This window comes from Ipomoea nil, unplaced genomic scaffold (genome assembly GCF_001879475.1).
Source record: "Ipomoea nil cultivar Tokyo-kokei standard unplaced genomic scaffold, Asagao_1.1 scaffold1770, whole genome shotgun sequence".
Taxonomy (NCBI): Eukaryota; Viridiplantae; Streptophyta; class Magnoliopsida; order Solanales; family Convolvulaceae; genus Ipomoea; species Ipomoea nil.
The window spans coordinates 3,192,021-3,264,109 of record NW_017618198.1 but is presented as its reverse complement, the minus strand read 5'-3'; the positions used below and the strand labels follow the sequence as shown (position 1 = coordinate 3,264,109).

The 72,089-nt window shown below is 34.8% G+C and overlaps 4 protein-coding genes and 1 non-coding gene across 10 annotated transcripts; 2 read left to right on the top strand and 3 right to left on the bottom strand.

Moving 5' to 3' along the window:
* Window positions 1-7,495: 7,495 nt before the first annotated feature.
* TRNAI-AAU lies at window positions 7,496-7,569 on the bottom strand. Its single transcript has one exon. It is a non-coding gene; the product is annotated as a tRNA-Ile (tRNA).
* Window positions 7,570-13,492: 5,923 nt separating this feature from the next.
* On the bottom strand, window positions 13,493-17,695 carry LOC109192377 (protein WHI4). Of its 5 annotated transcripts, none has more exons than XM_019342988.1 (10): window positions 17,320-17,695; window positions 16,268-16,330; window positions 15,352-15,433; window positions 15,172-15,246; window positions 14,788-14,869; window positions 14,589-14,652; window positions 14,367-14,485; window positions 14,129-14,198; window positions 13,950-14,032; window positions 13,493-13,850 (listed from the first exon to the last, which is right to left on the bottom strand). In XM_019342988.1, exons 1-10 carry the CDS (start codon window positions 17,539-17,541, stop codon window positions 13,820-13,822), a joined length of 891 nt encoding a protein of 296 aa, XP_019198533.1. In that variant the 5' UTR covers window positions 17,542-17,695; the 3' UTR covers window positions 13,493-13,819. The 5 variants fall into 5 exon arrangements, with proteins under 5 accessions (XP_019198533.1, XP_019198534.1, XP_019198535.1 ...); XM_019342989.1 differs by having other exon boundaries at window positions 14,367-14,473; XM_019342990.1 differs by having other exon boundaries at window positions 14,367-14,467.
* A 4,732-nt stretch (window positions 17,696-22,427) lies between these two features.
* On the top strand, window positions 22,428-23,621 carry LOC109192382. Its single transcript, XM_019342996.1, has 3 exons — window positions 22,428-22,892; window positions 23,030-23,161; window positions 23,244-23,621. The coding sequence occupies exons 1-2, from the start codon at window positions 22,456-22,458 to the stop codon at window positions 23,136-23,138; spliced, it is 546 nt and encodes a 181-aa protein (XP_019198541.1). The 5' UTR covers window positions 22,428-22,455; the 3' UTR covers window positions 23,139-23,161; window positions 23,244-23,621.
* Window positions 23,622-38,850: 15,229 nt separating this feature from the next.
* Window positions 38,851-43,701, top strand: LOC109192373 (beta-galactosidase-like). Of its 2 annotated transcripts, XM_019342984.1 has the most exons (19): window positions 38,851-39,090; window positions 39,122-39,345; window positions 39,495-39,590; window positions 39,695-39,807; window positions 39,909-39,975; window positions 40,114-40,206; window positions 40,356-40,499; window positions 40,615-40,703; window positions 40,789-40,894; window positions 40,972-41,059; window positions 41,294-41,580; window positions 41,671-41,843; window positions 41,948-42,057; window positions 42,168-42,277; window positions 42,423-42,533; window positions 42,624-42,734; window positions 42,848-43,053; window positions 43,141-43,477; window positions 43,565-43,701. In XM_019342984.1, the coding sequence occupies exons 2-19, from the start codon at window positions 39,184-39,186 to the stop codon at window positions 43,673-43,675; spliced, it is 2,514 nt and encodes an 837-aa protein (XP_019198529.1). In that variant the 5' UTR covers window positions 38,851-39,090; window positions 39,122-39,183; the 3' UTR covers window positions 43,676-43,701. The 2 variants fall into 2 exon arrangements, with proteins under 2 accessions (XP_019198529.1, XP_019198528.1); XM_019342983.1 differs by having other exon boundaries at window positions 38,851-39,345.
* Window positions 43,702-57,074: 13,373 nt separating this feature from the next.
* On the bottom strand, window positions 57,075-62,319 carry LOC109192308. Its single transcript, XM_019342881.1, has 4 exons — window positions 61,755-62,319; window positions 59,595-61,646; window positions 59,141-59,338; window positions 57,075-59,020 (listed from the first exon to the last, which is right to left on the bottom strand). Exons 1-4 carry the CDS (start codon window positions 62,317-62,319, stop codon window positions 57,075-57,077), a joined length of 4,761 nt encoding a protein of 1,586 aa, XP_019198426.1.
* Between the last annotated feature and the right edge of the window lie 9,770 nt (window positions 62,320-72,089).

Genomic DNA, 72,089 nt, shown 5'->3' with positions numbered 1-72,089 from the left:
ATATACAACATTTACATTGCATAAATTTAAAAAAATAATAACAAAATTAAATTTTAAAATGTTTTAACATTTTTTTAAAAAGTTTGTTATTGCTATGCAACGTAACGGCAAAAAAAAAAAATAAAAAATAAATAAAAATAAAATAAAAACAATATAGAGTGGTCAGAGCTGGTGTCCACTTTGAAGCTCCATAGTGGAGTGTCCACACATGCTTGTATTTAGGAATAAGGGTCAAATAGGTCATTGAACTACACACGAAAATGGGAGCGTTATGTCCTGGACCCGTGTTCACCGTATGCATGGCGGACACGCTATACATTCATAATTTCTATATTGTAGATTCATAATTTCTATACTGTAGATTCATAAAATTTATAATGTAGATTCATAATTTCTACACTGCACATTCATAATTTCTGTACTATAGATTCATAATTTCTATACTACACATTCATAATTTCTATATTGTAGATTCATAATTTATATACTGTAGATTCATAATTTTTATACTGTAGATTCATAAAATTTATAATGTAGATTCATAATTTATATACTGCACATTCATAATTTCTGTATTGTAGATGTTGGAAAAATAGCATTAAAATGGTATTTTAAGTGACTATTTTGTGGGTACAATTATCGGTGTGGTCCACTTCCGATTTGAATCGGGTCAAAGTGGATTCGGGTTTTTCGTACTGAGACGAAGAGATTGATATATTGTACGCTCAAAACGGATAATGGGTGAATGAGATATTGATCCTCAAAGTAGACCCATTGAGTTGGAAAAATAAAGGGAAAAAGTGAGATTTTGTCCCACATTGGTTTGGGAAGAGGATTTGTCCCATTATTTATACAAGAGTCTTTAAGAAGTTTATTAAATATATAGTATAGAGGCTCTTTCCCGCGCGTAGGGGAGAGGGGTGCAAATCAAATCTCAAAATGAGAGTGAAAAGGCTTGAAAAGGTTTGGTTCACATAAGCAAATTAACAAGTAAAACAGGTGTGTGCAGTTCATTGGCCTTATTCCTTGTATTTATATGCTAGTGTAATAATCTCATCCCATTTTTCAGGGTGCGACAAAAGCTAATTAAAAGTTTATTTTTTTTGAAAACTAAACACGAAACACTTTATAGATTACTTAAATCAGTACAAAGAGCATGAAAAATAAACGAAGGGTCGGTATCAAACCAAAACCAACTACTTTCCAAACGAGCCAATAAGTAAGCCACCGTATTAGCAGAACACTTAACAAAACGAAGTCTAACATTGGAAAAAGAAACTAACATAGCACTTATATCATTTAGTAATAAACCATGTGGAGAAGTATTATGCGTATGTAACTGAAAGATGAGTTGTTGAGCATCCGTTTCCACGAAAATATCGTCATGGCTCCGACTCTTCAACCAACTTAATGCCTCCCTGATAGCCAAAGCTTCAGCCTCCTTTTGTAGAACAACCCCCCTCTTGCCCACAGCCCCTGCCGCAACAATAATTCCCATGTGGTCTCGGAAGACCCACCCCATGCCAATCATAAACCGCTGCATCAACATTTAGTTTTAAAAGATCATAAGGTGGAGCCTCCCAAACACCTACCCCTCCCCCGAACCCCTATCCGAAACACCCACACACCCCCTCACCCTCTTCCATTCACTTAAGAAGCCCAGAAATAGCCGGTCAATCTCTCTTGGGTGAACAGGGGTATTGTGCCAAAGCTTTTTATTCCTAGCCTCCCAAATCCCCCAAAAAATCAGAATAAAGTGGGCTAACTCACTCCCATTTAGCGTCTGAAAACAGCCTTCCAACCAAACCCAAAACCCTCCTTCACCCCAACAACATCCCAATGCCACCCATATGCCCCCCAATCTGCACAGCAAAATCGCATATAACAAGAATACATGGGCAACAGACTCCATCTCATTTCCACAGAATACACACAAAGGATCACAATTTACTCTCTTTTGTTGCAAAGCTAATTTTGTAGGTAAAGAGTTGGAACAAAGACTCCAGAAAAAACACTTTTGGGGGCGTTTGGTTCACGGAATGTTAGATTACCTTAGTGAATGTTAGATTGCTGGGAATGTTAGATTGATAGGAATGTTAGATTATTGGGAATGTTAGATTATTGTGTTTGGTAAAAACTGAGTTATATAATATAAACTTGTTTGGTTAATGAATTGTTGGGAATGTTATAGTGGTTATTTTACCTTAATGCCCTCATATTACACATTATCTTGCAAAGTGAAGGGCAAATTTTGTAAAATAGCAAGGGAATCTTATATTACCTAAGGAGAGGAAGGTTATCACATTCCCTTAAAATTATGAAAAAAGCTTATGTGGAGGAAAAATAACATTCCATGGGAAAGTTGGATAACTTCAACCAAACAAAGGAATCTTGTATAACTAGCCAAATATAACCTTGGTTATCCTAGATAACCCGAACCAAACGCCCCCAACTTTTGGGGGTATACGCAAACCTCCACCCTTGTTTCCCTAGTAATGTCATGTACGTCTCACGCATCCTCCGAAAAAAAGTTTATTAAACACAAGTTTTTTCAACTCACACTTGGAGAGTTATTTTTTATTCACTCTTTATTCATTTTTAACTTATAATATATCAAATTAAACCTCTTATTTACAAAGACCCGGATTTTCTTTATCCCGACTCAAACTAGAAGTGAATCCCAGTCAAAATTATACCTCAAAATAATCAATTTAAATACCATTTTAAACTAATTTTTTCAATGAATTATATGTAATTATACTTTTATACATTCTAGAAGAAAAAAAAAAAAACTGACATAATTTGACCCAACTAAATATTTAGTTATGTAAAAAAGTACTCCGTACCTATGGTGTAGAAGAAAGCAAATTATACCATGGACATAATCTACCTTATATTATAGACTCTAGTTAAAAATTAGTTCTTTATTATTGTTTTGGTCCTACATTTTGTTTATAATATAATATAATTGAAACAAATCATGTGAAACCCATTACTTTTTGTGTGATTGTTGTGGTTATAAAATTGTGAAATTACTGTATTCTTTCATGATTTCAGAATCTATAGAGTTAATTATTCACCATTGTGGTAATTTTAAATAAAATCCTAGGTTTCAGGATATACGTAGGGAGCTTAAATCTGTGAAAGTTGACCCTAACCTAATAAGAAGTTATTCTCATCTTTTGAAGTACATAACAAGATATCTGGGAGGTTGAGTGACTTAATGACTTTGAAGTAGATAAAAAAAATTATGTAAATGAAGATTATGATGAGGGTGAAAATGTAGAGGAAATTAAAGCAGTATACAATGGAACAAAAACAGAACACTTCATTCTCTCTTCTTTCCCAACTGACTGAACTGAGTAGTGTACAATGGAAATTCTGGGATTGAGCCAAAATACATAACAGTTATGATGTAAATACAAAATGTCTTAAATGAAGAGGTGACTAACGTGATGAATTTTGGCACCTAAACAATAGTCGTGAATGAAAATTGGTATTAAAACAATATTCCTGGATGAAAATTGGTAGGAATTAAACATGTTGACCAAAACTGTCATTTACTAATACCCATGTGACCAAAATTGGTATTTGCTCATTTAAAATTCATGTTAGCATTGTGGGAGGGGGCAAATTATGTTGTGGACCCAGGTCCACCTTGCAAGGTGGACTCAAGTCCAAAATGCGCGCCTTCCAAAATTGTAAATATAGAGTTCAAAAATTGTGAATATAGATTCAAAAATTGTGTTCTACTATTGAATATAGAGTTCTGTAATTTTGTATATTGATATCTAAAATTGTGAATATAGAGTTCCAAAATGTGAATATAGAGTTAAAAAGTTATGAATATATAGGAACGAATTCTGAAGACAAATGGCAATGAAGGGAGGATTTTTTTTTTTTTTTTTTTTTAAATTCAGACAGCGCCGTTTTAAAGCAAAATGACGCCGTTTTGAACCTAAGTCAAAACGACGTCGTTTTGCACTAGGGCGCACAATGCAATCCGCGCCCTGGTGCACGATATAAATTGCCTTATTTAATGTTTCTCCAAAGTGTGCGTATACTTTATTTATAAAAAATACTATTCGAATTTTAAAAACTTACTCTCATTTATTTTTTTTTTTAGAATTACTTACTCTCAATTTTTATTCTTACAAAGTATTTAAATTTTATTGGAGAGAGAGAAAAAAAAAAAAAGAATAGGTCAGATTAAAAATCATTACGCCCCTTATATTAAGCAATCAAAACATGCCCTATAACTAGAAAATCTAATATATATATATATATATATATATATATATATATATATATATATATATATATATATATATATATATATGTATATGTATATATATAGGATCAGGTGCGGTAAAAGGGGTTGGTGAATAAAAGGGGGTAAAAGATGGGTTAGCTTGCCAATGTGGGACACTTGAATAAGGACAAAACTTACACTAGGCACCCATAAAGCCTTTGTCCTATTAAATGTTTCCCAACAATCCCCCACACATTTAAGGGATAAAGGCTATACCTAAGTTTACCTGAGCCAGTACAAGAGCTAACTTCCATGTCAGTGTACGGAACTTGAACTGTCATGAAGGTATCAAGTAACTTATTCCCCGAGAGTGAATTGAATCTTCCGCTCGGCTCGGTTCAGTTCGGTTCGCACGCGCGTTGCGGTGTGGTGGGGTTAACGTTTTGCACCCACTACATATTTTTACCCCTATTTTTGTGGGCACCTTGTCCGCACTTCATTAAGAACAAGGGAACGTGCGCGCACTTGGCGCTGGTCTTTCCCACTTCCCTTATTTCTCATTAGTTCTGCGTGGCTGAGAAAGGACGAGCGTCTCTACTCTCAGTATATAAACCGCTCGTCCTCAACTAGACAGAACACACTGAGAACACACAAGTGAATAGAGGGTTGCCTGCGTTATTTCTGTGCTTACCGGTCGAAAGCTAGCGATAGCCCTGTCGTTAATTGCTTTTAAGGTAGTGTTCAGGCACGCCATAGAAACATCTCTTCTGATACAATACACTCCCTAAACAGCCTACATCCCACTCGACATTGTTGTCTTTCGACGAATTACCCAACATCTCCCTCGTCTCTCACCGCCTCACGCCCTCCGCCCTCGATGACACTCTAGTCACTCCTCATGCCCTCTGCCCTTGATCCTCACATCCTCAGATACCAAACAGTCAGATCTCACTACTGCACTACCTAGTCAGCGACTGAGCGGCGACAGTAAGTTTTTACATATTTGGTTAGACTAATTATTTGTCTTTGAATGCAGATTCCCAATATGTTTATTTCTGTTGTGGGGGAGTACTCTGTTAAAAAGAATTTAAGATTTGAGCTTATATTCTCTAATCTTTCCATCTCTCTGGCACTCTTCAACCACTATTCGGTTGGGGGCTATACGTTTGATTGTAGCATGTATAATTTTTATATCAACAAATTCCACCAATTACCTAATCTTAATTGTCTCGATCAGAATTTTGAATCTATGTTGAAATCTCGTGTGATTCGAGCTGAGAATTGGATTTACTTACTCTAAATGAATCGTAAGATTTTTGAATCTATGATCGACAAGGATCATCTATTGTGTTTTCAATTTCTTGATTCCATCACAAACTGTTTTCAAACTCTTCCTCTCCTAACTAATCATGTCTTTATTCTTTTGATCACTTTTTTTCCTAGAGAATATATATATATGTTGATTATGGACCAAAGGAATGCCAAGTACCTTGTCCAAACCTTTACTTTCAACATTAGATCCTCAAAATAGAAAAAGATGATGTCTTTACTGGACCCATTTAAAAACAAACAAATTACCTCTCCCTTTGGTCACAATGGCGATATAGAGATTTCGAATGAATTTTCTAATAAAACTCGAATTCTAGTTGCCTTTCATGGTACTCAACCTAATGCATATCGTGTTATAATTCATGCCCTTTCACAGATTGCTTTCAAACCCTTCCATTTCCTCCTCTGCCAACTAATCATGTATTTATTCCTACTATCAAATTTGGTCACATTTTTCTTAGAGAATATATATATTTGTTTATGAGAGAAGATGATGTATTTGTTGGACCGATTTAAAAATAAACAAATTACACCTTCCTTTGATCACAATGGCGATATAGGGCTTTCGAATGAATTTTTTAATAAAACTCAAATTTTAGTTGGGTCATTGGAAGTTGGGGGAATACATGCTCAACAATTAACTCTTTTGCTTGCCACATCAGGGAGTACAAATGAGGAAGTAGAATTTGAGAGTTCATGTAGTATAACTCTTTTGCAAATTCAATCTTTATGCCCAATAAAGATGCCAAAATTTAATAAATTAAATAATCCACTGCACTGCCACCTAAGGGGATGTTTGGTTGGAGGTAGTTTAGGTGTAGTTGAATTGCAATTTCGTACATTTTTGTCCCTGAAGGCATTATTATTATTATTATCATCATCATCATCATCATCATTATCATCATCATCATCATCATTACATGAGGGCATTTCACTCATTGTATCACTTATTTCCTTTCAATTCCTTGTAATTATATTTTGCATACCGAACACTGTAATTTGAATTCCTATTTTATTCCTACATTATTCTTTTCTCACCGAATTACAATTCTTTTCCACCCTAATTCCTTCCTTCCAACTAAACGGCCGGTAAAGAATTTCATTACTTAAAAAAAAAAAAAAAAAAAGTACCCGTACAATGAATCATAATTTTTATTTTAGTAGCAAATATGACAAATCACTATATTGATACTATCAAAAAGTACATAGCTATTATTTTTCCTTTAAGAAATAGTGAAACTCATAAGTTTTTTGTCAGTTTGGTTGTGTAGTGTTTATTAACTGACTTGTAAATAGAAAATCAAAACTTATACTCGTAATTTGTCCAACACAACTTCACCACTAAACCACTTCATTATCCTTGTTGTTTTGAATCCATCATGAAAAAGTAGAAGAGAAAACATTGAATTTAAATTGGTTTTAAAAAAATAAATAAATAAAAACTTCAATGTTTGAGTCAATACTTATTTGTTATAATTGTTTAACATTTTTTTTTGTCTATACATTTATAAGTTATTACGAGAGACAGTCTAACATTGTTGTTAGTTAGTTTTAATAATTAATAGGAAAAATGACATATTCTCATTTATAATTGTATATATTTTTTACCTCTCAATTATCAGGAAAGTCCCGTGTTTGGTCCTTAACATTAGGTTTCTGTCTCAACTTAAATCTAAAAAAGCATCTATTATTAGAAGAGTAAAATATGAAATTAAAATCTTATTCTCCTTCTTATATATGTCACCGTAATTTCTAATTTTTAATAAATGTATTGTGTTGTTTTTGCTATTTACAATTTATAGTATTAAAAGTTGCACTATTCGTTGAATGTTTAACAAAACAAAAATTAACGATTTGAAAGCTTTTAGGTTCATAAAATGGCTATTACATGCAAAGGGTTGGGGATGAAAAATTTGGCCCATACAGGTCTCAAACCTGTGACCTTCGCGTTATTAGCACGACGTTCTAACCAACTGAGCTAATAGGCCTTTGATTTTTAACTTTCAGAATACTACTATATTTAGTCACTTTTTCAGCTAAAATTGGTAAAAATGATTATGAAATGCAAAGTGTTCATATGTAAAATGCTACCCAAAATTAAATGCCTTAACAAATATTCAGTGTCACTGTATTTTGTATTTATTAATTATGATCAATTTATCACCAATTAATTATATGAGAGACAAGGGTTACAAACCGAAGAGAAAATTTTAATGCTACCGGAAGAGTATCTAGAATGACTCGGACGAAAGGCGTAAGGGAATATTATTCAATATTACGAAAGACAATGGAATCTCCCGCAGATGGTATGACCACCGCTGAGTGCATTAGATGGTAGAGGTGGGGGTTAATCGAAGGAGAAAATACAACACTGGCTCAAGGATGTTGATGCAAACACAAAGTTCTATCACAGGTATGCCTCTCATCGAAAAAGTAAGAATACTTTAACTAGACTTATGAATAATTGTGGAGAATGGGTGGAAGGATATGATATGAAGAGTGTTGTCCTGGAATATTTTAAGGAAATCTTCTACTCTAGTAATCCTATGGATGGTGATCTTTTGTTTGATAATGTTGCCCCACGAGTCACTCAGGCACAAAATGATTCACTCTTACGGCCTTTTGAAATAGATGAAGTGAAAGATGCCCTCTTTGCAATGTTTCCTGATAAAGCACCTGGCCCAGATGGTATGAATCCGAGTTTTTACCAGAATTTTTGGGATATTGTGGGTTGGGGTGTCTCAAATTTTATTGTGAATTACCTAAATACATGTTCTTTCCCCCTAATCTAAATAATAGTGATGTGGTTTTGATCCCAAAGAAAGAAACCCCGGAATTGGTCTCTGATCTCTGATCGCAGAGTGCGTTTATACCCGGTAGACTAATTACTGATAATATCTTAGTAGCCTTGGAGGTAGGGCATTATTTGAATAGGAAACAGTGTGGGGTTGTAGGCTGGAGTGCTCTTAAATTGGATATGGCTAAGGCCTATGACCATATGGAGTGGTCTTTTCTGCGTGGTATGCTTGTGGCCCTGGATTTTAATGACAGATGGATTGAACTTATTATGATGTGTGTCACTACAGTATCATACAATTTTCTGGTAAATAGCTCCCGCAGTGACTTAATCACGCACACTCGTGGATTAAGGCAGGGAGCCCATTATCTCCCTATCTCTTTATTATTTGTGTTGAAGGTTTTCTCTGTTGTTGCAGCAAGCACAAAATAGGGGTTCAATACATGGATGCAGAGTTGCTAGGGGTGCTCCCCCTATTTCTCATTATTCTTTGTTGATGATAGTCTACTATTTTTTAGGGCTACTGTGAAGGAGGCCAATGAAATAAAGAATTGTTTATCACGGTATGAAAATTTGTATGGACAAGTGGCCAATTATAAGTCTAGTATATGCTACAGCAAAAATACAGCAGATGAAGAGAGAGCAAATGTGGCGCAAATTTTGGGGGTAACCCAAGCACCTAATTTTGAAAAATATCTTGGTTTGCCCTCTTTTATTTGGGAGAAATAAAAAAGCAGCTTTTGCCTATATTAAGGACAAAATCAGACAGAGAATTGGGTCTTGGAATAAAAAGTTATTATCGCAAGCAGGTAAAGAAATCTTGTGAAAAGTGTGGCTCAAGCTATGCCTACCTTCTCAATGATTGTATTTTTATTACCTATATCTGTGTGCACTGCCATTGAGCGACTCACGAATCGATATTGGTCGGGTTCGGGAACTGACCATAGAATTCACTGGAAAGCTTGGGATAAGTTATGCATCCATAAAAAATATGGTGGCTTGGGATTTAAGCATTTAATGTAGCACTATTGGGCAAGTAGGCATGGAGACTTCTTACTAATACTGACTCATTGGTGTCTCGGGTCTACAAAGCTAGGTACTACCCTAAAGACTCCTTTTCAAATGCAGGCCTAGGAAATAACCCTATCACTGTTAGCGGAGTATTATGGTAGCTAAAAGCTTAATTTGTAGTGGAGTGAGAAGGCGTATTGGGAACGAAAATTCTACCTTAGTATGGGGACATCCCTAGCTACAAGATGAAGATGACCCTATGATTCAAACAGAGATGCCACCTCAGTTGGCCAATACTAAAGTGATAAATTTAGTTGATCAAACAACGGGTACATGTGACCATCATTTGCTCACTGATATTTTCCAACCAAATGATGTGCCTAGGATCATGAAGATACCAATTTCCCCCAATTTCCCCCAATTTCCCCTGATGACATGTGGTACTGGCATGGGGACCCCAAAGGATGCTATTCTGTTAAGAATGGTTACAGACTCATTGTTAGGAATTATGAGAATAATGTGAATAATGGTTTCACAAAATGGCTCACTCTATGGAAATTTAAAATTCCACCCAAATGAAAAACCTTTCTATAGAAAGCTATAAGTGATATATATTTCCCACTACCAACAATCTGCTTATAAAGAGGGTAAAGGTTGATCCATTATGTGCCATGTGTGGGATCACCAATGATGACACTATGCATTCATTGGTATTGTGTGGATATGCCAATTCCATATGGACTCTATCCAACCTTCCACTCCCAAATATTGTGACAAATATTTTTCATGAATGGTTCAGTGCAATTTTAAATGTTCTAGACTCTGATGGGATTATCTACGCAGCTGCAATATTATATCATCTATGGAGAGCACGAAATGGAGCAGTATGGGATGCATGTCTACCACTCCCAAAGAAGGTGTTAGCTATGGCCGAAGCCACCATGCGAGCATGGCGGCAAATCCATGCCGATGCATTGAGCCGAACAGTAACCGATCGAACCATCGCAGATACTGCCCAGCAGCGGACGCCCGAGCCTCTTGCCACTGCCTGGAGCTGCCGTCGCTGTCCAGCCGATTCCGGCGTCAGCACCGCCTGGAGTGCCCCACGTCTCTACACCACGGCCAAGCAAATGCTATGTCGACGCAGGTTATCATCATGCGACAAACTCAGCTACAGTAGGAGCGTTACTCATGGATGCGGAGGATCGATTTGTCTCAGCGTACATCGCACCCTTACCACATTGCTTCTCCCCACTTATGGCCGAGGCATATGTATGTAAGGAATCTCTGTCTTGGTTACGTACATGTGGAGAACTGTCTATTGAGCTCTATACAGATTGTCAGACTCTTCAGAGTTATTTATCTTCAGTAGGTCCGCCGCCCCGGTCATACATTGGTTATGCTATTGACGGATGTAGAGACTGCATATCTACCTTTACTTTTTGTCTACTTAATTTCATTCCTAGATCGCAGAATTATTTAGCACATAGTTTAGCTTCTACGACTTTTGAGTATGATACGACTATGTATTGGGACACTGTCCCGCCGACTCTATTTCAGCTTATCTTTAAATACAACCGCATTGGTTGACCTTCAAAACAAAAAAAAAAAAAACAAGGTTCATAAGTAGTTAACATAGATGGACGATTTTGGAATGCTAGTAAGCATTCTCGGGAAAAAAAGAAAAAAAAAAAAAAAAGTAATGAAGTGGCTAATTTCTATGGATTAAAATATTGAGTGTCTAGATACATATAATCTCAGGGTGTGTTTGTATTTTTTTAATTTGCAATGTTTGGTAAATTGTGAAAAATGTGAGTCAAAGAAAAAATCATCTATTTTCTTCGAAAATGACTTTCTCTTTTTTGATAAGTCATTTTCCAATTTTCACACCAATACCACCACCGCCGCCGTCACTACCACCACCATACTATCACCGCCACCACCACTACCACCATTTATATTATTATTATTATTATTATTATTATTATTATTATTATTATTATTATTATAAATGCTTTTATATTATAAACAAAACAATTAAAATGTTTAATAATACAAATTTTGCTCATTTTTCAGAAAATAAACCAAACACACTAAGACAGTTTTCTAGAATGCAACCAAACACTAGCAATGAAAATGTTTTATGTTTTCCATAAGTCATTTAGAGTAACTCCCCGTCTCCACAAAAAAAAAAAAAAAAAAAAAAAAAAATTGAAGGTTTTTGCATATTTTATGATGAGTTGTGAGGAAAATTATTAAATCAAAATATATTAGAGGTCAAAAGTTACTTGTGAGGAAAATTATTGTAATACTTAAAAGGGAATGTGTAATGTTTATGAAAAAATTCAACCCATCTCACAGATGAAGATCCGTGAGATGGTCTCATAGCAAATTTTGCCTTTAATGAGAATTTTTTAAAGTTTACTATTATTTTCTCGATAGAAAATTGGTCAGTGTTCCCCAAAAAAAAAAAAAAAAAAAAAAAATGAAGAAGAAGAAGTCAGTGTCGCAAAACTAATCACCCAATACATGGATTGAAGGTGGGACATCATACATTTCCTCTCATGTGCTTGTTTTAATGGCAAGGGGTAAATGAAGATAGCCCTATCTAGCACATCTTTAAGAATAGATAGTTGAACTTTTTGAATAAACATGAAAACAAAATATAGTTTATATAAATAAAAAGTTTATTTGAAGTGACATTATGATTAAGTATCATCAAACATAATACAGAATACACATTTTTATTGTCAGAATATTTTATACTGTTACAACTTAAGGAATTGGATCATGTCATACATACTTCATCAATAATGGTCTTATCCAACAATGAAGGATTTTGGAAAAGAAATAAAAGGAAATATAATGTCATAATTAAAGCGGATTTAGGTTATATCCATCTTCACACTTTATTTCCTAATTAAAAAAATAATTGTAGACAAACTGATTCAAATGTACAAGGCAAATGTTTGAACATAAGATGTGATCCTAAAAAACATGTATGATGGTTCAACTTCAAACCAAACAAGGAAATAGAGAATGGTGTGTAACCTTTGTATTTAATTGCTTAGAGTACACTTGCAAAGTGGATAATATGAGTAGCTAATTTCTAAACTAGTACAAAATCTAACCTTTATATAACATAGCAACAACGGTCAAAGAGGCCGGTAGCCAAGCAAAGTGTTCGATCATTAATGCCAGATTGGATAATTAATCAAAATCTTACAAGTCTAAAGAAAAAAATGTCAAATATACCCTTCAACTTTACTCAAAAGTGCAATTAGGTCATTAAACTTTTAAAAAGTTCAATTAAACATTCAAACTTGTCAAAATGAATCAAATAAGTCTAATTTACCGGTAACCAACAAGTTACCAGTAATATTATCGACGTTGACCGCCGGTGAAGACCATTTCCCACTGGAGAAGACGACGTCCGATCGTCTTCTCCAGGAGAGGACAACCAGACTAGTCGTCTTCTCCAAGAGAGGACGACCAGAGGTCGCCTTCTCCATTGGAGATGGCAACCTCTGGTCGTCCTCTCCAATGGAAAAGGAGACCGACCGGTTAACTTCTCCGGTCACCGAATCTCTATAAAATAAAAATAAAAAATTACGTTCGCCGGAATCTTAAATGACGTGTAATTCAAGGTAAATTACCAGCTATTGGGTTTGGATGCCTTAAAATAACAAGTTTGAGTGTTTAATTACATTTTTTTAAAGTCGAAGAGCCTAATTGCACTTTTGAGTAAAGTTGAAGGGTCTATTTGACCCTTTTTCCCTAAATTTAATGATGGTCTACATTAGTCATTAGAGGGTGGGTGATGGCAGATTAATTAATTAATACCGCGAATCACCACCCATGGCTGCAGCCTGCAGGATGAAAGGGATTCTTTTGTTCCAACTACCAAAATACCTCATACTGTCTCTAACCCCAACCAAGTTGGAAGACTAAATTGTTTAGAGATTTATGGTCTTATAAGGTCTGAAAATTTGGGGCATAACAATATCTACTAAAAAAACTTAAGTTAAGACCCAGATAGTTATGAGGACTAGACCTGCAACATAATAATTGCCCAAAATATTTGCAGCATGGAACTATACAACTTCCCAAGTAGACCTGACAAGTGTTGCATTGCATGGTGGAAAAAACAGTTTCTAGCAATGTACAAATATTATTCGAATTCAGATACAGAGATTAAGGAAGGAACTGATATCATCTTTCAAGTTGTACTTAATAATGAAGTGATAGCATAAATTAACTGGGTGGCCTATATCAGTTCTTCGTGAACTACTTTGACAAAAATCCACTGTTTCATACTTGACACTTATCATGATAGAAAAGGCTTTGATTTAGGGACTAAATCTATGTGAGCATTGAAGTCATAGCTAATGGACACCAGAATATAAGTTTTTTTTTTACCGTAATGTGATTCAAGGCTTCCTCATTTTAGATCTAGCATATCTGCCAAAACAAAAGAAAAGTTTAGCCTTAGTAACAGCATCCATAGTGTAATACTAAAAGTTGTGTGCAAACAGTGTTCATAGAAGTTGAGAGAGATACTCTATATGCATGCCACCCCGATCTGACGAAGGCAATGAGCTTCCTTGAAGTGCATTCATGACCTGGGTCGCTTCTTCAACACCCTGTCAAAATAAATATGATGTATACACTACACTAATGCGACCAAAAGAAAAATGAAATTCGACATCAGCAGCATAATTAAGCACAGTGCAGTGTACCTCAAAATCAGCAAAAGCAACTGGCATTCCACCTCTAGCACGAACCTTCAGGGTGTTGAATCCAGGGTACCTGGTAACAAAACAAACATGTGCTATTAATTACACTATAAGGTTATTATAAGCAAAAATGGGTAACCAAGAACCAAATATGAGATTTCATAAGGAGTCAGTATAAGAAGTTTGCCTATAATTACCAACACAAAGTTCATAGTTTCATAAGATTTTTAAAGAAACTTACTGTGAAAGAATTTTCCTAAGTTCATCTTCAGTACAGTTGGGCCCGAGATTGGCAATAAATAAAGTGGAACATGGATGAGTACCATCTCCTATTTTCTCAATCTGTTCCTGCAATACCCACTAACTTTTTGATATGTTGTTGCAATGGAATATATAAGCATTCAACTTTGTGTGTGTGTGTGTGTGTGTGTTTAATATTAAGGACAGCTAATCACAAACTTACACTTTGTGCAGCACTTACACTTTGTGCAGCTAAAACATTATCACCATCACCCACTTTCTCACCACTGGTCAATGCCAGACAGTACTGTTAGTGTTCAAATTTAAATAAATATTGACTCATAGAAACATCATATTTGATAATATCCATAACACTTGATATTCTAAGTGAGCAGTAATTTTGTGCTTTAAGTGCTTTCAACCTCTTCTCAGACGAATCATCATTGTTGCCAGAATCAGGATCATTGGATCTTGATGGGTCATCAGAATCACTATCATTTGAATCTGCAGATTGTGTTCATGTGTTTATCAGCTTTACATCCAGTCTAAGACGAATGGCAATGCAAATCATTATTGTAACCGTATGTGTTATTGATACAATAAGCATTATTCGAAAATTAAGCTCTCTACCAAACTTACTTAAAGGGAAAAGTTTCTTTGGCCTTTTGTGTTCAACACTTGCACCAACCAGAAGTGGTGCAGGGAAATGAAAAAGCAGTATGTGGGAGATTGGGTAGGTGGTCTAGGGAAGAGCCAACAAGTAATTTTCCATTAAACTATATCACATAGATAGGTTACCTGCTTACCTTCATCACTTGAAGTGCCTTTGGCATCTGTATTGGATTTAGATCTGTTATCAATAACAACATAGGGCCCACTCCCTGTGAATAACAGCAACAACCAGTTCCATTACACACACTCAGCAGCAGCATTTCAACCCACCTCTTATTGCCCAGTGACACTGATAAATAATATAATATATTCACCTGGTCTTTTTGTCCTCCTGGAGTTTGATCTGGCAATTTCAATGTGCAAAGTGGATCCTGTTTGAGGATCAAACTTCACACCCTGTAAATACAAAGGACCATGGAGACAATGAAACATATATATGTAGGAGTAAGAACAAAGGCAAGATACTAGCGGATGCCATCTCAACAAAGAGAAAGAATTTAATTCTATGACGGATAGCATAGTGCCATAGCATCTATACAACAGGAGACTGATTAAAATGGAAAGATGGCTTTGGAATATAAGTTAAAAAGCTATCTGCGCCCCAGCACAGTTATGTGCAAGTAGTGGGTGGTGTACAGAAACTAAACTAGTGGATCAGTTTAATTGCACTGAATAGTCCTGCCTGACCATATTGCAAGACAAACCACGCCCTTCCACACAATGAAAAAATATAAAGGGAGAATAGCATTTCTAGTCCCTTAGTTACAACATAATAGTTATTTTTGTCACTAGCTCTTTGACGTGCATACATTTGGTCCTTAGTTATCATCGGAAGTTGCTAATTTGGTCTCTCCCACAGTCCCACCTAGCAGAATCCATTAACTCCAAACAAAAACTAGGAAAACCGTAAGTTAATAGTTGCCCGCCTAGGTGGCTAGGCGTCCGACCAGCGCCTAGCGCCTTCTACAACATTGAAGTTAATAGACATTTCTGCGTGTGTTTGCTGTATGGCTACAGTGATATACTTTCCTTAGTTTGGGGTTACCAGATTCCGTTAGGAGCAGGACTAAATCAGCAACTTCCAGTGGTAATTGAGGACCAAACTTAGGCATGCCAAACAACTAGAGATGAAAATAACTATTACAACTAAAAATGCTGTTCTCCCTATATAGAATTTTCAATCCAGAGGTGTAAATAAAGTAAGAGATAAATCATGTTTGACAATCTCACATTTAACGAGTGCAATGCTGCCATTGCTGATTGATGATCTACAAAGGTGGCAAATGCAACAACCTGCAAAGTGCACAAATAAGTATTACTTCGATTCATACACACTGTTTTCCCCCCTAAAAAAGAAGAGAGAGAGAGAGAGTTGCAGGATACAGTTTATATGAAAAAAAAAAAAAAAAAAAAAAAAAAAAAAAAAAAAAAAAAAACCTGATTAAAGAGATCATTTTTTTCAGAGTTTTTATTTTTGAAGGAACACTGACATGCAGGCTTGAGCCTCTTATACAATTGCATAAATGTAAGAAAGAATTTAAAATACTATAACAAACTAAAAAGCAGGACGGAGTAAAAATAAAAATAAAAGAGGCCTAAATTCACCAGATTGCACCTACAGAGTTCAAAGATAACAAGCAAACACTATGAATCTCTAATTTCTAGAAACTGACATGATGCATGAGGCAAAAATCCCTAAATTCCATTTATTCTCAGTAGCTGCTTCTACATACTAGTAAGCTCTATGAACTTCATAACGCCCATCCTCTATAGAATCCTTCACTTGCAATTATCCTAGCAAAGTTCTTAATCAATGCATCTCATCAGTTTATTGGTAAAATGAATGAGGTCTTCTGGTACATAATTGTCACAGCATTCCTTGCACACCACATTAGCCTTTGTTGCATAAATATCAAGCTCTACCTGCTAACTATTCCCTACACAAGGTACCTCTTACAAGTTACAATCGAAGTTAAATCTTGAGTTTCAGCAGTTACCACTAGAATACACATTTGCAAATTATGTACGCCAGCAACTCGCAGACTCTATAGAACATATAGGAAACAATATCTTACAGCGAGATTACCACAGACATGTTCATTAGATGACAAAATGAACTAGTACTTACAAATGTGCGATCATTTTACTAAATTCCAAGCCAGTGTTATGGTAATTAGCGAGAAAATAATGCTAAATTACAGAGAACTAACAATGATGAATACTATACTCTGCATAAAATTTCTTCATTGTCGAGTAAAGAGGGAGAGAGAGAAGAATAAAACCTGATCTCCGCGACCAGTGTACTTGAGCTGACAAGACTCGAAGCCGGGACGGCGGCGGAAGAGATTGTGAATTTCACGAGCTTTAACGTCGTCTGGGAGGCCGGACACGAATAGGGTTCGAATCATATCGCGTTCGTTTTTATTACCGACGGTGTAGCCGTAATCTGGAATGGGTAGTGGTTGGGGGCGGTAGTAAGGGTCGTAGGGCTGGTGGAGAGCCATCTCTTCTCTCCGTCGGAGGTCGTCGAGCGTAGCGGTGGCAGATGATTAATTATAGAGACTGCGAAGTCTACACAAATTCCCGTGGCTAGTTTCGTCGGAGAAAAAGTATTCGGTACAAATCTCGCCGTTGCAAGATGGGTCAAATAAGAGTTCTACAACATGTATTTTTAGTTCTAAAAAAAAATAATAATAATAATAATAATATATATATATATATATATATATATATATATATTTTTTTTTTTTTTTTTTTTTACTTTCTCACTTTTACTCCATGACATGGCAAACAAATATTGAATATTTCCATCATGTGGGTCTCAGAAAATGAGACTACATCAAGAATTTGTGAAAGGGAATACAAATTAGGAGTAAGAAATGGAAATTCATGTAGTATTTTCCGTCAAATAAATCACCCAACAAAAATTATAATTAGTCATCCAATCCAAACAAATCCTAATTGGATTCTTGAATAACACAAAGTTAAGCAATTGAAAAATATTATTTTTAAATTTGATAACCCCGCGTCATTAACTAATAGGTAAAAATGTTAAATTTTAGAATACTTAATTTTGCATTGTTTAAGAACTCAAATATATTTTTTTTTTGAATTAAATAGCCTAATTGTAATTTTGTGTGTAGTTGATGATTTATTTGATTGTTATTGATTTTTTTTAAAAAACTCCTCTTAGATTAAAACCTAAGAAAAATATTTGACAATGTCATCAATTAAAGTATATGAAAATGACATTTTTTGTCCCAATTATACAAGTAGAGTTTTTTGTACTTTTAGTTCCACGACTATAGTGATATTTTCAGATTTTTTCCACGAGTTTCAAAGCTTACAATCTAGGTCCACGACTATCGGTTTTGTAGCAAAAATAGTCTTCTCAGTGCATTTTCCCTCAATTTCTCATCAAAGAAAAAATATTCCTTTTCAAGCCGGATTAAAATGGACATTTTCATTGTTGACCATTGTTGAGCTGTTATTTTAAGGATGTTTGGTTTAAACCGCCAGCTCCAAATAAGCATATTTCCCCAACACATGTTTCAACTTTCAACCATGGGTGACTGAGAATGGAGTTCATTACTAGTTCATGAGTTTCAAAATTTTTAAAAATTGAACTTTGCTTTTGCTAAGCTCTTTTCAGATAAGCATTTTTCTTATTTCACCATGTATTCTCACAATATTTATGAAGATAAGTATATGTTACTTTAGAATTTCTTGAGAAAAATTAGCTAATATATTAGTTCTGACAGAGAAGAGAGACTTGCCTTAGCTTCATAGATGCGAGGATCATGGTAAGCAAGGACCTTCTCTCCTTCAGCCATGGCCGCCGCCCTCGTTCAAGGCCGTTTGAGGTCCAGATTTGGACTTCAAACATGAGGTCTAGATCTGGACCTCATGTTTGATAGTCGTGACTGTTCGGTTGTCCTTATCGGACGGATAGCCACGGCTGTATGTGAAATACACAGCCACCGGCTGTCCGCGCGGGACAATCAGTGGCTGAAATTCCTTTAATTTTTATTTTTTTATTTTTTAATAATTGAATAGGCAATTGGTTAGTAACCTACAAAAAAAGTCAACCAAACAAATTTAGCTGGTAAGTGTGGCTGATTAGACTTTAATTTAATTCGTGGTGAAAATTGAGTACTTCGCAGTAGTAGATAGGCCTATTTGACTCTGTCTTATTTTTATTAACATATAGAAATAGTAGTAGCATTTTGAACCTACTCTAAAATGAATGGAAATACATATGATGTACATTTTTAGCTTAGGATTTTTGGACATTACAACTTATGTTTATGGACATATATATAGAATAAATATTAGAATAAATTTCACTTTTAGTCAACTGATATTATAAATAAATCGCATTTGACCATTGACTATTAAAATTTCATAATTAGGTTCATGACTATATAATTTGTATCACATTTAGTCCTGTCATCCAATTTTTCGGCAAACTATTGTCGGAAGTGTTCCTTTCGGAATAAGTAAATGCATGCAGTGCTCATTCTATAAGTGGTCATTCTGGAAGAAGCAAATCCAACTGTCAGAGACGAACCCTTTGTTGGCAATTGGGATTTTTGTTTGTTTGATTTTTTCGCACTTTGGTCAGAATAAGAGGTCAACAGCGGTTCGAGATTGCAAGGTCAATGTATATGTCTATTTTATTTCTACTTGAAATGTAATTTTTTTTTTCGGTGAGATTTTTGACCGAAAATTGGTCAAAATGACCATTTTTTGCAATAAAAAAAATAGTCGTTGACTGAAATTGCAAAGTTTGAAACTCGCGAATCAGTCTTGATAGTGTCATTATAATCGTGGGACCAAAAATGCAAAAAACTCTTTAAAGTAATCTATCGACTATTCATCCATGCAACTATAACCTAGTTTTAATCTGTCTAAAATCATCCAATCTGTCACATATACATTTGTGAATTGCCATTCGTTCCCCAATCTTAGTGTCATTCGTTAAACACCATCCAAAGCTCACCAAAAATATGTGATCTGAGACTTTCTGACTGGCTCCAGTTGTTTAATTTGTTGATTATAAGGTGGTGTTCCTACGGTCGGCGCCAGTTTATAACAATTGCTTCTTAGCCATGTTTAGCTACTGGAAGTCCAGACCCTAAAATCCTTCGCACGCGTTTAGGGGAGTGGAAGAGTGAAAGTCGGGATATGCCAAGATTTTCTTCTAAAAGATTTTGATTAGCCGTTTCAACACCCTAATTAAAGACCAAATTAATTGCCCTTGGATTGCTAATTATTACTGCGTATTAAATATATAACTAAATATTTCAGGCCTGTAGCTAGGCTTGAAAGTTAGACACTCATTTGAGAATTGAGACTTCCACTGGCGAGTGGCGACGTACGTGCATCAGGTATGTCTGATTTTCACAGTTTAAATTAGATGATCCTTTAATTTCATAGGTTGGCAAAAATTGAATGTGTTTGCTAAATATACACGAGAAATAAAATGGTAAAGTTAACTTTATAATTAATCAATCATGTAAAATGATATAGATGATATTGGCATATATTTTGAGGGAATGCGTATGTACCTGCACGCACTGTGTAATTCATCTTGTCAATGTAAGTTTTGATGGATTGAATTTATGCATATTAGATGTGGTTTTCCTGTTGAGAATTAATTTCAGTACGACTTTGGGAATTTCTTTTTGCAGCCTTTGTGTTTACTAAATCTTAATTATCATTAACACTTTTCGTACTATAAGTACTTTTGTCAAAGGAGTTGATTATTAGTTAATTGGAAATATGTGTCATTATGTTATTCTGTTGGCTGACTATATTGTTATTTGATATTAATCAGCTCATTGTCTGATTATGGGATTTGATCTCGATGAGGATAATATGAAGCACATGAGATGACGAGAAATATTTTACATGATTTGTGATTTGTGTGAAATTAAATGTGCAATGGTCATGTTTTTCAGTAAATTTAATGCAAACTTAGTTTTGCTGTTGTATTCTAATCCAAAAAGCAAGCATGCTCTTTAATTGATTCATCATAAACTTAGTTTTGCTGCTGTATTCTAATTCAAGGAAGTTTTGTGGCATAGTTTATCTCATGTTTTAACTGTAATTTATTGGTATAGAATTCGTGTTTATTTTTATTTACAGATAATTATCTTTATTTTGAAAATTTACAATTTTATAGATTGGTAGTGTTTATTGATTATGCAATGTTGACAGTGCAACAATATATTGTATATAAACGGTAAACAGTATAAATAGTTGGTCAGATTAAGATGAAGATGAAAAGTATATCATGAAATTAAATGAATAGTTTGTCAGTATATAAGATTAAGATGTAGAGGGCCTCTCTACTTCCCTTTCTCCTTCTAAGGTGAAATCTTATTCTTTAGATCACATTCTTGAAAATCTAGGGTTTATAGAAAATGAAACATTATGAAGCCTTCGAGTATGATAGATTTCATTATGATATAGTGAGTGTGACTCTGTGTTATTTTATTGATATTTCTGATTGCATGCTTAATTTGCTTGGGCTGAAAAGAACTTCCTATTATTGTATTAGGGATTACCTTTCTAACTAAAATCATCTTTATTATTTAGGGCTTTTGATCGCTATGTGTGGAGTGAGTCTTTAGTTTTTTTCGGGGTTATTTGCTGGGTTTTAATTTGTATTGAACTGGACTAGTAAACTGAAAAATAACAGAGTATTGTTGGAAAGAAATCAATGATTTTTTTGTTTGTTTGTTTGTATTTTTTTATGACCGCAATTTCGTTAATCTTCAATTCTTTTTTTTTTTCTTCAGTATTACATTTCGAAATGACAGATTCCCAATATGCTTATGCTTATTTCTCAAGTTGTGGTGCACTCTATCGTGTTAAAATTCCTAAAATCTCTCCGTGTTGCAAACACGAATTCATGGTTGAGCTTGTATTCCCCCAACTTCCACACTCTTCAACCACAACCATATTGTATATGCAGTTGGTGGCTCAGAGGGATCTACGTTTGTATATAGCCGCACGATGTATATTTTTTATCCTAGTAGGTTCCACCAATTACCTATTGAAAACCTTCGTTGTCTCGATCACGGGATTTTGAATCTATGGTGGATGCACGGGTGATTCGAGGAGTTGGAGATCAGATTTACTTACTTTCAGTGAATAATAAACTTTACGAGCCTATGTTCAACAAGGAGCAATTTTGTTTTCAGTCCTTTGATCCCATCAAAGATTGCTTTGAAACCCTTCCATCCCCTCCTCTTGCACCTCTCGCACCTGATCATGTCTTTAGTCTTACTGTCACATTTGGTCACTTTTTTCTTAGCGGTCATATATATTTGTTCATTAGGGACCCACAGAGTGAGTACCTTGAGAGTGTCTTTAGTTTTAACATCATATTTTCAAAATGGGAGGAGAGGATGTCTTTGTTGGATCGATTTGATAAGAAACAAATTCCTCCTCCCTTTGATCACAATGGCGACATAGGGCTTTCAGATGAGTTTTTTGATAAAACTTGGATTCTGGTTGCCTTTTGTGGTACTACACTTAGTGCATATCGTGTTAAAATTCATGCTGACGGTGATCTTGAGCCCATATCTTATAGGAAGCTAAAGGAAAGTTGTTATCAGGAAGGTTGGGATGACCTCATAACTTATCCACTAGCTGATATTGGAGGTGGAAAATTTTTTGTGGTCACTGATTCTTACAATGTAGGTCTCTTGATGTATGTGTTCCAAATTGATTTTACACTTGAACATCACATCCAATCCTTTGCAAGTGGTGTTGGAGCCTCTTCAAAAATCCTTTACTATAAGAAATTCCAACGTGGGTATGCTATTGATTGTTTTTGTATTGCGTAAGTACACCCCTACCTGCCACATTCATTCTTCTCATTCATATATGCTTCTACATACTTGTGTGATAAATTAAGCGCTTTGAATTTGATCGTTGCTTACTTTTTATTTATTTATTTATTTATTTATTTATTTCCAGCTCTGCCCCTCCAACAATTGAAGACCAAGATAGGGTGGAAAATACAAGTAAAAGGGAGAGGAGTGGGGATGAAACCATGTATAAGTCCAAGATCCTCCGTTCTTTATGAGTATAGTGGTATTCTTATATTTTGTGTTTATTTAATCAGCAATATATATAATATAATATAATGTTGAATTATAGATCGGAAATGAATTACATCCTTTCTTTTTTGGAGTGTTTAAGTGAACAAAACTGCAATCCATCCTATCTTCTTGGAGACTTCAATGGTAGATTAGGTATTTTTTGGGAGTGTTTAAGTGAACAGAACTGCAACTCGTACTATCCTCTTGGAGACTTCCAATGGCAGTTTAGGTATTGTTAGAAGTAGGAATTGTGTGTATGTTGATTTTGGTCGCAAGGAAATGGATAAAGTTACAGAATCTTTTTTTTCAGAAGATAAGATGTTTTCGGAATTGACCCTAAAATATACCTTGATATTTCACAATTTCATTCCTGCCCCTTATTATTATATGTATTTGTGCATTTACTTGTAAGCTAGTGATCTTATCAAAATTGTTGTCTACTAAATCTGAACAAGCTGATTTTTACATGCTGGACTTTGAGCAAGTTCCTGAGATTCTTGATGGGTATTCTCATTGGCCACTTTGTTGACTTAGCTTCATTTGTTGTATTAATATGTAGTCCTTGTTCAAAAGGTGTTTATAACTATTCTATTCTTGTGACTTTATTGTCTTTCCATGCAAATGTGTTGTTTGATGTGGGCATGGCCATGCTTGGTGTCTTGGACCGACTATCTTTTTAATTATGCTTTAATTGTAATTGGCCTGTCAAGGAAGGCATGTTGAAACTAGAAGTTTAGTTTTTTTTTTTTTTTTAACCAATTGGGTTTATGTACATTTTGGAAGAAAGCTTCTTAGATGCTAATTACTCCTTATCAGTTTTACTTCCAACTTGGTTTCTTCATCTCAGACTTACCAGCATACTTTTATAATGATTGTATGTAAACCTTGAAAAGTTAGTTGACTTTCAATTCTCTTCTTAATGTTTGATGGCTTTACTGCTATTTAATCACAAAGCTAAGCAATCCTTAATTACTTTGATGTTGAAGAATTGGAGATGTTGATCTTAGTTCGGAAATGGTGTTGAATTTGGAGCTTTAGTTTGACAAAATTTTCGTTTTGGTTTATTTTTTGTGTGAATGTAGTTATTTTGTTTGATTTTTGTTTATTTTTTATGGAGCTTAATTTTTTGTTCTATCTTCAAAGTGCTAACTGCAACGTGTTATTGATATGTAGTTACAGTTTGATCTTCATTTGTGTTCTGACTTTTAAAGAATTGAACAAACTCGTGTTTCAGAATTATTTTTATGTGAACATTTTTGTGTTTCAGAACTATTCTCTCAAAAATTTGTAAGAACTTCATAAAATATTTCAATACAAGATCATTTCACTAATTTTAAACATTTCAAAAATTAAATTTCGTATAAAAATTAGTAAACAATTAATATTTGTACCGTTTTATATCCAACTTATTCCATTTCCCTTTTCTATGCTACGTAGCTCCGTACATTGTACCATATATCCCCATCCCATACGACATATGGTCTAATGACAAAAAAATAAAATAAAATTTATGACTCCTTAATTTCATGCCTATTTCATATATAATAGCTCTATTACATGTATATACTTTAAAAATCTATTCCTTTTTATTTTATAATATGACAAACAAAGATATGATATTTTTATGAGTTAAAGACATTTTTGGTCCTAAACTTATAGTGGCATCGACAATTTTGGTCCTTAATAAAAAAATTTGTCATTTTATAGACAGACTTATTGTGACGAGGACATTTTTAGTCCTCTGTCTATTATGTCATTAGTTGACCATCTAAATGAGGGGTATTTGTGTCAATTCAGCTTATTTTCCTTCAAAACAACTTTGAGGGGTATTTGTGTCAATTCAGCTTATTTTCCTTCAAAACAACTTTGAGGGGTATTTGTGTCAATTCAGCTTATTTTCCTTCAAAACAACTTCACCGCTTCCAAACTGTGTTCATCTCTGTGATGCTCTGAGCCGACAACGTCTTCATGCCGCACTTTCCTCTATCGTTCTTCATCCACCTCAGTCTCCTTGCTATCACATTACGTAGGGAAGGAACCACTCTAGAGCTCAGGCAAAAGGCTCTCCTACGGTAATGACGATGAAGGAGACGGCGGCGGCGTAGGCTTCAAGTCTTGGAGTAGAGGAAGGTTCGGAATGAAGGTGGCACCGAAACAATTATGCGTAATTTCCGGTGGGAAATGGTCGTGATAGAGCTTCTAGCATTTTGAGTGGGTCTGGAATTCGAATTCCTGAGGAAAGGAACATTCCGGTGGTGGCGGCGGCGGCAGAGAAACGTAGTTTTCGGAGAAAATGAACTCGCCAGAGTTGAAAAGATTATCAAAATGAAACAACGATGAGGACTCTGGGAGAAGGAAACTGCGGTTGTAAACTTTAGCAGGACATTTTCAATCTTGAGATGTCAAGGGTGATGAATAACATCCTTCTGTCTTCTCTTCCTCAAGCAGATAAAAATCCACATATATAAGGTACATATAAACCTGGAGAATAAATGTATAGTTTAGGTGCATGTGTTACTATATCTAAGAGGTAATAACTGAGATGAGAATGCAGAGTTATTAACCCATAGAAGGGGAGATACTGATGCAGAGCTGTGCTACTAGCAGCTGCTCTGGACTCTAAGGGACGCTGGTGAATGAAAGGATTAATGGACTCTTTTGATGCATTTGAAGAAAATAGCTGCCTTGTTCTCATGAACCTTCAAGTTCTGCAATGAAAATAAATAATTCTATAAATAATAGAAACAACAGTGTAAATCAATGGCTCATTGAAGTCTTGTGCAAGAGAGGTCAATATACCTTGATCCGAATGGTGAGGACCTCTTTGAACTCCTTTGTGGAGTTCATTAAGCGATTTTTAAGGTTGTACGGTCAACAACCGTGGTTGTATGGGTGGTCGTGTCTGTAAACATGCTTCCATTTTTATTTTGCGAGTTGCTAAGAAACTACAGATTTACTACAACGGCATTAAGTGCAGAGATGTCCTGCTTGATCACAACTGTCAACTCTTGAATCTTTACTGTTGGATCATCAAAAACTGATGTTCTTTTTGCCACTGTAAGGACACAGGAATAATTAGGATTTTAAGAACCAGGTTCGTTCTGTGATTATGGGAAAAAAATGATAAACACAGCTGTATGGGTATTCAGGGAACTACTTTGCATGCATCCTATTACGATAGAGGAAAGTGCGGCGTGAAGACATTGTCGGCTCAGAGCATCACGGTGATGAACACAGTTTGGAAGCTTACAGATGGTGAAGTTGTTTTGAAGGAGAATAAGCTGAATTGACACAAATATCCCTCATTTAGACGGTCAACTAATGATATAATAGACGGAGGACCAAAAATGTCCTCGTCACAATAAGTCTGTCTATAAAATGGCAAATTTTTTTATTAAGGACCAAAATTGTCCGTGCCACTATAAGTCTCGGACCAAAAATGTCTTTTACTCTATTTTTTATCACATAAGTTCTTGAAAAAGTGTCTACATCAATGATTTATAAGGAGTAAGAGTTGAGAGTAACAAATAAAGTCTATGTAGTAGTTTGTATTTCATAAACAAGTTTTTCAAAAGTTGAGGAGCAATACTTGTTTATGAAATAAACTGGTTACCGACCATATTTTTAATTCTGCTTAGTTGTAAATGGTCTGTTAAGAGATGTCATGTTGAAAGCAAAAGTTTAGTTTTTTTAACCAATTGGGTTTATGTGCATTTTGGAAAAAAGCTTATTAGATGCTAATTAATCCATATCAGTTTTACTTTCTACCTGGTTTAACTTACCAGAATATTTCTATAATAATGGTATGTAAACCTTGGAAAGTTGACTTTCAATTATCTTCCTGACGTTAGATGGTTTTATTTAAGGCATGGCTTTACTGCTATATTATCACAGAGCAATCCTTAATTTACTTTTGGTAAAGTTGTTACTTGTTATTCTTGAAGTAGTTGAAAGAGTTAATTACATTTTTGGTCCTAGACTTATAAGTGTCAATCCACTTTTAGTTCTTTTTATTAGAATATCTACTTTTGGATCTAGTATTATTGTGACATGATCATTTTTGGTCTGTTATCAACAAAACAGTTTAAATATCACTAAATACAAGGGAATTTCGGTCTACAGTTTTTATGTCGTTGTATTTAACGATATTTCAACTATTTTGTTGAAGGAGGACTAAGAATGGTCACGCCACAATAATACTAGGACTAAATGAGAATGTTCTAATAAGAAATGACTAAAAGTGGACTGTCACCTATAAATCTAGGACCAAAAATGAAATTAACTCTAGTTGAAATTTATTACTATATTACTTGAAAAGAGTCAGTGCTATGTTACTATTCATCACTTGCCAAATTGTGATTAGAGTTAAATGCTGCTATAATGATGTGCGCGACCACGGCTTAGTTGCAGGGTTAGTTCAGATAGTTAGATTAGTATTTAATATAAATGTTTGATTTTTATGCTAGGTTAGTTCAGATAGATTAGTATGTAATATTAATGTTTGATTTTTATTGGAAACATAAGAGAACAAAACTAGATCAATTGGTTCAATTCAATTATTAGTGTGCAATATCACTACATTAGAGGTTGATTCTTACAGAAAATATTAATTGTTTAAAGTAGAGATATGGCCAAGCTTCCTTTTGCAATTACATATTTTACCTTGTAGGGCAATGAAGCACAAGTTTCCTAGAAATATTTTCAATGGGAATCATTTTTTGACAAAAGCTTTGACATGGCAAAGGTGGATATATATATACCATTTAGTAATTTTCAATGAAATTTGGTTTTTAACCATATCTCTTGTTCCCTCCATTGTTTTTTTTTTTTTTTTTTTAATTTGGATTTTGTGGGGTACATCTTATTGCCTTCATTTTGTTGTGACTCATACTTCCCCCATGTGAACTGCTGGTATTCATGGCTTTGATTTTCCTCTTATCATTTTTCAACACACTGATGAAAGTATTCACTTTTTCTACTTGTCAATAGCCTCTTTATTTAACTTGGTTTTATTTTCACAGATCTTCACTACATTGCCTCCCCAAGTGCCCATATTGATAGGTATATGTATTAGTTATTGACACCAGTTTTTGAATACCTTAAAAGCCTTAAGCTGGGAAAAAAGCACAAAACACATGCAGTTCTTGACTGTTTAGTACATTTTTTTTTTTTTAATTTGGTATATACTTTTCAGCTTAGATTGACCAACGAATTGTAGAAGCAATTGAATAGTTGATGGACCAAAAATGATTCATCTAAAATACAATTTTTATCCAAATTGAAAATTTTGGTCGTTAGAGACTTAATTTGGAATGAGTATTATATTCTAGAGATCAAAAGAGAAAAAACTCTGTAGAAGATTATGGGTATGTAATTTTATTTTTTTTGATAATATATTGATCAGGGATGACCAGACCTTAGATTTAGTTTGGTGAGTGAATGATGCATCCCAGGCTGGAATGTTGATGAATATGAGTTGTATTTGACTAATTCCATTCATGCATGATGTTTGATTGAAAATCTAAATTTGGATGGAGATTGATTGATGTGATTATTTAGGTTGAAAGCCAACCTATGTTGATAAGATGGAAATAATGCATCTGAAAGCCATCCCAATTAACTTCCTCTATGGTATTTGGTTGGGAGAAAGGAATTATGAAGGAAATGAATTGCAATTCGGTGGAAAAGAATAAGGTATGAATAATGTAGGAATTCAAATACATTGTTTGGTAGGGAGGAATAGAATTATTGGAGATGAGAAGGAGAAAGTGGTATAAAGACTAAAATGCCCTTATACAATAATAATAGCAATAAAAACTAAGAGTAGTAGTGTCATTTGATCTAGTTTTCCTTTCTCAAATTCATTGAATTGCAATTCATGGGATACCCCATGAATTACAATTCAACAAAAGGAACAATGTAATTCAGGCCTTCATTGAATTACAATTATATTACAATAAAATTACATCCAACCAAACGCCCCGTTAGTTCAGAACCTACACGATGTTTATCCCTTACCTAATATCCATCTAATTTTCTATATTCATTTTTTCTATTGTAATATGTAATAAATATATTTTAATAAAATACTTTTAAACCTGTAATAGTTTAATTATAGTAATAATAATTTATATAATATAATATGAACAAATAATTGTAGAAATTGATAGCCACACTATTAGACAATTAGTTGCCAAGCGGGTGTATGTGTAACATATGCTCCCTTGCATTTGCTCATTGAGCTCTCCGTGATTGCATGTCATGCATTGTTATTTATTAATTTTATTTTCTTACAATATCATAATACAGAGTACAATTTTTATTTAGATATTAGGTATTTCCCTTTTTTAGTATAAAGTATATGAACATTTTATTCTTTCTCAATATCTACCATTAAAAGGCAATTCTTCAACACCTATAAAAATGGTCATCTGTGGAACCTCCGACCTCCCAAAAAGGCAAAAACACTCACTTTCAACTGTTGAATTGGATTAAAATGTGGCCTACAGGCCTGAGGGTCCAAGTCTTTTGGATATGTATTGCATTTTGCACCCTGCTGAGTATGTGGCAAACCCATCCCACATCATTTTGGATATATGATATTAATGGTCTCACTTTATCTGCAAAGGTCAAATTTCATGTTTTTCATTGGTTGGTTAGGATCTGTGCTTACGCCAAAAGGTATAGTAGAGAAGACGCAACGATACAACTTTATTCTTTAGATCGTCACATTTTTTAGAAGCAGGGTGCTAAATTTATTCTTCAAACCTCCGCCCAACAATCTCCTAGCCACATGTTGTTGGACTTGGTCCTTCATTGACCTCCGCCCAACAAAGAGAAATAAAAGTATAGTAATTATTCTTATTAAAAATTTTGTGATCAAGTATGTATAAATTTGTAATTTTAATAGAATTTTATAATTAGTTTGGTCGTTTTTTTTTTTTTTTTTTTTTAAGAAGTGCTTATCATATCTGAGTAGGATGATAAGATCCATGCAATATTGTTGGTTCAATAATTATGAATGCCGGCTGTCTGTTGGGGTAACAATCATCTTAAAAGCAATGTGCATGGCATCACCTACAGCATGCAACAATGGTTTTATTAATTAACTTATACTTGGATAAGGCAGGGGACAAGTATCTCTTCCACATGCACCACTTGTTCAACATTTATAATTAATGTTTTTTTCTTCTTCTCTCTTCTACCTATGGACTGCTTATTGCCTAATGGTAAATTCGACCTGCTTCAAATTACAGCGTATCTTTCAAAAAAAAAAAAGTAAATGAATTCCCGCCTTAACACCAATTATACCCTCCAAAAGAAAGGCGGTACATATCAATATGTCATTATGTTGTTTAACGTTTCCTTTGTTTCACTTAAAATGATTTCATATGTTTTTTGTTGGGTTATAAAGTGGTGGCCTGGCCGGCACTGACTTGCGAACTACGTTGTGAGACAAACCCTAGGAATGGAATACAATGTGGTTTCTCTGGCTATTTAGCCACCATGCATGCATGGATAGATGGTCCCCTCCAACACATGCAATTCAAACACCCTAAGCAAAATGCCAACTCATAGAACATGCATTTGTTTAATTTCCAGCCCCAAACAATCCATTTCTTTCTTAAATTTTGGTGGTTTAAGGATGATCATGACCACCCTATACATATACTTACAAATCTTAGGCAAGAGAAATAAATGCTATGTACCACATCGGTTGTGAGTCAATTGATTTTTCTTTTAAGGGTATGTTTGGAAACCCGGAAAATGATTCCTGGAAATCATTTTCTGAGTTTTTGGTGTTTGGCTAGGGAAGGAAAATGGAAGTCAAAAGAAAACAACTCAAAGTCAATGGAAAATCCCTCAACTTTTTCAGAAAATGACTTCCCTTTTTTTCCTCGTTTCCAAACGGATCCTAAATGTTAAATCAGTTTTACTGAGTATGTTTTTATTTTCATTTTTTAGTCATCGAGTTCAAAATCAATTTGATTTGGTCACCAACTATTGAATATTTCAATTAATCTTCTACGTATATAGTGATTGAAATTGCTACAATTTAGGATTAAAAGTGTTACCATTTTCAATAACTGAAGACCAAACCTAATCTATTTTAAATTAAACTCACTGATTAAAAATGAAGAAAAAACACAATAATAGTCGAGAGACTAAAACTAGAATTAACTCTTTTTTTTTTTTTTTTTCAAATTACATTTGGAGTATTATTGTGTATATTTAAAAAGAAAGTGTGTTAAATTAAAATTATTATATTATAAATAAAATAAATTTGCAATCATTTATCTGGTAAAACTTCCAAATAACATTAACTCTTATTAATATAAAAAAATTTATTATGTATATATTTTCATCTAAATGCTGATTATGGTCACCTTTCATTTCAGTCTCATTAATTGTTATATATCCCCGTTTTTCTAAATGGACATATTTTTCACAGTTCTAATCCTACTACTACAATTTAACCACCACTTTTCCAATTGAACCGTTACCACTCTAATGGCAAATTATGTTGTGGAACAGTGTCTACCTTGTTTCAAAATTGTTCATAATTATGAATATGTAGTTCAAAAATTATGAACACATAATTTTATAATTATGAACATAATTTGTGAATATAATTATGAATATATAGGTCTGTAATTATGAATATAGAGATTCAATAATTGTGAATATGAAGTTCTAAAATTATGAATATATAGTTTTATAATAATGAACATATAGTTCTCAAAAAAATAATAATAATAATAATGAACATATAGTTCAGTAATTATAAACATAGAGTTTTGTAATTGTAATAGAGTTCAATAATATGAATATAAACTTCAAAAATTATAAATATATAGCTTTATATTTATGAATATATATATAGTTCAATAATTATAAACAAAGAACCGTATCCACCTTACAAGGTGGACACGGTTCCAGAGCATAAGATTGCTCTCTAATTCAGTGGGCTCTTATCCTTAAGAATAGTTATGCTATGCAACCGAATGCACCATGCGCATGGGGCATACGATGCAAAACGACGTCGTTTTGACTAAAAACGCGCATCCCTCTTTAAAAAAAAAAAAAAAATCAGGTTCAATTCTCGACAATAGTATTATTGTGGATATATAGTTATGAATTTCTGGATATATAGTTATAAATTTCTGGATATTTAGTTCATTCATTGTGGATATTTAGTTCATTCATTATAGATATTTACTTCATTCATTCACTGTGGATATATAGTTATGAATTTATGGATATATTGTGGATTTTTACTTCATTCATTCACTGTGGATATATAGTTATGAATTTGTGGATATATAATTATGAATTTATGGATATATAAAAATGCTATTGCCGGGAATCAAACCTGATTTCTTTTTTTAAGTGGAACGTGCATTTTTTAACCAAAACGACGTCGTTTTGCATCGTATGCACCATGCTCATGGTGCATTCGGTTGCATAGCATAACTTGCGTATTCTTAAAGGTAATTTTTATAGAAAATAAAAGAAAAGGCCTAATTACCATAAATAATCGTCCCGCGGATAGGGATGACAATATGCCCCGTCCCCGATGGGGATCCCCAATCCCGGCCCCGTCAGGGACGGAAATGTAGAAAATTTTCGGGGAACGGGGACGGGGACGGGGAATGTTTGTAATTCCCCGTCGGGGACGGGGACGGGGATGGGGATACCCCTCCCCGCCCCGCCCCGTCCCGTCCCCGAATACTTATTATTAATAAAAATAAATAAATAAATAAATATAAATAATATAAAGTAAGGCAACAATACTGTACTGCCAAAGGTAGTAGGTACTGTTACATTATATATATATATATATATATATATATATATATATATATATATATATATATATATATATATTAAATTAAGATTTAACTTTTTAGTTTTTAAAATTAAAAATTACACTAATTTAAAATTCTGATTAAGAATTAATCGGGGCGGGAAATCCCCCTCCCCGCCTAATTCCCCGCGGGAACGGGAATGGGGGTTATTTTCAATTTCCCACCGGGAATGGAAACGGGGACAGGAATGGGGTCGGGGTTTCGGGGACAGGGACAGGGACGGGGAGTATACTCCCCGCCCCCGCCCCGCCCCGTTGTCATCCCTACCCGCGGAAGGCCAAACAATTGACCAGAGGTGACGATTTGTGATTTTTTTTTTTTTTAGAAATATAATGTAAATTTGTGGCCATAGAAACATCGTCGATGACATTTTTATATAGCAAGAATGTAACGTGTTGTTTAGGCCCACATTTCCTTCATGCCCCATTATGAACACGTTTATTCGGATTTACAGCTTAATGTGGCCCACGCTTTCTTAACCCTTAGAAAGACGGTGACTACTCTCCTGGTATGGATTAAGGAAGAGGGCCCACAAAATGCAACAACCCATGGATGTGGTTGCCAAGCAAGAACCTCGAAAGCCCATTTTTGATAAGGCTAAAGCTTTTGTTATTATTGATTAGGAGGTGTTTGATAAATTCTGTTAGTTATACCTTTAGATGATTGGGTTAGTGAGTTTGATTAGTTGATAACATTAACTAATTGTAAAAGAATATTTGGTAAATTAGTTGTTATCTGATTACATATGATAGGGATATACTCTCGGTACTCGTAGTTGCCTGGTCGGTGTTGGTTGGTAGTCATGTCCCGACCGACTGGACCACGAAGACCGCCCGGGTTTGGGCGTCCGAACGGCTTCCCAACCGATCTATCCGCCCAACCCGTTCGATCACCCCTGCCGTGGGGGATCCTATCACGGGCTAGCTGTGGTAGGCACCCGACTGTCGCCTGCTCGGGCCCGATCGGTATGTGTCTGGCCTCGTGTCCCTTGGTCAGCCAGGATAGCACCGTCGCGTGGTGAGATATTGCATGACCTCGGTGGTGACCGATGCATGCTAGTCACGTGCCACCCATGCCAGGTCGCCGGAGCCTGTCCCGTCCTCTTCCTATAAATAGGACATTTATTGCAACTGGAAAGAGACTTTTTTGGCATTTAATTGAACCGGAGCTTCCCGACCCACTGTTGGAAATCCCGAGCTTTAGTACTCTACGTATACTCCTATTTACAGTATCAACATACAAAATAACTTTCTCAAAAAGCTGATCGAAAAAAATTATTTTAAACAACTTTTTGAATTTTAGTGTTTTAATCAGTATGCACTAGTATATATATCATTCCCTTTTAGAATGATGTTAAATTGTATAACATAAAAGTTTTCTTTCGCGCACAATGAATACAAATCAAATATCATAATGAACTTGCCGAAAACATTATTTTTTAATTTAAAGCACTTATGAAATTTTAAGTAATTTATTAACTATTCATCCATGCCCACTTATAAGTCTATGACCTACTTTTAATCTGTCTAAAATCATCCAATCTGTCACATATACATTTGTGAATTGTCATTCATTCCCCAATCTTAGTGTTATTCGTTAACCACCATCAAAAGCTCACCAAAAATATGTGATCTGAAGACTGGCTCCAGTTGTTTAATTTGTTGATTTTAAGGTGGTGTTCCAACGGTCGGCGCCAGTTTATAAAAAATATCAAACATTTATTACTGATACCATATGTATGTTTTTGCATTTCTCGTGTTCTTTTATTTTCTTAAATTACATTGTTTAATTTATTTCTGCACCACAAGGGAGCGTTAAATATATAAATAAACAAATAATGTTCAATCGTGTTGAACTTAATAGCCGCGTCCGCCGCGTCCAATTAATATTAATCATATGAATATTTAATCTACTCAATCAATATCATACTTTCCAAAATAAAGATAACTTTTAACCATTTTACAAGTTTGACTCTCAAGACAAATTATAATGTGGACCATGAATAAATATTAAAATATACTCAAGATTCATTATTTGATATATTACCAAATAATATATCTTCAGTAGGTTGAGAAATTATATGAACAGATACTACATTGTAATAGAGCTAGTAGCATTCAAAAATAATATATCTTCAGTAAACAAATAATGTACCTTTAAAATAACATTTAGTGTATTGAAAATATATTAAATAATATATCTTCAGTACACAAATAATGTACCTGTAAAAATGAACATTTAGTGTATTGAAAATATACTTATAGTATATTAAAAACTATATTTTATGTTAGTGGATTATGGTCTATAGCATAATGATTGGATTTTTAGCGCAAACAGCTTATTAGCTTTATTGGTTTGAGCCAATCAGTTTTAAGCAACATAAGTTGTTTTACTTCTTTGTGATTCTTTGCCAACTAGGGTCACATTGTCACAATGTAAGGTTTATCCAGTACACATTCTTGAGTAGTGATTACTAGTTTTCATTGTAACCCAAAATAATAATAATAATAAATAAAGACAATTTGTCCAAAAAGGTGTGGCTGAGACATGAGTGAGTGGAGTGTGATTCCCGTACTATAAGTTCACGAGTCCAATTTTTATCAATACTTTCTTGGTCAAACTCATCACATATTGAGTAATAGTTTCTTTTGTCACCCAAAAATAAATAAAGACAACTTTTATGGTATCTTAGGTAATAATATTGTATTTTTAGTAAAAATCATATTATTTATTTTATTAACTAAAGAAATATAACTTCGCCAACAACAAATTATATCTATTACGATACCACCATATATGGGAACCACTGTAGGATGGGAAATGAAAAACAGGAAAATGACAATTTTTAAAAGTATAAGAAATGAAATATAAGGAAACGTGTAAATATTTTTTTTAAAAAAAATATAAAGATATATTTACAAATATTTTTTCTTAATATGTATACATATTAATTATTTAACAATGTAAAATATTATACTACGGAGTAATAAATAAAGGTAGTGTTCTATAAATAGCTAAATAGTAAATATCAATTACTAAAAAGTCAATTTAAAAAAAATGATAGCTAAACATTATAATATTTTAAAACTTAAACAATTAAACATACTAATTGTTTGTGTTTTCATTTTAAATAAAAAACAGACCTTCATTCCATCAGACTCATTTAAAGATAAGTTAGCAAGATAGTATTTGGTTGGATAGAAAGTATTTTTCAAAGAAAATGTTTTCCTTAAATTTGAGAAAAACTAGATTTTTCTTTGGTTCATGAAAAACATTTTCCTCAACAAATCTTCTAAAAATGATACTACATATAAATTTACTATCTAATTAAGACCTAAATTCATATATGTCTCACTGAATTTTTAAAATTAAGGTTGAGTGGTCAGAGGGACTATTCATAGGCTCTTAGCTTAGCAGTGTAAACAGAAAGAAATCTGCATATGTAGACATGTGATGATGATTATATACAGTTGTTTCATGGTTTCACATTGTTTATTAAATGAAATATATTATTAACTTGTAATAATAAGATTAATTCATTTACAAGTAATTAATAAAAATATTATTTTTCTAAAGTAATGCGATTATTTAATAGAAAAAAAAACATTTTCATTAAACATGTACTCTGCAATAAGCTAAGGGAAAAAAAATGCATTTGCACCATTGAAATAATGTGACTAATTAAAATCTTACGAAATTTAATTTTTATTAGTTATATATCTATAAAGAATAATATTAAATGCATAAATTTTTGTTTCAAATTATTTGAAAAATCCTTGTATATATTATAAAACACATTTGGATGTTGCATTTATATATATATTTTTTATAATAATAAAACTTCTGAATATTAAATACACTAATTAACAAGTTGACAAAAAAGAAATATTCTCAAAATTTTGACCACCAATATTCAATTAATTAATCACATCTGAATCTCAAGTTCAACCACTGGAAATATAAATAAATAAACTTATTATAATAGATTTTTACTATGTATAGTTCAAGTAAACAAGTCAACTCAATTTTATAATGTATTATTACTATTGAGAGTCTTATAGTATCATGTGGCGTTGGAGAATTAATTATTACGGATCGGAGTATTATTTTGTAAAACTTGATCATAATCGTATTTTCCATGCATGTTATCAGAAAAATATATATGAAGTTCGCACCGCCTTAAATATTCACTGGTTCAGTAGGCAGTATTTAGGAGAAGAGACCAAGTTTCGAACTTTGGTAGCAGACTACCAGCAGTGTGTTGATTATGTCTAAAGTGGATAGATCCCTTGTGCACACCGGCATTTGACCTTGTCTGCTGAACTATTGAATCATCGTATATCTTTCCAAATGTTCTGTCGTGTGGGAGTTCTTAGGGTTGAGAATTCAACATTTTAGGAGAAAAATAAAAAACATATGAAATAAGTATACTAACCTAAGAAAATAAATTTTTTACGGAGTATTTTTGGATTATGACACCATACTATAATATTATCGAATAAAAAGTGAAGTGAAAAGAGTATGATGCATGAGTTTGTTTAATTCCATACACATGCCAGTTCTATACTGGCATTAGTTGACTACTGATACATATGTCATTTTTATATATTGAGTGTTTATTTTTAATGTACTATATGTTAATTTTTAATATATTGTAAGTTTATTTTTAGTATATTATCTAAAAGTAACATGTAATACATTATAAATGAACATTCAATATAGTAAAAATAATTGAAGCATGTGATCTATCTCAACTAAAAACCTAAGCTGATAGCTCGCTTATCTGGTGGCGTAGAGATTTAAACACATGACCTTTGGTCTGACTCTGATACCAAATTGAAGCATGTGCTCCATCTCAACTAAAAGTCTAAGCTGATAGTCGGATTGCACATTAATGGTTATATGCTCAATAAAAATAAACATTTATTAGTGGCATATCTCTCAATGTGAATCGTTCTTTCCAAGGTTGAACTTCAACTCTAAGGGCCCCCCACACTCCGCCCCGACGGAGCATCTGAGACTCTTAATGTGAATCATGATCTATAATATAATTGCCAAGTTTATATGATGGTCTCTGCATGATGGTGGGAACGTGTTATCATGTATTTTAATGGTATTTATATATATATTTTATCGTATTCAAAGATCTCATTAATTACTTAATTAGTTGATGTAACTCAAAATCAATTGGACTTAATTGCATATAAATAAAGAGTAATATTATATATAAACTTATTTTCTTACACTTTATTTACGTGACATACTTTTATTGATCTATAAAAATAAAAAGGTAAATGCAATTATTATTATATTTTTGTCAAATAAAATTAAACATTATGTGTGACAGAAAATTTTAGTTCTAAAAGTACACTTATCATTTTCATTTGTTTATATATAGGGTTAAACCGTCAACCTGAGGGTCCCTCATCCTCACGTCTTAGAGAATTTTAAGAGGAGGTAAATCGCGAAATACGTCTTCGTAATGTAGGATATGAATGTTCTCTTTTTCTCTTCAGATTTAGATTCTTTCAATTGAGGATTGGAACCCGAATAATGATTGAGGCTATATTTAGCAAATCTAACTGAAAAGGTAGCTAAAAGTTGAAAACATGTCACTTATGTAGTGGCCAAAATATCAAATTTTGACTACCGAAGTTAAAACTTGTGACCATACATTAACAGTTGGCTAATTTACTAATCTTTTATTAGGACAAGAACATGAAATTTGGCATAAATGTATGAATGAATATAGAATTAGCCTCTTGTCATTGGGTCCTCCCATAAAGCCGAAACCTGCCCCCACGCCCTCTCACTTTCAAGTGTGTTTAAAAGGGCAGCTGCAAAGCACCGATTTCTGCAGATTCCCAACTTCCCATTAAACCACTCAGTAGTTAATTTGTACATTGTACTTTAGAAAAAGAGAATCAAAATACATACATAAAGAGAGAGAGAGAGAGAGAAAATCTCATTTCTCTTTTCTCAAGAGAGCAAAAACAGGAACGCTAGCTGCTTTCTTGGCCAGACCCAATTTTCAAAGAAGCATAGAGTATAGTGCAGAAGAATAAGGGTCGAGTATATCTTCAAAAAAAAGAATAAGGGTCGAGTATAAAGAGGCATTGCCTTGTAAAGGGCACAGAATCTTGAGACAACATAGGAAAACATGGGACTGAAACTTGTTTTGGCGGTGGGGATGCTGCTGCTGTGTTCATGGTTTTGTTGTGGGAATGCTTCAGTGTCGTATGATAGGAATGCTATAATTGTGAATGGCCAAAGAAAGATTCTTATTTCTGGTTCTATTCACTACCCAAGAAGCACCCCTGAGGTATTTTCTGCCCAATGTGCTTCCTAGGTTTATCCAATGTTGTTTCAAGTGTGTGTGTGTGTGTTTTTTTTTTTTTTTTTTTTTTTTTTTTTTTTTTTTTTTTGGGACTGGGCAATAATGCTTTTGGTTCTTGTTTTTGGGTTATACAGATGTGGCCAGATCTTATTCAGAAAGCAAAAGAAGGAGGGTTGGATGTGATTCAGACATATGTTTTCTGGAATGGGCATGAACCTCAACCTGGGAAGGTAAGTAAAAGAGCTTCCTTTTTTTTTTTTTTTCTTGAATGTTTTTGTTTACTTATACACAGTAGATTTTAATAGAAATTTTCATTTTTTGGGGGGATTTGCAGTATTATTTTGAGGAAAGGTATGATCTTGTGAAATTCATTAAGCTGGTTCATCAAGCTGGACTTTATGTTCATCTCAGAGTGGGGCCTTATGCTTGTGGTGAATGGAACTTTGGGTAATTTTTATAGTTAACCTTTATATTTACAGCAACAATTATCCTATTTTCTTGGAGTAAAATTTTAAGTTTTGAAAACTTCCATTGTTTTTTGGTTTCAGGGGCTTTCCAGTTTGGCTGAAGTATGTTCCAGGGATCAGTTTCAGAACAGACAATGGACCTTTCAAGGTTAGGTTGCTTTGTCATGGAAATATTTCATCCTTATGATAAAATTCCCAAATTATATATATATATATATATATATATATACATATATATATATATATATGTTTTTATTGGTTCCTAATTTTCTGTTTATGTCAAAAGGCCGCAATGCAAAAATTCACAACCATGATTGTTAACATGATGAAATCAGAAAGGCTGTATGAATCTCAGGGTGGCCCTATAATCTTATCCCAGGTAATTAATTTTTTTTTTTTTTGGGTAGTATTAAATTGTTTCACACAGCTCTGAAAAACAAAGCTGTGGTCTTTCCTTTATTTGTATTATATTATACTATAATAAAGTATTAAAGAGAAGTATCTTAATTTTGTGAAATCTTGTTATAGATTGAGAACGAATATGGACCGATGGAATATGTACTTGGTGCACCTGGTCATGCTTATGCACAGTGGGCAGCGAAAATGGCTCTAAATCTCGGCACCGGTGTTCCATGGGTGATGTGCAAGCAAGACGATGCCCCCGATCCAGTTGTAAGTATTGCCCCTGCTTTTCTTAATTACTTTTGTTGTTTGGTTGCCATTGTTTTTTGTTCAGTTTTTGCATTGCTCATGAATTTCGTGAATGTTTTTTTTTTTTTTCTCCCAGATTAATACTTGCAATGGTTTCTACTGTGACTATTTTTCGCCAAATAAGGCTTATAAACCAAAGATGTGGACTGAAGCCTGGACAGGCTGGTAATATGCGTAAACCAAATTTGGTTTGTAGATGCCAAAGTTTGTTTAGAGCGGGGTGATGATGTTGTTTGAATAATCGTTGCAGGTTTACGGAATTTGGAGGTCCAGCAGCTTATCGTCCAGTTGAGGATTTGGCATATTCGGTCGCAAAGTTTATAATGAAAGGGGGCTCATTCGTCAACTATTACATGGTTCGTTTCTTGTTCGGGAAGCCCCGAATTCTATTGATTTTACCTTGTATTCATCGTCTATTTGTTTACTTTTGCAGTATCACGGAGGCACAAACTTTGGCCGGACATCCGGAGGTCCTTTTATTACCACTAGCTACGACTATGACGCTCCTATTGATGAATTTGGTAAGAACACTTGTCACACGTGGTTATGTTTCCTATAGTAGATAGATTAATTTGTTCATTTATCGGGAGTTTTATGACCATACTAGTTCACAAATTTTCTCCGTTTTTTCCTTTCTGCGGGGGTGGGGTGGGGGTCGGGTATAACCGTATTAAGTATGATTATACACATTCACAACCCTTTAACTGGAATTATGGATTGTGAAAACTAATAGAAATATTTCCTTGATGCCAAAGGGCTACTGAGGGAACCGAAATGGGGTCATCTGAAAGATTTGCATCGAGCGATTAAGCTGTGCGAGCCAGCTTTGGTATCTGGAGATCCCGTTATAACGTCACTCGGGAACTCCCAAGAGGCTCGTGTCTTCAAATCGAAGTCTGGTGGAGCATGTGCTGCATTCCTCGCAAACCACGACCAGCATTCATACGCTAAAGTCTCGTTTGGAAACATGCATTATAACTTGCCCCCGTGGTCCGTCAGCATCCTTCCCGACTGCAAGAACACCGTATTTAATACCGCAAGGGTGAGAGAAATTAACAACCCTTTTCCTTAGAATCTCGAGTGTTTCTTGTGGACATTTCGCGCTAAAATAGCACTTACTTTCCACCCGCAGATTGGAGCACAGAGCTCACAAATGAAGATGACTCCTGTTAGTCAAGGATTCGCTTGGCAGTCATATAATGAAGAGACAACATCGTACGGTGACAATACGTTTACTGTTGTCGGGCTGTTGGAGCAGATAAATACCACCAGAGATGCGTCTGATTATTTGTGGTACACGACAGAGTAAGTGTTTTTTGAAAATTGGAATTTTAGTCATGGTTACACATATAGTACTTATAAATGTTAATTCCAGTAGTTACTTATTCTAACGTATATTTTAATACCAGTGTCACGATTGATCCGAGAGAGGGATTCTTGAAAGGTGGAAAGTGGCCTTGGCTTAATGTCTTCTCAGCCGGGCACGCTTTACATGTTTTCGTCAATGGTCAATTAGTCGGTATGCAATATACTTTTGTTCGATGGAACTTATGGTTACTTAGATCCATATAATAGTGTCACTTGTTTAGTGATGGTATGTTCATGTTATGCGTTCTCACGTTTTGGCAGGAAGTGCCTATGGAAGTTTAGAGAACCCGAAAGTAACTTTCAGTAAATCAGTAAATATGAGAGCGGGAGTTAATAAAATTGCACTGCTAAGCATTGCTGTTGGTCTTCCGGTTAGTTCTCTCTCTTTTTCACTCACCCACACACTTCTTTATACACTACTGCACGGTTTAATGGAAGTATATGATTCTCTCGCATCTAATTTAACGAATAATCTATGAAGTTTAGTTTCTGACTTAAACATTTGCTTTGGCTCAGAACATAGGTCCTCGTTTTGAGACATGGAATACGGGCATCCTCGGCCCGGTTTCACTTGGTGGACTTAACGAGGGGAAGAGAGATTTAACATGGCAGAAATGGTCTTACAAGGTGTTCATTCAGATATATTTAAAGATAATATGCACTCCATAATTGTTTTTTTCTTCAGTGTCAATTGATTCGAGACTTTTTTCCTTTCAGATTGGTCTTAAAGGAGAAGCACTAAGTCTTCATTCGCTCACTGGGAGCTCGTCAGTTGAGTGGGTTCAAGGTTCTTTTGTGGTTCAAAAACAACCACTCACATGGTATAAGGTGTGTATGGCACCTCTTTGGCTCTTTCTTTTTCTTCGTAATAAATTTTGTGAAAATATGTATATATATATCCCTGTGATTAAAAGGTTGTTGAATTTTCTATTGTTTTCCAGACTACGTTCAATGCTCCACCTGGAAATGAGCCTTTAGCGTTGGATATGAACACCATGGGCAAAGGTCAAGTATGGATAAACGGTCAAAGCATTGGGCGTTATTGGCCAGCAAACAAAGCATCTGGCAACTGTGGTGTATGTAACTATGCCGGTTGGTTTGATGAGAAGAAATGCCTGCGTAAATGTGGAGAAGCTACGCAAAGATGGTAAGACCGAAATGTTCTAGTTGGCTATATTGTTTTCTTGTGATGTAACTAAGTTGAGCAACTAAACGGTGAATGGTGACTCCTCAGGTATCATGTTCCTCGCTCTTTCCTGCGCCCAACTGGGAATTTATTAGTTATTTTCGAAGAATGGGGAGGGAACCCATATGGGATCTCTTTGGTGAAACGCCAAGTAGACAGCGTGTGTGCTGATATATTCGAATGGCAACCACAGTTGATGAACTGGAAGATGCAAGCATCCGGTAAAGTGGCTAAACCGCTTAGGCCTAAAGCTCACCTCTCGTGTGGTCCTGGCCAGAAGATTTCTTCGATCAAATTCGCTAGCTTTGGATCCCCCGAGGGGGTTTGTGGAAGCTTTCGCCAGGGAAGCTGCCACGCCTTCCACTCGTACGATATTTTTAACAAGGTATTCTCGATCAAATCTTGGCACATTTCAAGTAGGTAATATACTTGAGTTCTCCTTTCATTGAAGCTAAGACGTTAATCTTTGCAGTACTGCATTGGATGGAACTCGTGCACAGTACCCGTAACGCCTGAAGCCTTTGGAGGAGATCCATGCCCGAACGTCATGAAGAAACTGTCTGTTGAGGCTGTATGCAGTTAATGGGGTACTCGTTTAGTTCCATTCATTCCACGATTCGTTTAGTTCCATTGTCATTAATTTTGGCTTTGCCGGGATGAAGTTGAACAGCTATGCAACAAACACATCCTCTGACAAAAGACAACAAAAGTTGCAGAGATGATTGTGGAAAGGATCATGGTCATGTATGTATGTATATATATATATATATATATATATATATATATATGTATCTTAGCCACCACCAGTCTGAAACTGCAAAACAAGATTCTTTGAAAGGGTTGTTAGAATTGATTGGGACAACCCTCAATGAGTCTATATGGAAGTGATTTTAGAGTATGTTAGGGTTTCAGAATTTCAGTGTTGTATTACTATGTATGGTAGTGAATTAAATTGCAAGCAATCATTTCATTGCTTTTAGGATTCAGAATTTAAACCTTCTACTACTACTACTATGCAATTAGTACATTAAATTGTAAAAATACAATGTTACAATGACCTGAAATCTCTCTTATATTGCATTCTTAGTTCCTGGTCTTTGGAAATTTTGATTTTATTGACGATAAATTTTATTTTGTTTCAACTATAGTTTTATTTGACATTATACTTACAATAGTCTTATTATAGTGAGATATGTTATTGAATTTCATTTTATACACACTGTAGTCTTATTACAATATCACTAAATTATAATTCTAATTCATCTACCATTTTATTGGACAATATACACTAAAATATGTGAAACTGTTATTCAGTTTCATTTTATATACACTATAGTTTCATCACAACACAACTAAGGTATCATTTTAACATAACTAAAGTTTTATTTGAGTCAATATGTGAGACATGCGCTTTATTTTTCTTTTTATACATATTGTAGTTCCATTTCAACAAAACTAAAGTATCATTTCAATTCAACTATAATTTTATTTGACAATATACACTCAATATGTAAGACATTGTTATTCAGTTTCATTTTAACACAACTAAAGTATTATTTCAATTCAATTACTGTTTAATTTTATAATATAAACATAATATACGAGACAAGTTATTGAATTTCATTTTAAATACACTATAATTTATATTATTTGTTTGATGCAATGGACTGAGTTCTAATAATTTTATGGGAAAATGACACTTTTTCCCCCTAAGTTATATACTTATAGCACTTTTTCCCCCTCAATTATTTATGTAAGCACATTAGCCCCCTCAATTATTTTAAAAGTGGTGGTTTTTTCCCCAAATATATTAAATTGACATTTCTACCCTTAAAGTAAATATTTTATTTATTTTACTTCTCAACAAATTATTGCGTATATGTAGCGATTACCACGGTTCGGTTCGAACTGAACCAGACACTATAGCAATCGAATTAAAAATTTTCAGTTATGATTCAGATCTAGAACCCAATATTTCGATTTCAATTTATTAAATTTAAGAATAAAAAAAAACTGGATCATGAACTGTAAACCGGCAGTTCCGGATCCAGTTCGCGATTTTGAACCGTTTTTATTTTAAAATTTTATTTTTTATTTTAAAATAATCTAAATTCAACAATAAATGTATTTTATTTTTTCAGTTCGGAATATGAACCGGTCATTCCGGTTCGCTATTTTAATAAACTCTAAATATTGCGTTTTCATTATAAATTGTAATTGGAATATTTTGGTTTGGTTGCTATAGTATCTGTTTGGTTTGAACCAAATTATAGTAATAATTTGTTGGAGAATAAAAATAAATGAAATATTTATTTTAAGGGTAAATATGTCCATTTAACATTTCAGGGGGAAAAAGAGCCACTTAAATAATTGAGGGAGAAAAAGTGCTATAAGTATATAACTTAGGGAGAAAAAGTGTCATTTTCCCTAATTTTATTAAATTCTATTTGAATGTAACATAGTATACTTAAAAGGCACGGTAAATTTTAATTGTGTGTGATCCACATAACTTATTATATTTTTATTGAGGCATTAGAGCAATCCCATTAAGGAGTTTTTGCATAGGTTTTAATGTTACAACAAAGTTTTGTTGGAAGAGAAAGAAGGGAGGAGAGTTAGGATTTGGAGTGATCATGCAAGCACCCAAGGTTTTGTAGAGGTGTGAGTCCCACGGTGGGAAGAAAAAGTTGTGTGTGGGCGTGTAAATTTTTTTTTTTTTTTTTATAGATTTTTTTTCCTCTCTTGTCATTTTCTCTTTCCTAATCACATCTACAAAAACTCCTCAAAAACTACACCAAAATGTCCATCATTGAGGATACCCTTAGTATAGTGTATTATTGACATATACAAGATAAATATAAATTTTAAAAATTTTGTACTAAAGTTTAAATTTTTTTTTTTATATGTTTTCTAATACCTATTGCAATAACAGTTTTATTGGCATTGATAGTATTAAATTTCATATATTTTTGATATTTTACAGTTATGAATTTTAACTTAATATATACTTCTTTTATTATAAAAGTAACAAATTAGCATTTATTGGGTAACTGTTATTATTATATATTTAATTTAATATTTAATTTAATGTGTACTATTATACATGCCTCTCAATTTAAAATTTCATAATTGTAATTATAAATTTTATATATATATATATATATATATATATATATATATATATATATATTCGGATATAAATGTAAATAATTTCACATTATGGGTTCGATTTTATGTTCATTAGTAATAATTTATTAGAGAAACTTTCAATTTTGGTCCACTGATTATTGGAGTTGTGTTAATTGCAACACTTGACTTTCAAAAATGTTAATTTAGTACCTTGACTATGCAATTTCTATCAATTTTGGTCACGCCGGCCAAATTACAGGCCAAATCTCACCGGAAAAATTTAATAGGTTAAATAATGAGGGTATTTTAGTCAGTTTACCCATTTTCTTTCTTCTCCAATGAGCTTCTCCATTTCCGGCAACATTCTTCTCCATTTCCGGCGACGTTCTTCTCTTAAAGCAGGAGACCCATGTCTGAAGAACTACATAACTCAGTCTGCTATCATACAAGGTCTGAAGGGATGTAAAGGGAGAGATTGGTTTGACATCATTGCGGGAAATACAATATTTGAGCTTGGCCTACCATTCACGGAGTCCAACGAGGTTAGAAGCATTTTTTTTTATTGCATATGCAGCTGTATGTTCTTCTGAATGATATAGATCGAGTTTAATTTATTACTTTCATATCTCCCTATTGTTGTTATCGATTAGATTATTAGTGTGCAAAGCAATGAATTGATTTTGGAAGCGTTCAAGAAAATGAAAGAAAGCCAAATTGGAGGTCTCCCTGTTGTTGAACGTCGCCGGAAATGGAGAAGAACGTCGCCGGAAATGGAGAAGCTCATCGGAAAAGAAAGAAAATGGGTAAAATGACTAAAATACCCTCATTATTTGACCTATTAAATTTTTTCGGTGAGATTTGACCGACAATTTGGCCGGCGTGACCAAAATTGATAGAAATTGCATAGTCAAGGTACTAAATTAACATTTTTAAAAGTCAAGTGTTGCAATTAACAGAACTCCAATAGTTAGTGGACCAAAATTGAAATTTTCTCTAATTTATTATCTTTTACTATAATACATACTTCAGCTCACTTAAATGATTTATTGTGATGTTAACTGATGGTGGCAGAAGCAATAGTGTTTCATAGTTCACCTTTTTCTTTTGCTCAAAATAACTATAGTAAGCAACTAAGCAAACCGAACACTAGCAACACACAATTTATATAATCAAATTCGGCTCAAAAATGAATTTGAGAGCCTATATAAAACACACAAGTGATATTATGCTTTTGAAGACCCTATTTGAGGGAATTGAAATTTTGAAGATTCAAACCTTAACAATTTAACATTAAAAAAAAACGTACCGAAAATTTTTATCCTTGAAAAATCCCTGCAAAGATTGGATGAGTATAATTTTTCATCCTCTTCGGTGAACGGGGCGGGACAAGGAATGAGATTAAATTCGGGAACGGGGATGAGAATCCGACTCCCAGTCTCATTGATTAAATAGCAGAGTATTATTGAAAAGAAATCATTGATTTTTTTGTTTGTTTTAAATTTTTTGATGACCGCATAATCTTCAACTTCTTGTGCTTATTTCACATGTCTTGATGGTCTCTATCGTGTTAAAATTCCTATCTCTCCGTGTTGCAAACACAAATTCATGGTTGAGCCTGTATTCCCCAACTTCCATACTGTCCAGCACTCTTCAGTCACAACCGTATTGTATATGCAGTTGGTGGCACAGAGGGAGCTACGCTTGTATATGCCGAGAGATGTACATTTTTTATCCCAGTAGGTTTCACAAATTACCTATGGAAAGTCAGCGCTGCTGTGTCGACCACAAACCACGGAATTTTGAATCTATAGCGGAATCACAGGTTATTCGAGGAGCTGAGGGTCGGATTTTTCTACTCTTAGTGAATAATCATCAACTTTATCAGCATAGGGTCAAGAAGCAATTGTGTTTTCAGTACTTTGACACTATCAAAGATTACTTTGAAAACCTTCCATCCCCTCTCGCATCTGATCATGTACTTAGTCTTATTGTCACACTTGTCACTTTTTTCTTAGCGGCTATATATATTTGTTCATTTGGGACCCACAGAGTAAGTACTTGGCAGGGTTGTTGAAGCCCTACAAATTCAATACCGGCTCAACCCACTAATTTGTAGTAGTGGCAAGACCAGGTCGAATCCCAAGAGAACTAATGAGTTCGTTTCTTTAATTTAAATAAAATGACTCAAAGTAGGGAAAATTGGGGGATTTGAGAAGAATAAATAAAATAGACAATAATTAATAACGAGTTCAGAGATTTTGAATTCTAATTCAAGGAAGAATGAACGTTAAAGATGTGACTTAGATCATCGGCTCTTACAAGTAAAGTTTAGATTCAAGTACTTAGCCAAAGACTAATTAGGATAGCCATAACTAGCATTTGATCTCCCTGAATTAATTGATTCAAACCAAGCATTCAAACCAACATCTGTTATTGAATAAACTGGGGACGATAGCGTTCCATATTCACCCAATAACATCATTACACTTTAATGGAGAATAACTAAGCCTAAATCACATATTGAGATAGCTACAACCTGCAACTTAGTCTTCCTGTCCTTTGTGTACTAATCACAGCAATATAATTAATACAAGCTTGTTGGGAAAATCCCACTTCCTGCGACAATGAAAAATCACAGAACCGACAGGAGCACAAACACAAGTTGATACACAATAGCAAAAAATAAATATCAAACACAAGAACACACGATTTACGTGGAAAACCCCAAATCGGGGAAAAAACCACGGGACCACCACCAACCAATAATCCACTATAATAAATCTTGGGTACAAAGTTTCAGGCTACCACACGAGCCAAACATCCACAAATCATCAAATGCAATAATTCTAGGCCAAAGACTTCTATTATATTCCACAGGCCTAAACAGAATACCAACTCGTACTTAAAATATTCAACCACCACAAGCAAGATGAAAAGAATATAAATAGTACGAGAATACCCAAAAGATGCCTGGAACAAACAAGCTGACCTCTCAAAAGTATTTGATGAAGAAACACCCAAGAAGTTAGGCAAACTTCACGATTCTTCTCCTCTATCTGCCTGCTGAACAGAATAGTGAATGATGAACCAAAACAGGTTTCGCCACACGCACTGCCTCTCTGCTGTACGAAAATAAAGAAGCAAAATTTTGTATTTCTTCTTTTTGGGCAAAGCTGCCGTGCGTCCCACTCACAAATCCCTAATTCATCCATATATATATATATATATATATATATATATATATATATATATATATGCCTAATTAAATATTATTATATTATATAAATATAATAATAATAATTAGAGGTCCATGAGAAGAGGTCCAACAAAAAATATAGTGGATACAAATTGGCTTGGTCCAAACATGAGCTATTTACCACATAGGAGGGAAGCCCAACCCAACAAATCTCCCCCTCCCGACTATGTGGAAGATATCGTCATCCCGGCGATAGAGCAACAATCCTCAAACTTCCCTCTCGGCAATGCTTTAGTCATCATGTCAGACCCATTATCATCGGTATAAATCTTTTCAAGTTCAAGCATCTTGCACTCTAAGATATCTCTAATCCAATGATATCTCGTGTCAATATGTTTTGACCTGTAATGGAACGTTGAGTTCTTTGCAAGATGAACTGCACTTTGACTATCACAATAGAGCACATACCTGTCTTGAACAAACCCGAGCTCCTGAATAAACTTCTTCATCCATAGCATTTCTTTACTGGCCTCAACAGATGCTATGAACTCAGCTTCAGTGGTAGACAAAGCAATATACTTTTGCAATCTTGATTGCCATGAAACTGCTCCCCCTGCATAGGTAATTAGATAACCTGAAGTAGATTTCCTGGTGTCAATGTCCCCGGCCATATCTGAATCAGTGTATCCGGCAAGAATAGGTTTATCTGTACCAAAACACAAACTCAGATTTGAAGTACCCCGAAGATATCTAAGAACCCACTTCACAGCATCCCAATGTTCTCTCCCTGGATTTGAGAGAAATCTGCTAACAACACCCACTGCATGAGCAATATCTGGTCTAGTACATACCATGGCATACATCAAACTACCAACAGCTGAAGAATAGGGAACTCTTTGCATTTCTTCATCCTCTTTCTCACTAGAGGCACATTGCTTCTTACTTAACTTGAAATGCATACCAAGAGGTGTATTCACTGGCTTAGCTTTATCCATACTAAATCTCTCAAGTACTTTCTCTATATACTTCTCTTGAGATAACCACAACTTCTTGTTCTGCCTGTCACGAATGATCTTCATCCCAAGAATTTGCTTTGCTGGTCCCATGTCCTTCATAGAAAAGGACTTACTCAACTCTTGTTTCAACTGTTGAATTCTTGAAACATTGCGACCAACAATCAGCATATCATCAACATAAAGCAACAATATAACAAAGTCATCATCAGAGAATCTGTTTACAAAAGCACAGTGGTCTGAAGAAGTCTTCTTGTACCCATGCTTACTCATAACGGAAGTAAACTTTTTATACCACTGCCTCGGAGCTTGCTTCAATCCATACAAACTCTTCTTTAACCTGCAAACATAATCCTCTTTCCCTTTGACTTTGAATCCCTCAGGTTGCTCCATATATATCTCCTCATCCAAATCACCATGGAGAAAAGCTGTCTTTACATCCATCTGCTCAATTTCTAAATCCAAACGAGCTGCTAGACCCAACACAACTCTAATGGATGAAAATTTCACAACAGGAGAGAAAATTTCATCAAAATCAATACCTTTCTTCTGGCTAAAACCTTTCACCACCAGTCGAGCTTTGAATCGTGGAACTGAAGTGCCCTCTTCATGTTTCAATCTGTAGACCCACCTGTTCTTCAAAGCTTTCCTGTTCTTTGGTGCCCTTACCAACTCAAAGGTATCATTTGCATATAGGGAATTCATCTCATCCTGCATAGCCTCAAGCCATTGTCTCTTTTGCTCACTCTCCATAGCTTCTTCATAGAACTCAGGTTCTCCCCCATCAGTTAATAGCACATACTGACTGGAAGAGTAACGAGTAGATGGTCTCCGTTCCCTGTTAGACCTTCTAGGAGGATCAACTGGAACCTGCGAAGGAACTTCTTGTTCCTGGTGCACAACATCATCAACATGACCATCCACATCAGCTGTATTATCCTGATTGTCTGGTACAAGATCACCGTTCTGGCCATTCTCTTGAACCTCATCAACATCATGTGTATCTTCGCTGGAAACTGGCTCACAGTCAACCAAACTTCCGCTATCTTGAGATTCTGGCTTTCTCACTTTGTCAACATCTTCAATGATTTGATCTTCAAAGAACACTACATCATGGCTTCTCACAAGCTTCTTCTCAACTGGATCATACAGCTTGTAGCCAAATTCATCAAGACCATAACCAATGAAAATGCACTGTCTAGTCTTCGAGTCCAACTTAGATCTTTCATCTCTCGGGACATGCACAAATGCCTTACAACCGAAGACTCTGAGGTGATTATAAGAAACTTCCTTTCCACACCAAACCTTATCAGGAACTTCATTATTCAAAGCAATAACGGGAGATAAGTTGATAACATGAACAACTGTGGAAACTGCCTCAGCCCAAAATGAACTAGGCAACTTTGCATCATCAAGCATGCATCTGACTCTCTCCATAATTGTCCGGTTCATCTTCTCTGCTAAGCCATTTAACTGAGGAGTTTTAGGAGGAGTTTTCTGATGTCTAATTCCGTGCATTCTGCAATACTCATCAAATGGGCCACGATACTCACCGCCATTGTCAGTACGGATGCACTTCAATTTCTTCCCTGTCTGTCTCTCAACAAGGGCATGAAACTCTTTAAACACACCAAACACATCACTTTTGTGCTTCAAAGTGTAAATCCAGAGTTTCCTAGAATAATCATCAATGAAGGTCACAAAGTAAGATGCAACTCCAAGTGATCTAACCTTCATTGGTCCACACACATAAGAATGTATCAACTCAAGTGGCTCCGGCTTCTTTGAAGGAGAATTGCTCATAAAAGAAACTCTTTTCTGTTTCCCTGCCAGGCAATGAACACATCTGTCCAATCTAGCTTCCTTTACTCCTGAAAGCTTCTTCTTCTTGGCAAGGTAATCAATCCCCTTCACACTCATGTGGCCAAGTTGTTTATGCCACAATTCTGATGCACATTCTTTTGCTGCCACATTCACTGAATCACAAGAAATAGAGCTTTGTAAAGAGTACAAGTTAGAAGACTTGTTACCTCGTGCAATAACCAGCGAGCCTTTAGTGATTTTCCAATGTCCATCACCAAAGAAACAACAGAAACCATCATCATCGAGTTTTCCTGTAGAAATGAGATTCAGTCTGATACCCGGTGCATGCTTTACATTTTTAAGTTCCAGCTTTGTGCCATTGCTGGTCTCAAGACAAACTGTACCGGTACCAATCACCTTCACCTGACCATCATCACCCATTCTTAGCTCTCCAATATCACCTGGACTATATGAAGTAAAGAATTCCTTCCTTGGTGTAACATGGTAAGATGCGCCTGAATCTACAATCCAAGTTGTCTCATGGCATGCAACGTTGACGGCATTCTCATCACAAGCAAGAAGCAAATCTGCTCTAACTGTTGCAACCTGGTTCTCTGTGTGATCATCTTTCTTGTCTTGCTTCTGTTCCCTTTTGAACTTGAAGCAATTTTTCTTAATGTGACCCTTCTTGCCACAATGATAACATTCAACATCCTTGTGCCATGACCTTGACTTACTTCTGCTTTTATCTCTACCCTTCTGACCCCTTTGTTTGTTTCTCCCCCTATCATTTGTAACCAAAATATCTGACTGAGAAGTGGAGGTGTCTTGAGATCTTCTTCTTGACTCTTCATTCAAGATACCACTCTTGACATACTCCATGGTCACAACACCGTTGGGAGCAGAATTGGTCAAAGAAACCCGAAGTGTTTCCCAAGAATCAGGTAGAGTGTTAAGCAACCAGAGACCAAGTACCTCATCCTCAAATTTGATGCCCATGCTAGACAACTGATCAAGAACACCCTGAAAATCATTGACATGATCATTGATCAATGTACCTTCCCTGAATCTTAGATTCATCAATTGTTTTAGCAAAAACAATTTGTTATTGCCTGTCTTGGAAGCATACAGGGTCTCAAGTTTATCCCACAGGCTTCTGGCATGTGTCTCGTTGATAATGTGATTCATAACATTATCTTCAACCCATTGGCGAATATAACCACAAACTTGTTGGTGCTCAAAGTCCCACTCTTCGTCTGACATGCTTTCTGGCTTTGCAGTTGCAAACACAGGTAGATGTAATTTCTTCACAAACAAAAGATCCTTCATCTTGGCCTTCCAAATGTGATAATTTCTACCATTCAATCATACCATATTACTCATATTTGTCTCCATGTCAAATGTACCCAATCAACAACCAGGGCTCTGATACCACTTTTGTTGGGAAAATCCCACTTCCTGCGACAATGAAAAATCACAGAACCGATAGGAGCACAAACACAAGTTGATACACAATAGCCAAAAATAAATATCAAACACAAGAACACACGATTTACGTGGAAAACCCCAAATCGGGGAAAAAACCACGGGACCACCACCAACCAATAATCCACTATAATAAATCTTGGGTACAAAGTTTCAGGCTACCACACGAGCCAAACATCCACAAATCATCAAATGCAATAATTCTAGGCCAAAGACTTTTATTATATTCCACAGGCCTAAGCAGAATACCAACTCGTACTTAAAATATTCAACCACCACAAGCAAGATGAAAAGAATACAAATAGTACGAGAATACCCAAAAGATGCCTGGAACAAACAAGCTGACCTCTCAAAAGTATTTGATGAAGAAACACCCAAGAAGTTAGGCAAACTTCACGATTCTTCTCCTCTATCTGCCTGCTGAACAGAATAGTGAATGATGAACCAAAACAGGTTTCGCCACACGCACTGCCTCTCTGCTGTACGAAAATAAAGAAGCAAAATTTTGTATTTCTTCTTTTTGGGCAAAGCTGCCGTGCGTCCCACTCACAAATCCCTAATTCATCCATATATATATATATATATATATATATATATATATATATATGCCTAATTAAATATTATTATATTATATAAATATAATAATAATAATTAGAGGTCCATGAGAAGAGGTCCAACAAAAAATATAGTGGATACAAATTGGCTTGGTCCAAACATGAGCTATTTACCACATAGGAGGGAAGCCCAACCCAACAAAGCTACTCGGTCAAATCGTTTATGACAATTACGGATCATAAACTCATAAGATAGCAATAGGAAAACAGCAATAAAGTAAGTTGTCAATTTAATTTACTTTCAGTCTTCCTGTAAAATTAACTCTGAAAGAGCGGAAGTACATGAATCCAATAAATTAATTGAAATAGAACCTCCCTAAATTCACAACTGAAACTTCAAATCCCTTGAATCAGATTAAAGAGAATCTAGCTAGACATAGAGAAAACTATTCTAAAATATTAAGAATTTAAAAGGAACAATCTGCCCAAAAAACATCAGAATAGCTCTCCTTTTATAGGGTTTCAAATCAACAATATTCCCTAAAATTACTGCTCTTACCGCATCTTTCTCTATCAAATTCATCTTCAAAAAGTTTTGTTTAATTTCCTCCAGAAATCTTTAGCGAATGAACCGCTCGAAGCGTTGCTGACCGAAGCTCTGCGTTGCGCCTTCGACCTCGCCTTCTCTTTCGTTGCTCTGAAACTATTATGGCCTTGGATTCGCTGCTTGTGTTTGTAAACAAAACAAATGAAATAAATAAAATAAATTAAATACTTATTACTACCTACGGCAAAACAAATAAAATAAAGATAAAGAAAACAAATTAAAGTATGATTAGGGATAATAGCAAGTGGGACCCACTAACTTATTTAATTATGTTACTAATTAATAAGCCTAATTATACTTAAATTTTATTAATTAACTTATCTAATTCTAATATAACAAAATATACTAATGATAATAAAATATAAAATATAAATAATAAAATTAACCTATAAAAACTTATTTAAATCAAGGTATAAAATATGCTCATCAAAATTCCCCCACACTAAAACTATGCTTGCCCTCAAGCATATTCTCATCTTTCTAACATAAACTTCTCCGACTCCTTTCAAAGCCATCTAGAAATATCTCAAAAATTATTATATATTTAAAGGCTAGAAGTTGAAACACACTCAAGATAACAAGCATGGTTTATTGATAACACTTGAAAAATAAATAGATAAATAGATAAATAAAATAACTCACTAGTTTTATCAAAAGTCAATGAACAAGACTTAACACCCTCACAAGGATTCAAAATTCACTCATTGCACTCATAGTGTTTAGGGTTTAGTGTATCAAACTCTCCAATCAAAACATAGCAAGTAATCCCATAAGCTTGCAAGTAAATCAAATCTCCACCACTGACAAACATGAGTTAAACCATGAATCAAAGGGTCTTTATTGAAGGTTGTAACTTGGCTAGGGACAAGGGATATGGTAAAAGGAATTTTTAGGCTTATCAAGTTGAAGGAATCACATAAGCCTTTAACACAAAATTTCACCCTAAGCAAATTTCAAAGCTCTGAACAAACCTTCGTTCCTCCATTGCCTTCCCAATTCATTTTCATGTTTTTTTACTTCTTTCATCATTCAAACCATTTTGCTGCCTCTAGTATACAGCTTTATTCAAACTTTTCTTTTCTCTTCTTCTTTTTTTGTTTTTCTTTTTCTCCTTAACACTTTTTTCAATCCTCCTCATTCTTTCCCTTTTGCAAACTTCCCAACTTTATTTCTCAAAGAAGGAACACTACTTCACATAAAAAGAATCATCACTTGGATAAATTAATTCAACTCCCAATAACAAGAGCTATAATTTCAGTTTCCAATTGCATCCTGAACCCACAGTAAACAATTTATTACCCATAATAACAAGCAAAACTTTGTGTAGATAGACCAATATGATTCCTTCAATTCAAGGGTTCAAAATTTATTGAGGGAAATTAATAAAGAAAGGGAAAAATGGCTTGTAATGTGGTAATTAAAAGAAAAGAAAGGCTAAAAGCTCAAAGTGGCTCACTAAGAGTTAAAATGTAAGGTAAGCTTTTTGGCTAAAAGTGACTCAACCTAAGTGCCCTTTTCATCTTCATGTTCTAACCTGCTTGAATGTGGTCTTAAAATGCATTTAAGAGCAAGTTCTAGCATAAACAAGCCATGCTTGATATCACACAACAAAGAAAATTGAGCAAAGTGTTGCTCTTTAGGCTCAAAAGCTCACCAAAAAGGGTCAAATTGCATCAAGTCTTGCTCATTTTCATTCAATAAAACTAACAAGAATTTTTAAAATATAATTTTTTTGTATAAAATAAAAATAAAATCATGCTTGCTTCTCTCATGTGTTAAAACTCTAAACAAAAAATATACCCTAACTTAAGACATATCCCTAAATAACAAGAAAGTAATCAAAACAAGTCATCAAGTCATATACTACCATTGTTTACCCATCATCAGTGTGCAACACTCTCCCCCACACTTAATTCATGCATTGACCTCAATGTATGCACACATAAAAACTTCACATATTCACAAAGAATTTGAGCATATTCTAAGAAGACTTATTTGAAAAATAAAAATAAGTAAACAAATAAAGAAAAAAGAAAAAAAATGGATTATTGAATTGGGTTGCCTCCCAAGAGCGCATTTGTTTAACGTCGTTATGCTCGACGTAACCTCAAATGTGTTTTTATCAATTAAAGTACTCCGAGAGGGTAAATCAACATCTTCCAAAGTCAAAACTACCATTCCCTCATGAAATGGTTTCAACCTGTGACCATTAACTTAAAAAGTTTTCCCGTACCAATGCTTTTAATCTCTACTGCACCATAAGGAAAAATGTTAGAAACAACGAAAGGTCCAATCCAACGAGTACGTAACTTACCAGGCATAAGCTTCAAACGAGAATTATATAACAAAACCTTTTGGCCTACCTCAAAATTCTTTCTCAAAATCATGTTGTCATGGAACATCTTGGTTTTCTCCTTGTATATTCTAGAATTTTCGTAAGCATCTAACCTCAACTCTTCCAACTCCTGTAACTGCAATTTTCTTTCTTCACCAGCCTTCTTCATTTTCATATTACAACGTTGTACGGCCCAATAGGCTTTATGTGTAATCTCTACGGGCAAATGACAAGCTTTTCCAAAAACTAACCGATAAGGGGACATCCCAATCGGAGTTTTGTAAGTTGTCCGATAAGCCCATAGCGCATCATCTAAGCGTAAGCTCCAATCTTTTCTACCTGTGTTCACAGTCTTTTCCAAAATGGATTTTACCTCTCTATTGGACACTTCAGCTTGCCCATTGGTTTGGGGATGGTACGTTGTAGCTGTTCTGTGATGCACTCCATACTTCTTGAACAATGCTTCAATTACTTTATTGCAAAAATGACTCCCTTGATCACTTATAACAGCACGTGGAACTCCAAATCTGTTAAAGATGTTAGATTTCATAAAACCTACAACTACGGAAGAATCATCAGTTTTGGTGGCTTTTGCTTCCACCCATTTTGACACATAATCAACCGCTAACAGAATATATTGAAAGCCACAAGATGATGGAAAAGGTCCCATGAAATCAATGCCCCACACATCAAATATCTCCACAATCAAAATAGGAATTTGAGGCATTTCATTCCTACGAGATAATGAACCAGTTTTCTGACATTTTTCACAAGTTTTACAGCACAAGTATGCATCTTTAAACAAATTTTCCCAATACAAATCACTATCCAACACTTTTCTCGCAATTCGTTTAGGACTAAAATGACCACCACATGCATAATTATGACAAAAAGCTAAAACTGACTGCTGTTCATTTTCAGGCACACATCGTCTTATTACTTGGTCAGCACAAAACTTCCACAGATATGGTTCATCCCAAACATAATATTTAGCTTCACTTCTTATTTTTTCTTTCCTAGAATTACTAATGTAACCAGGTAAAACTCCCGTCACTAAGTAATTAACAAGATCAGCATACCAAGGAACCATACCTGAAAACTGGAACAATTGCTCATCAGAAAAATTTTCAGAAATAGGAAGTATATCCTCATCTCTTACCAATCTACTTAGATGATCCGCTACTGGATTCTCAGCTCCCTTTCGATCCTTAATTGTCAAATCAAACTCCTGAAGTAATAGAATCCATCTTATCAGCCTGGGCTTAGATTCTTTTCTTCCCAAAAGATACTTCAATGCCGTATGGTCAGAAAAAACTATGACTTTAGAACCAAGCAAATAAGATCTAAATTTATCTAAAGCAAAAATAACAGCTAAAAGTTCTTTTTCAGTTGTGGAGTAACTGCATTGTGCAGCATTCAATGTTCTTGAAGCATAGTATATGACATGACTTTGCTTCCCAACTCTTTGGCCCAAAACAGCTCCAACTGCATAGTTGCTGGCATCGCACATAATCTCAAAGGGGAGTTCCCAGTTTAGAGGTTGAATAACAGGAGCACTTGTTAGTAGTGCCTTAAGCTTGTCAAAAGCTTCTTGACATTCCTTTCCGAACTCAAAAGTAACCTCCTTCTGCAATAGTTTAGACAATGGGACAGCAATCCTTGAGAAATCCTTAATAAACTTGCGATAAAATCCTGTATGTCCAAGAAAAGAACGAACTTCCCTAACATTTGTAGGGTAAGGTAAGTTCACAATCAAATCCACTTTAGCTTTATCAACTTCTATCCCCTTAGCTGAAATTACATGCCCTAACACAATTCATTGACTAACCATAAAATGACATTTTTCATAATTCAGAACTAAATTCGCATCAATACATCTTTTTAAAACTTTAGACAAATTATTTAAACACACTTCAAAGGAATCACCATAAACAGTAAAGTCATCCATAAACACTTCTATGCAACTCTCAATAAATTCAGAAAAAATACTCATCATGCATCTTTGGAATGTTCCTGGGGCATTACATAAGCCAAACGGCATCCTCCTGAACGCAAATGTTCCAAATGGGCAAGTAAAAGTAGTTTTTTCTTGGTCTTCTTGAGCAATGGCTATCTGATAGTAACCTGAAAATCCATCCAAAGCAAAAACAAGATTTTCCAGCTAACCTTTCTAACATTTGATCAACAAAAGGTAAAGGAAAATGATCCTTTCTTGTAGCTAAGTTCAGTTTTCTAAAATCTATGCACATTCTCCAACCATTTTGTACTCTCATGGGTACCAATTCATTCTTCTGATTTCTTACCACAGTTATACCAGTTTTCTTTGGAACTACATGCACTGGACTTACCCATTCACTATCAGAAATCGGGTAAATTATACCTGCATCCAAAAGTTTAAGAATTTCTTTAAATACCACATCCTTCAATGTTGGGTTGAGTATTCTCTGTGGCTCCCTTACTGGTCTGGCATCTTCTTCTAAATGGATTCTATGCATACAAACAACTGGACTTATATCTTTTATATCAGCTAAAGTCCAACCCATTGCAGTTTTGTGTTCTTTCAACAGTGAAACCAACTTATCTTCTTGTTCCTGTAACAACTTATTTGAGATAATGATGGGTAATTTCTCTCCCTCACCTAAGTATACATACTTGAGGTGATCAGGCAGAGTTTTCAACTCTAAAGTTGGAGCCCGCAACACAGATGGCAATATTTTTTCATGAGTTAAAGAAAAATCAGCATTTGCAGAATTTAAACCAGATATTACAGCTGATAAAACTTCACAAGAAGAATCAACAAACTCATCTAAATCAAATTCAGCTTCTAAATCAAACAAATTTTCAGCAAAACTATCTTCAAAAACATCTTGCACTATTGAATCAATTACATCCACATTATAAAGAGAATGATAATCATCAGGATACTTCATTGCATCAGAAATATTAAATTTAGCAATTTCTCCATTAAACTCAACAGAAAGAATACCCTTATCAACATCTACCTTTGTTTTAGCGGTTTTCATAAATGGTCTACCTAACAGAATTGGAGTTGATTGATCTATTGCATCATCATTCATTTTCAAAACATAAAAATCAACAGGAAAAACCAGTCCATTAACTTGCACTAAAACATCTTCTACGACTCCAACTGGATGCACACAAGAACGATCGGCTAATTGAACAACTATTCTAGTTCCTTGCAAAGAATTTATATTTAAAGCTTGATAAATGAAAAATGGCATGACATTTATTGATGCACCTAAATCTAACATGGCACGTTTAATCTCTTTATTACCAATTATACAGGGTAGGGTGAACATACCTGGATCCTTGCACTTTTTAGGTAGATCATTACTTATCATGGCTGAAACATTTTTACCCAATATGATGGTCTCCTTACTCTTCAACTTCCTCTTATTGGTACAAAGTTCCTTTAGAAACTTTGCATACTTAGGAATTTGCTTTATGGCTTCTAGTAAGGGGATGTTGATTTCTACCTTTCTAAAGGTTTCCAAAATCTGATTTTCATGTTCTTCTTCTTTTGATTTTGCTAACCTTGAAAGAAAAGGGGGTAGAGATGAATCATATTGACCAAAAGAAGATTCAGAACTTACCTTGGATTTTTCATTAGCCGTAGACTCACTTTCCTCCTTTGATTTTCCTTCTTTTTCCTCTTCCACTGATAATGGAGATTCGGGCTGAAGTTGCTTACCACTCCTCAATGTGATTGCATTTACATTTTCTTTAGGGTTTACCTCCGTTTGTGATGGTAGTTTCCCCGAAGCTTGGGCTTCCAACTTGCTAACAGATGTGGCTAATTGAGAAATTTGATTGCCCAATTGTTGAATACTTGCTCTTGTTTCTCGTTGAAACTGTTGAGTGTTATTAGCAAGTGCTTTAACAATTTCATCTAAAGACATACCTGAATTTGAAGCTTGAGGTTGAGATTGCTGAGGTGTTTGGAATTGTCTAAAATTCTGATTTTGAAACCTTGGTTGCGCTCCTTGATTCCCATAGCTCAACTTTGGATGATCTCTCCATCCGGGATTATACTGGTTTGAAAAGGGATCATATTTTCGGTTGGGTTGACCAGGAAATCCCCCTATTGCATTCAACTCTTGATTTGAATTTTGCAATGTTGGGCACATGTCTGTGGGATGCCCGACAAATGAACATATTCCACATGCTCCCGTAGATTGCATTTGTCCTACAACCATTTGACGCACAAGAGTAGTCAAATCTGAAATTTTATTTTTAAGTTGAGAAGTACTTACCTCGTTAACTCTACGAATAGATCCATCCGCACGTGTCCCATATTGTTGAGAATTTTCTGCCATGGTTGATATTAATTGTCTAGCATCCGTGTGTGTCTTGTCAGCCAAAGAACCACCACTAGCTGCATCTACCATACTTCTATCTGTAGGTAACAGCCCTTCATAAAAGTATTATATCAAGTGTTGGTATGAGATTTGATGGTGTGGACAGCTAGAACACAACTCCTTGAATCTTTCCCAATACTCGTACAATGTTTCACATGTACATTGTCTTATCCCATATATTTCCTTCCTAATATTAGTTGCCCTAGATGCAGGGAAGAATTTTTCTAGAAATAGTTTTTTCACATCATTCCACGTGTTAACTGAATCGGGGGGAAGATTATAGAGCCAATCTTTTGCTTTATCTTTTAATGAAAATGGAAATGCTCTAAGGCTTATATGCTCATCAGTCACCCCACGTGGTTTCATACCTGCACAAACTACTTGAAACTCTTTCAAGTGTTTATGTGGGTCTTCACCAGCCAAACCTCGAAAAATAGGGAGTAAATGAATCAAACCAGATTTTAAAGCAAAATCAACCTCAAGATTTGGTATTGTTATGCATAGAGGTTGTTGGTTTAGATTCGGTGCAGCTAACTCCCTAAGTGTTCTATTATTTGGTTCAGCCATTTTACTTACAACCTCCTCGTTTACTGGATCACAGGTTGAATTTACCTCTTCAGAACTCGATGAGCTATTTCTTTGCTTTGTTTCTTTCCTTAGTTGCCTTGCGACTTTCTCAATCTCAGGGATATATTGTAATTCTCCCGAATGAGAGGAACGAGTCATGCAACACTAAGGACAATAGAAACAATCACAAAGAAAAAAAATTCAAGAAACGATGTTAGTTCCCCGACAACGGTGCCAAAATTTGGCAGGGTTGTTGAAGCCCTACAAATTCAATACCGGCTCAACCCACTAATTTGTAGTAGTGGCAAGACCAGGTCGAATCCCAAGAGAACTAATGAGTTCGTTTCTTTAATTTAAATAAAATGACTCAAAGTAGGGAAAATTGGGGGATTTGAGAAGAATAAATAAAATAGACAATAATTAATAACGAGTTCAGAGATTTTGAATTCTGATTCAAGGAAGAATGAACGTTAAAGATGTGACTTAGATCATCGGCTCTTACAAGTAAAGTTCAGATTCAAGTACTTAGCCAAAGACTAATTAGGATAGCCATAACTAGCATTTGATCTCCCTGAATTAATTGATTCAAACCAAGCGTTCAAACCAACATCTGTTATTGAATAAACTCGGGACGATAGCGTTCCATATTCACCCAATAACATCATTACACTTTAATGGAGAATAACTAAGCCTAAATCACATATTGAGATAGCTACAACCTGCAACTTAGTCTTCCTGTCCTTTGTGTACTAATCACAGCAATATAATTAATACAAGCTACTCGGTCAAATCGTTTATGACAATTACGGATCATAAACTCAAAAGATAGCAATAGGAAAACAACAATAAAGTAAGTTGTCAATTTAATTTACTATCAGTCTTCCTGTAAAATTAACTCTGAAAGAGCAGGAAGTACATGAATCCAATAAATTAATTGAAATAGAACCTCCCTAAATTCACAACTGAAACTTCAAATCCCTTGAATCAGATTAAAGAGAATCTAGCTAGACATAGAGAAAACTATTCTAAAATATTAAGAATTTAAAAGGAACAATCTGCCCAAAAAACATCAGAATAGCTCTCCTTTTATAGGGTTTCAAATCAACAATATTCCCTAAAATTACTGCTCTTACCGCATCTTTCTCTATCAAATTCATCTTCAAAAAGTTTTGTTTAATTTCCTCCAGAAATCTTTAGCGAACGAACCGCTCGAAGCGTTGCTGACCGAAGCTCTACGTTGCGCCTTCGACCTCGCCTTCTCTTTCGTTGCTCTGAAACTATTATGGCCTTGGATTCGCTGCTTGTGTTTGTAAACAAAACAAATGAAATAAATAAAATAAACTAAAATACTTATTACTACCTACGGCAAAACAAATAAAATAAAGATAAAGAAAACAAATTAAAGTATGATTAGGGATAATAGCAAGTGGGACCCACTAACTTATTTAATTATGTTACTAATTAATAAGCCTAATTATACTTAAATTTTATTAATTAACTTATCTAATTCTAATATAACAAAATATACTAATAATAATAAAATATAAAATATAAATAATAAAATTAACCTATAAAAACTTATTTAAATCAAGGTATAAAAGATGTTCATCAGTACTGTGGGTGTATCTTTAGTTTCAACATCATATCCTCAAAATGGGAAGACAAGATGTATTTGCTGGATCGATTTGATAAGAAACAAATTCCTCTTCCCTTTGGTCACAAGGGTGACATAGGGCTTTTAGATGAGTTTTTGGTTGAAACTCAGATTCTGGTTGCCTTTAATGGTAATGATCTTTGTGCATTTAATGTTAAAATCTAGGACGGTGATCTCGAGCCCATATCTTACAGGGTTCTAAAGAAAAGTTGTTATCCTGAAGGCAGGATAACTTTATAAGGGATGACTATAGAACTTATCGGCGGATTTGGGAGGTGGAAATTTTTGAGTAGTGACTGGTTCTTACACTGTAAATCTTTTATTGTATGTCTTACAAATTGATTTTAAACTTGAAATCATATCCAAAACTCAACAAGTGGTGTTGGAGCCTCCTCAAGCATCCTTTACTACAAGAAATTGCAGCTTGGGGATAATATTGAATGTTTTTGTATTGCGTAAGTACACCTTGTCCGGCACATTCATTCTTCCCGTTCATATATTCTTAAGTTAAACGTCGATCATCCTTTTTCTTTGCATACTGTTTATCTATTTATTTCCAGCTCTGCCCCTCTAGCAACTGAAAATCACAACATGGTGGAGAACACAAGTAAAAGGGAGAGGAGTGAGGATGAAACCGTGCATATGACCAAAATTATTCTTTTAATAAGTTTGGTTTTACTGTCATATTTGGTCACTTTTGTCTTAGCAGATATATATATTTGTTCATATGGACCCACAGAGTGCTAAGTACCCAAAGAGTTTCATTATTTTCAACATCAGATTATCAATGTTAGCTTAAGTATTGTTACAAGTATGAATGATTTGTATACCATGTGTTAGCCTGCTCTGATACCATGTGTTAACTAGCTCTGATATCATGTGTTATCAATGTTAGCTTAGATATTGTCATAAGTAGGAATGTTGTGTATACCCTGTGTTAGTATGCTTTGATACCATGTATTATCAAGCTCTGATACCACCGCCAGGTAGTGATCTTATCAAAATTGTTATCTCTTAAATCTGAAAAAGTTGATTTTTACATGTTGGACTTTGAGCAAATTCCTGACCGACCGTTTTTTGAATTCTGCTTTAGTTGTAAATGACCTGTCAAGGGAAGCCATGTTGAAATCAGAAGTTTAGTTTTTGTAACCAATTGGGTTTATGAACATTTTCATCATTTGTGATCTACTCTTTTATTGAACCATGAATTTGTGATCTCCTAGTCCTAGGCACCGACTAGGTTGCCTAGTCGATCAATTAACTATTGTTCCATTCTTTTTTAAGTGAGTTATTTCACTCAAAACGACATCGTTTTTGAGTGAAATAATCCTAAATTGTTCAAACTCTAGATGTTTTTTAGGTTAATATTTAATATTTTAGTATTAACTATTAAAGTACTGAATAATTTATAATTATCAAATTTTAAAAAATTAAAAATATTTAAACAAATTTTTTTAAATAAAAAATACACAGGCGCCTAGGCGCTGATTAATCCCCGCCTAGGCGATAGGTGCTCCCCAAGCGCCAGATGGGCGCCTAGCAATTTTTTCAACCATGATTTTAGGTAATTCACTTTGAGATTCCAGGACCATTTTAAAAATTAAGTTCATATATACAGTGTGCAATTACTTAGTGGTTTATAAGCTTCTTGATTGGGAAGTTATAGTTAATATCTTTTAAAATAATTAATGTAGTTTATCAAAATTTTAGCAGGAGTCATGAAAAATTCAGGTTTATCAAATTGAATTAATATTTAGATTGAACTGTTAGTGAATGTGCATACTTTTCTTGTGTTTTGGTTGAGCCTGCAGAAACGAGTTAATTTATAAAAATTTTTCTTTCCAACAAATATGATTGATTACCTAATGATTCGGTGTTTTGTCGTTTAATTTTTTTTAATAAGTAGTCTATTTTACATAGTTTTTATTGTGTTTGATGTCATAATGTACTTTTTTTTCATTGGTACCATTCATGTGTGGAGTGGCATTGCAAAAAATTTGAGTCTTTTTTGTTTTTTGTTTTTTTTTTTTTTTTTTGTTTTTTTGTTTTTTTTTTTTGGTTGGGTTTTGTAATAAATCAAACTAGAAAATTGGAAAACAACAGAGTATTCATGGAAAGAAGTCATTGATTTTTTTGTTTGTTTGTATTTTTTGATCATCGCAATTTCGGTAATCTTCAATTTCTTTTGTTCTTTTTCCAGTTTTACATCAATTATGCTAGAAATGTTAGATTCCAAATATGCTTACTTCTGTTGTAATGGAGCTCACGATTCAAGTTTGAGCCTGTATTCTCTGAACTTCCCATCTGTTCGGTCCTGTTAACCATGACAATACTGTATATTTGGTTGGAGGCTATACGTTTGAATGTAGCTTCCGAATGTATACTTTTGATAACGTTACAAATCTTGATTGTCTCCACCGGAATTTTGAACCTATAGTAGAACCCTGTATTATTCGAGCTGAGAATCAGGTTTACTTTCTCTCAATGAATTGTAGGATGTTTGAAGCTATGATCAACAAGGATCATCTATTGCGATTGTTTTGAAACCCTTTCACCCCTCCTCTCTCAACTGATCATGTCTTTCTTCCTACTCTTCTATTTGGCCACTTTTTTCTTAGAGAATATATATATTTGTTGATTATGGAGTCAACGAATATCAAGTACCCTGTCCTAGCCTTTACTTTTAACATCAGAACCTCAATGGAATGAGAGGATGGCATTGCTTGACCGATTTAAAAATAAACAGATTAACCTTCCCTTCCGTCACAATGGCGATATAGGGCTTTCCACTGAGTTTTCTGACCAAACTCGGATTCTGGTTGCTTTTGCGGTACTAAACTTTATTCATATCATGTTATAATTTGTGCCGACGGTGACCTTGAGTCCGTATCTTATAAGCGTCTCAATGAACTTTCTTATCCTGAAAGTGGTAGAAATGAGTTCGAAACTGACTGTAGCGACTAGATGATATGGGGGTGGGAAATTTTGCGTGGTCACCTGTTCTGACCGCGTAGATTTGTTGATGTATGTTTTTCAAATCGATTTTGTAATTGAACATCTCATTCAAAAATCTAGAAATGGTGTTGGATCTTCCTCAAACATCCTTTACGGCAAGAAATTTCAGTTTGGGAATAATATCGAAGGCTTTTGTATTGTGTAAGTACACCCCGACTGACCATTCATTCTTCTCATTAATATATGCTTCTATTTGTGTGATAAATTTTTCATTCTTTTCATTTGCTGGTTTTACTGTCATATTTGATCACTTTTGTCTTAGGAGATATATATAAATATTTGTTCATATGGGACCCACAGAGTGCTAAGTACCCAAAGAGTGTCATTATTTTCAACATCAGATTATCAATGTTAGCATAACTATTGTTACAAGTATAAATGATTCGTATACCATGTGTTAGCATGCTCTGATAACATGTGTTAACTAGCTCTGATATCATGTGTTATCAATGCTAGCTTATATATTGTTATAAGTAGGAATGATGTGTATACCATTTGTAAGCATGCTCTGATACCATGTGTTATCAACAGGGACTGACCTACAGTGAGAGCAGCTGCCCCCCATCCCCACCACCACCCCCTATATATAGCACTTGTATATATATGTATGTATATATAGTACATATATTATGCATATTAGCTAGGTATTGTTATAAGTAAGAATGGTGTGTATATCATGTGTTAGCAAGCTCTGATACAATTTGTTAACAAGCTATGAGACCTCATGTTATCAAGCTCTGATACCACCGCTATACTATATATTCGGTTACGAATCAAGAAGGATATATATTTGTATGTAGTTGCGAATGTATAATTTTTATCACAGCAGGTTCAACCAATTACCTATTGAAAATCTTGGTTTTCTCAACAAACCACGAGTAAACATTCCTATCTCTCCGCGTTGCAAACACAAATTTATGGTTTGAGCCTGTACTCCCCCAACTTTCATTCTGTCCGGTACTCTTCAGTAACAACCATATTGTATATGCGGTTGATGGCATAGAGAGAGCTACGTTTGTATATTGCCGCGGGATGTACATTTTTTATCCCAGTAGGTTTCACAAATTACCTATGGAAAGTCAGCGTTGTCTCGACCATAAACCACAGGATTTTGAATCTATGGCAGAATCACGGGTTATTCGAGGAGCTGAGGATCGGATTTTCCTACTCTCAGTGAATAATCATCAACTTTATCAGCATAGGTCCTCAAGAAGCAATTGTGCTTTCAGTACTTTGACCCTATCAAAGATTACTTTGAAACCCTTCCACTCCCCTCTCGCATCTGATCATTTACTTAGTCTTACTGTCACACTTGGTCTCTTTTTTCTTAGCGGCTATATATATTTGTTCATTTGAGACCCACGGAGTAAGTATCGTGAGTGTGTATTTAGTTTCAACATCAGATCCTCAAAATGGGAAGACAGGATGTATTTGCTGTTAGCGTGCTCTGATACCATGTGTTAACTAGCTCTGATATCATTTGTTATCAATGTTAGCTTAGATATTGTTATAAGCAGGAATAATGTGTATACCATGTGTTAGCATGCTCTGATACCTTGTGTTATCAAGCTCTGATACCACCGCCATACTATATATTCGGTTGAGAATCAAGAAAGATATAAGTTTGTATGTAGTTGCCGAATGTATATTTTTTATCACAGCAGATCCAAGAATGAACAATTGTGTTTTCAGTCCTTTGATCCCATCAAAATTTGCTTTGAAACCCTTCCATCCCGTCCTTTCGCACTTGATCATGTACTTGGTCTTACTGTCACATTAGGTCACTTTTTTTCTTAGCGGCCATATATATTTGTTCATTACGAACCCACAGAGTAAGTACCCTAAGTGTGCCTTTAGTTTCAACATCAGATTCTCAAAATGGAAAGAGAGGATGTATTTGCTGGATCGATTTGATAAGAAACAAATTCCTCCTCCCTTTAGTCACAATGGTGACATAGGGCTTTCAGATGAGTTTTCGGGTGATCGGGTTTTGGTTGCCTTTTCTGGTACTGAGCTTTGTGACTTCATTGTCTTTCCTTGCAGGTGTGCTGTTTGATGTGGCATGGCCATGCTTGGTGCCCTTGACTGACCATCTTTTTAATTCTGCTCTAGTTGTAAATAGCCCGTCAAGAGAAGGGTGTTGAAACCAGAAGTTTAGTTTTTTTAACCAATTGAGTTTATTAACATTTTCATCACTTGTGACCTGCTCTTTTATTGAACCATGAATTTGTAGTTATATGCTTTGGCACAGAGTATTAACTGCCAACTGTTGTTTCGTTCAAAGCATGTAACTGTTAAATTATATGTTATTTCATTTTTACCTTTAACGAAACAAAGCATGTAACTGTTAAATTATATGGGGTGAGTCTGTTCTGGAGCCTATGGAATGCTAAAAAGTTAATTTAGCTGTTTGTTATGTATAGAGAAATGGTTACAAACTTGGCATATTTACTCTTAAAACAGTATATTGTATTTTACATATATGTACTAATTGTCCCATCAATATGTTTATGCATTGATCTATTCATATGATATTAATTTATGAGCCTTTGGAAATTTAAGTTTTATTGACTATGAATTTCCCACTGATGATGGAGTCCAGAAGCAACATGAGAAAGCCCCTGTTTTCCCTTTAATTAGTACCTAAGGAGGACGAAATGGATGAGGAAGAGTTGGTACTACTACTATGCAATTAGTACATTAAATTGCAAATACTTCATTGTTTATTGGAGAAAGTTGTAAAAATACAATGTTACAATGACATGAGATTATGAATCTTCAGGTGGTCAGAAATCCATATTTTCTTTGGTTTTCTTCTTACAAGACAGCTGCTGCTAGTCTGAATCTTAATCTGGGCATTTATCAAAATGTTGCTACCTTAAAACCATGATTGAGTATCAACACAAACTAAATGTATCCATCCTCCTAGTTTAAGAAATGGAATCTAAAATATTCATAAAGAAGAGCACATGCTATTAATCCAGCAGTTCACAAAAACTAGGACAAGAAATGAGTAATTTGATCTGATCACTCTCCCATTACTTACTAATTACAACACATTCCAAAACGTCTTTACTTAACTGCTATAGTGTGCTCTTCCAACTGCCTAAATAGAGCAAAATGCCAGACTTTATAATAGAAGGAACAAACTCAAGCAAGCAGTGATGTAGATTCTATGGTAGACTCTTCCTCCTCTGCCTCTTCACTCACTCCTTCCTCTGGTATGAATGCTCCATTCCCCCTTCTGGCAGCATCATAGAGGAACTGAATTGCCCCAGAGATTTGGAGTTGTTGCCTCCATATATCTTCAAGGATGGGCTTCCAATCCTCCAATTTAGCATTCACATCATTGATCATGTTTTGTTGCCGGTCGAGGGCACTCAGGACTTCTGCATTTTGAGATTGGATGAACTTCCTAAATTCCAGCTGCTCAGCTTTATACTTCTTCAGGAAATCATCAAAGTATTGCTGCAAATCTAATATCAATTTCTCTGAACTCCCAACTGCAACTGGTTCAGAAGAGGTTGTCCTGGCCCTTTTTCTACTACTAGTGCTCCCTACTACTTTGAACAAGTACATATCATTTCCAACATTTTCCCTCTTTCCCAGCACCACTCCTTTCTCTTTCAGCAAGTGTCCAATTAACAGGCCATAACCAACATAATTCTTAAACATATTATTCACAAGAGGTTTAGCAGTAGTAATAAAGTGTACTAGTCTGTGAAAGATGAACCTGGCCCAGTTGAACTTGATTTTTTGCATGATGGCGCTTATTAGCACCACAATCTTCTGATGACTGCTGATTCTACAGTCCAGGCATTTGCCACAATATTCACAAGCCTATCAAACTCAGGCTTTAGCGTCTTTTTCCCTGATGTTCCTTCTCCTCTGATTCTGTTCCATAACTCTTCCCGATCGTAGCCATGGTTCTCTACATCTAACTCAGATTCCGGCAAGTTGAATGCGTTCCTTATATCTGCCTCTCTGATTTCTATGCGTTGGCCATTGACGGCGGAGATGATAACCGCTCCTTGAACCGTCGCCATCAAATAGAACTCGGCAACGTCCTCTTCATAGTAGGCTTCATATGGGAAAGAACACAAGCGGAGAAGTCCAGTCTCCCTCAAAGCCTGGATGATCTCCCCCGCTAGGGCTTGATCATGAGCTTGGGCAAGGAACCCCTGGACATCCAAGATTGAGCCTGAATGGACCATCTTCCCAAGTTCACAAAGTCTTTCTAGGGTTGCCATTGAGATTTTGTTGCAGAAATTTTGTAAAATATGTGTAATGAACCTGGGATTGCAGTAGAAAAGAAGAGAGAAATAGAGTGGAAATTGCAGTAAAGAAGAAGAAGATTGGGACGAGAAGAGAAGTTAAGGAGAAAATAGATTGAATTTCATTGAGAGCAAGCATAATGCTCCACTCCAATCTAATCCATATTTATACTAACAGAATAGGAGTGAAATGGTGCACCGCTTCATGATGCGCTGATTCTTCTGCCCAGCTGTAATCGGGTCTGCTGCTTTCTTTTCCTTTTCCCGGGTCATAATTAGGGTAGCCTAATATAGAGCTGAAGTCGTAGCATGCAAATAGGGTAGTAGTATTGAAGATGAAGAAAGATAATGATGACAGTGACGGTGAAAACAAGTTTTCTTGGGGAGTGGATCTTTTTTGATAGACTAGCACTGCAATAATCTTTCTCTTCCTCTTTCTCTGTGTTCTTGCTTTATTTTAAAGCCTAGTAGAGTAGTAGCTTTGCTCAAGAAAGAAAAGAGACTAGCGTAGAGCTCAAGTGCTATCTCAAGTGTTATGCTGTTATCTCGATAGTAGGATTGAACGACTATTTAAGAGCTTTCACACGTTCTAGTAGGATTGACCAACTCCACTCTCTCACATAATTAGGGGGCGTTTGGTTCACGGAATCTTGGATTACCCCAGATAATAGGATTACCTCCTGGAAGGTAATGTGAGATTTTGGGAATGTAAGATTACCTTGTGTGTTTGGTTTGGATGGTGTAATATAATATTACATTGTTTGGTTCAGGGTTATATTTTAGGTTATATGAATCAATTTACAATAATGCCCTCAATAATATATATATATATATATATATATATATATATATATATATATATGTATATATGTATATATATGTATATATATGTGATATTGCTAATTATACGTAAGTGATATGAAGTAACTCGAGACCAACTAAAGCAAGTAAATGTCTTTATTGATCACAGTAAAGGCCTTAAGTAC

Coding starts and splice junctions, on each gene's coding strand:
- LOC109192308 (XM_019342881.1), bottom strand. CDS start 62,319: ATGACTCGTTCCTCTCATTCGGGAGAATTACAATATATCCCTGAGATT. Junction 61,647..61,754: donor AATATATGGGATAAGACAAT/GTACATGTGAAA, acceptor ACTTTTATGAAG/GGCTGTTACCTACAGATAGA. Junction 59,339..59,594: donor TCTTAAACTTTTGGATGCAG/GTATAATTTACC, acceptor ATGGATTTTCAG/GTTACTATCAGATAGCCATT.
- LOC109192382 (XM_019342996.1), top strand. CDS start 22,456: ATGTCTTTGTTGGATCGATTTGATAAGAAACAAATTCCTCCTCCCTTT. Junction 22,893..23,029: donor ATTGATTGTTTTTGTATTGC/GTAAGTACACCC, acceptor ATTTATTTCCAG/CTCTGCCCCTCCAACAATTG.
- LOC109192377 (XM_019342988.1), bottom strand. CDS start 17,541: ATGGCTCTCCACCAGCCCTACGACCCTTACTACCGCCCCCAACCACTA. Junction 14,653..14,787: donor GATGATTCGTCTGAGAAGAG/GTTGAAAGCACT, acceptor GGCATTGACCAG/TGGTGAGAAAGTGGGTGATG. Junction 14,033..14,128: donor TTGCTTTTGCTGATTTTGAG/GTACACTGCACT, acceptor TTATTTTGACAG/GGTGTTGAAGAAGCGACCCA.
- LOC109192373 (XM_019342984.1), top strand. CDS start 39,184: ATGGGACTGAAACTTGTTTTGGCGGTGGGGATGCTGCTGCTGTGTTCA. Junction 39,808..39,908: donor TGTGGTGAATGGAACTTTGG/GTAATTTTTATA, acceptor TTTTGGTTTCAG/GGGCTTTCCAGTTTGGCTGA. Junction 42,534..42,623: donor GGCAGAAATGGTCTTACAAG/GTGTTCATTCAG, acceptor TTTTCCTTTCAG/ATTGGTCTTAAAGGAGAAGC.